Genomic DNA, 57081 nt, shown 5'->3' with positions numbered 1-57081 from the left:
TCATGGAGTCTTAGCTGGTAAACACCCATTGCTGACTATTAATTAGTTTGCAGTTATTTTTACGAGAACACAGATACCTAGTATATAATTAAATAGATTTTGCAGTATTGTGGGTTTTTTTTCTTTGACAGATCTGTTTTTTCATTTCCAAAATGGAAAAGCGTACCCCTGAAAAGCAAGTGCTGTTTCCAAATTATCCACAATCAAAATCATATCCAGACACACAGAGAAATTTGAAGTCCTCCATAAAGAAGCTTAAGGAAGGAAATTTTTTATATAGTATTTCTCAACACATTTTCTAAGTGTATGAACCAAGTTTGCTTTGGGCAAAGCAGTAATTTAGACGTACCTGGCTGATAGCAGTTTTTTGCGTCCTCTGTAATCTTTCTGTGTAATTGGGATTCAAATGTGAGCAATGTGAGGAATCTTCTGTGACAGCCCAGGGGTCTCGTGGCATGGAGAGACAGCCTGATAAAGGGGATTCTATATGCTTAATTTGCAGATGTGCTCCTGAGAACTCAATCTGCTGTGGCTAACTGGCTGTGACTGGTTTGTTTCCTTTTCCTCTCTTGTCTTCAGATGGCACGACAAGAAACCCACCAGCCTCCAGAAGCTTTAACTCTTTGCTGTGGAAGAAGCTCAGAGTGACAGCAGGTGCCTCTTAGGTTGTAAATATCTGCAGCATAAGCTTCTTTATGGTTGAGGTTTTTTATGCTTTTTTCTTTTACACCTATCAACCTTGTGATCATCTTCAGAATTTTTCAGTGCTATTTTAAAATGTAATTTAAAATAAATTTAGAGTTAAAAAATAATTTCAATAGGTAATAAAAGAAAACAGCTCTTGCTGATTGGCATACTACTTTCCCCAGGAATGCTCTGCTGCAAGCAGGCAATGACATTGAAACAGAGCAAAGGAAATGACAAATGCATGCAGTTCACTGTGTGAGGGCTGACTAAAAAGTCCAACTCAAAGTCCACTGAAGTAATTAGAAATGTCTTTTTTTCTCCTTTGGTGGCCTTCTGATCAGACCTTGAAAGACTAATAAAACTTTACACCCTTCTGTGGAATTTTTCATCAGTTTTGCAGTGCTTTTCTCCAACACCAAATAAATAATGAGACGCTGGGAAGTCCTCTGGGAACATATCCTTTCAACAGCTAGCAGTGCTGGGGCACAGAGGATAAGCCACTTGCATAACACAGCACAACAGACAGAAAAACCTGGAAAACAATTTACTCTTCATAGCTCCCTGCTTTTGTTTTCCTGGCCCTACTTCACCCACTCCTGAGTTACAACATCTGCTGCACAGTATTTTAGAAATATCTCAACTCCCATTTGAAACTGCTGTGAGAATAGAAATAGAAGGAACTTGAAATGGAATTTGATTAGTACAGCAAAGCAAACTCACCAAATGTTTGTGAAAATTGTCTTGAGACACTGAATAACTGTAATGCAGATAGTATGTGGTGATGTTTCTCATCTGAAATACAGCAGTGTTAAGGCACTGTGCCCTGTAGCATCCATATGGGCCTTTTCTACTGAAACAAAGATAAAAGGAAGCTGTAGTGCAGAGTTGAATGCTGAAGAACTTCCCCCAGAGTTAAGGGCATTCAGATCACATTTATTTGTATTTTCAGTAGGGCCTAGATAATACTCAACAGCTTTTTATCAAAGTGTTTGATGTATTCTGACCCTTGTTTGGGTCTGCGGTCAAAGATCGACTGGCAAAAAAAAAAAAAAATCCAAGAAATATTTCAGTGAAAAATCTGAAAAATCCAGTCCCCCAGTTGTGTTACTTTAATATTTTACATTCATTTTAGACTTTTTTCTACCAGTTGACATGCCTTGTCTTTAGAAATTCTTTTCCCAATTACTGTAGTTGAGAAGATAGAGAAATTATTTTTTTTTTTGGCAACAGCATGTCATTTTTGGATGAGAACATGGTGTGTCTAAGCTGATCTCTGTCAATGACAAAGTGCTTTGGAGAAGCTGCAGCAAATAGCTTCAGAATATTGTATCTACATGGTAGGGAAATTATGTTCAAAACTGTCCTGGTCATAGCAAGAAGATCTTGGATTTCCATCCTAAATTTAAGTGGCAGAGAACCCTTGTGAAAAGGAATAAATAGACTTTTCCTTCACAATTTCTATTTTAATAACATGGACAGAGCTAGTATGTTTTCAGCAGATTGCTCACTGTTACAGAAATGCTTTATTTCACTTGGTTGTCTTCTTCTACAATTAATTTCTTAAAATAATATATTTTTAGCATCTTCTTCATCCCAAATCATTCCAAATTGCATTGAGATATTTCCAGGCTTTTCAGCATATTTTCTGCCAGTAAAACACAGTCATCTCTGAGCTGAAATGTAGCTGGCTTCCTGTGGGTTGCAGTAATGCACTCCAGCTCAGCAGGGACAGGGAAGGCTGCCTTACTCATTTGTGTAGGGTTTGCCAGCCAGAATGGAAATATGCTGGATAGTTAGCCAGGACCCACAGGCTGAAAACTGTAAAAAAGGGCACAGGGAGTCGAGCATCCTACAGTCTTCAATTTTCTGTCTCATCTAAAACTGACAGTAAACAGTATTTAACTTGTGAGGGAGAGGGCTTTATTTGGAGGGCTTATCTAAAATATCTGATTGAATCCAGCTGTGCTTTGACTGTGAGATCCTGGACAATTGCATTCCAGGAGGCAGTGGCTGAAGCAGTTTGGATGAAATGTTACCCTTACCATGGGCCTCCAGGTTGTCTTTAAAGGGAGCAGTACTCTTGAAGCCATTGGAAATACATTTAAAAAAATTCTGCTCAGGTATGGGACTGGCATAATAGCACTGAAATCCAAAAGGATCAATATGCTTGCTTGCAATTAAAGCCCTTGGATATATCCTTTAAAAGCTCATATGAGCTGGGCATGAGAGGCACATGTTTTTGTCCATCTAAAGGTCAGCTCTCAGGCTCAGTAATGCACTCGGGCAAGCAGATGCAGCTCTCATCCACACAAATTGCTGATGCATTAAGTGTGTGCCCTTAAGGCCTCCTGCTGAAGGCAATGGCAAACATCCAGTTGATTTTAACAGGATTAGTTGTCGTAGATCACATTTTCATCTCACATGAATTGCGAGATGTTGGAAGGAACTTCTTCTGAAAGTTTTTGTCCTTTGTAACTTTTGTTTTTTTACCTCCAGCTGGGTTGACCTGCACCTGCTTGTGGCCAGAACTTGGTGCCTTTGTGTTTGCTCCTGGAGCTCTGCCTCCCCACAGGTGGTGGTAGCAGGGAGGAGGAGGAAGAAAAGTAGGGCAGGACAGTAGAGCAGGGAGAGCTTTCTTCTGTAAGTGTAAATTTGCAGATGTCTAGACAAGAAGGAGGCAGTTTTCTGCCTGCAGGAAAATGGGTAACTGTGTGACTCAAAATGTTTTATGTCTTTCTCGAGCAGGAATTCCCAGAATCACACCTTTCACCTGGCCTACTTTTAAAGCACCGTCCTGGGATGTTTGTTAAGGCAGCAACCATGGTGCATAGCTAACAAGCAGCATTTGTTAAGGACAGGCTTGAGTTCAGCTTTGCCTGCCTCTTTGCACCATGGGGGCTGATGATCTGCACTGCAGGCTCCAGTTCAGCATGGTGGGTGTAGGAGTGCCCTGCTGACATCTGCTTTTGCAGTGTGGAGGAGGCACAGCTTTCTGGGCCATTTGTGAGGGTGTTTCTGATGAGGCTGTGCTTTCAGGGTTGCATAAGCAACTATGACAAGCTGCCAAAAGGGCACCCTTGCATCCTTCCCTTGCTCATACTGCACGTTCCCACTGTCCCCTTGTATGGGCAATCATGGTCATACAGGTGAAAGGCAGATTGGAAAATATGTCTTTAAAACAGAATAATATATGCATCTGCTCTGTTTACGCTCAGGTTTTGTATTGGTAGTTTATTTTGTCTGCCCAAGAGATGGACTGGAGTGGTAGGCCAGGAGGTGAAGAGGAAGTAAAGGTCGTGGTGGCCTTTTTGGGAGCAGCCAGAACCTAGATAGACTTAAATTGATTCTGAGTGCACTTGTCTGCTAAAATCTCATTCTTTTTGCAAAGCTCTTACCTCATTCTTCATTGCTGCAACAATTTTGTTAAAGGTGTAGTTACTGTGATAGCTCTATAGGGAAAAAAGATGGGGCATTGTCCAGTGGTAATAGAGTATACGATTTAAAAATAGTGTATTTATGTTCAATCTGATTTTGCAGACATAGATTATAAAATCTTGATAACAGGTGTACCTAGTGGATATTTTCCATGAACCTGTGGGTGAACTATTAAAAAAACCCATTTATTATAAAAAAACCCATTTATTATTCAGCCTTTTTTAAAATTTGAGAATGACTTCTAGGAGAGCAAATCCGTAATGTGAAAACCTGACTTGAACCTATGCTAGAAGTGCTAGTAAGGACTTTTTTTTCCCTGAAAAATTAAATTACATAAGATTTTATTGAGTTTGTAGAGACAATTAGCTTTACTGCTCTTTCCTTTAAAAAATTCATAATCTTGATTTTTCTTTCATTGCCTCTATTGTATTTTAAAGAAACATAAAGCACTTAAAAATGCAACATAAACCAGGAAGTTTTTATTCCACCACATTTTGTGTTGTTTAATAGAATTAATCACTGTATAATTGAAATCATGCTAATACTCACTTGACCTGCCTCTGTGTTTCAATGCAGAGACTTCTGATTTGTTTTAAACTGCTCAGAAGAAGACTGTGTTTTGAGAAATAAAATTGATTTTGCACAATCTGCTGATGATCAGCAAGGCTTAATGAGTGATCACCTCAAGAAACCTCATTAAAGTTATTTGGATGGATGAACAGGAGTGAATTGCAAAAAGAAGAAAGCATAGTTGCTGCTTGAATGTATCACTTACTGTTATTTGACTATAGAAGTGTCCAAAGCCAGCACAAGGAAAGGATCAGATACCCTTGCTTTACTTTCCTTGACACTTCCAAGTTAGTTTGATTCCTTTGGGGAAAAAAGAAGATAAGTTTTTGATTTTAGTAGTATCTATTCTCTACCAGAACACTGCAGTAATTTCATTCCTTGAAGTGTCATTGTATCAACTTTTTAAATTGTCGAGGATTCCAATCCATTACTGTGTATTTTTTCATTTTTTCAGGATAGTTTAAAGAAGTCATTTCTTGAGGCTGTGAATTGGGGGAAACCATTTACTTATGTAGAATCTACTGGTTAGCTCCTTACCAAAGGTGAGTCTTCTGGTCAGCCTGGTTTCAGCTGTTCACCTCACAAAACTTTTCTGTGGCTGACACAGTGTGGTGATGGTTTAAGAGAGACTCTGGAATAAAATAGGTAGGAAACAGCAGAAAACAAAGTGGAATGAAAATGAAAAAAATACCAAAGCCTTGATGGGTTGAGATAAATTTTTGAACAGCCTTCTTGAACCATCCATCCTAAGCGCATGTTCAGTTTCAGGGGTAGTAGATATTCCCCACATACCATCATCTGCACTTGCTGTTATTTAGGGCCATGCTACAACACCAGGCAGTTTTTGAAAATGATTGCAAACAGGGAACAGGTAGTTCTGGCTGCCAGTCTCTGCTCTCTGTTGTCTGAAAGAGTGGCTGTTTTTCTGACAGAGCCTGGGCTTTTGCTGGTTTTTCCTCTCCGTGAGATGATTCTGTAGACCTCAATAACAGCTGTGCAGGGGAATATCTGAAGTGAAATTTCCCACATTCTGTAGGAAGTAGAAGCTGCACAGCAGAGTAAGAATTGAAATACATGATTTTGGTACCACCTGGCCTGGGTGCTGAATCTCAGGCTGGTGATCTGGTGGCTGTAGAGCATGGCTTTCACAGAGAAAGCTGTCATGAAGATAGTTAAGGATATGATTATGCTCCCAAAATGCATATTAATTTTCTAGTTTCCTAGAGCATTTTAGAGTTAATTAATGTAAGATTGGCCGTCAACCCTCCACTAACCTGTTTTTAAATAATTTAAATTTCTGGTGACTCATTTTTTTAATCTATTATTTGGAATAGCATTTGTTTTCCTTATGGAAATGTTTTGAAGTTTATTATGTTAGTGTTTGTAAGGGAGTTGGAGATCCTAGACACCAGACTTCAAAGAAAAACAAAGTTCTTAACTTTTTATTGATTAGATATGTATATTTGTTCTTTTACTGTAGCCTTACAAATCACAGCACTATTTCAAGTAATGATTTTAATAATGATAATGAGGAATAGAAGGCACTGCTTGCCTCTCAAAGCCCTGTAATAGACATAAACAACTCTGAGAGTCTGGTGAGTTATATTCTGCTTTGTCAGTCCACAGAGAGATTAATAATGATTGGAATTTTGTAAAACATTAGAAAACCTAAACTTTAGGTCATCTGGGTATGTATGTATTTTGATATCTTCAAAACATTAGTCTTCCTTGGAAGCAGGCCATGCAACAAAATTAGAGTTTTATGTTGGAAGTCATGCTTTATTTTTTGTCTGGTCTCCAAACAATTCTTCGATCTTACTTAACTTCAGTATCAGGTTGGCGGCCCTTCCTTAGTATCATTGAAGTTTTGGTGAAGAATTAAGCTTTCATTCCCCAAATGTACTTCTTACTGTTGTGGTAAATCAGGAGAGGAAACAGAGGAACACATGCAGATCAAGCACTTCATGTATAATGCGTTCCTGCATCTTGATCAGGTTTATGTGTGCAAACTGATTCTATTAGTGTGGACCTATGTGTATGAAAAATAAGTAATACTGCTAAGTGTTTAGCATCATGCAGCTGTTAACATGCATTTACACAGATTTTATGAGTTAGGAGCAAGGTTAACTTCAGCAGGCTTCACCAAGGGCTGTTCAGGACCCGTAGAGTCTGGTTTAGTGATGAAGGTGGGGCTGCAGAGCTGTTGCTGTGTGACTGGAGAGTGGAGCTTCCTTCCTTCAGCTCTCAGCATTTGTTCCCTTCTCAAGAGTGGTCCTCACATTCCTGCTGTCCAGCTCCAGCATGCAGCATGCTCTCCCTGTCCTGTGTGCTGCCTCAGCATACACACACACACACACACACACACACACAGAGACATGTGTCATTGTGATTTAACGTGTGGTCCAAAATCTGGGTTTGTGGCTTTGATGGTACAGTGAGCGGTGCACCTGAAGATGATGGATTCAGTCCAAAATTTGAATGTACATCTGTGTCCTGGTTGTTAAATACAACATGCTGATGAGGGGTGTTGCTGTTTCTGAACAACTTAAGGGAATGAACAACACCAAGAGAAGCTGGCACTTCTGTGGCCCATATTACCCAATGTCATACTTTTCAAGCATAAATGATCACAATTTCTCCCTTTGTACTTAAAATTTCTATGTCCATGTGAATTTTAGGGGAAATGTTTACTTGAGTAAAGTTCCACTGATGAAATCAGAACTTCAGAAGGAGAGAAGAAAAATTATACTTTCTAGTGCCTATCTATGTGAACTAGGGACTTTTCTGTTGATTTGTTTTCTGCCTGCAGGTATATATAGCTCTTTTCTTTCTATTTCAGAATCAGCCTACAAAAACAGATATACCTATTTGACTCTCAAGGTGTGGATGATGATCATGGGAGAACAACTGATAAAGAACAGCATCCTTGATCAATTTATTAATAGTCATGAGCAGTCATATGAGGAGTTTCTAAATACATTCACATATCTTTTGAAAGGTATGTAATTTCCCAAATCTCCTGTTAGATACCACAGACAGAAGGAAAGATAAAAAGCAGTGGTATTTAGTGTCATTGTGCTACTCACCTGCTTTGTGACTTTAGGCAAATCTTTGTGATGCTTTTGTTTTTCCACTCAGTAGTGGGGACCCTAAAGACAACTTTCTACAGATTGTTTCCCAGGCTGCTGTGTCTCTACAGGTGGTTAGCCATTTATGCTTGCTTTAGGGAGGCAGGGGGAACATTCACTCTCTGGAAGGATATATGTTTTCTAAGTACATCTTGCATTGTTTTGCTTGAGAAGTCTCCATAAAAGAAGAGCCTAAGGAAAGTACTTAATAGTGTGAGATGGCCTGAGATTAGGAGTGTGCAATTTGGGTACTTTTACAGCTTAACTAACAGTAGCCCACTTTGCTGTGCCTGTGTGTGTGCCTTCTACAAAGTGATTGTCTTCTGTGATGAAAGATCTACCTGCAGGGATGTGGATGTTGTCTAAATTGATTTCAGCAAGGTTTTCAACACTGTCCTTCACAAAATCCTTGTAGGCAAACTCAGGAAATGAGAGCTGGATTAATGGGCAGTGAGGTGCATTGAGAACTGGCTGAGTGGCAGATCCCTGAGGGTCATGATCAGCAGCACAGGGTCTGGATGGAGCCCTGTCACTGGTGGTGTCCCCCAGGGTTCAATACTGGGCCCAGGCTGCTTTACCTAATTCATCAATGACTTGGAGGAAGGGGCTGAGGCCTCCTCAGCAAGTTCCCTGCTGACTCAAAGCCAGGAGGAGTGGCCCATACCCCAGAGTGCTGTGCCACCCTTCAGAAGGGCCTCGACAGGCTGGAGAGATGGGCAGAGACCTTCTGAAATTTAGCCAAGGCAGGTGCAGGTCCTGCTCCTGGGGAGGAATAACCCCCTGCACCAGCACAGGCTGGGGGCTGAGCTCTTGGAAAGCAGCTCTGTGGAGAAGGACCTGGGGGTCCTGGTGGAAAACAAGCTGTCCGTGGCCAGCAGTGGCCAAGAAGGCCAATGGGATCCTGGGGTGCATTTGGAACAGCATTGCCAACAGGTTGAGGGAAATGATCCTGCCCCTCTCCTCAGCCCTGGTGAGGCACATCTGGAGTTCTGTGTCCAGTTCTGGGTTCCTCAGGACTAGAGAGACATGGAGCTCCTGAAGAAGGTCCAGCAGAGGGCTACAGAGATTATTAAGGAACTGGAGCACCTCATTTAGGAGGAAAGGCTGAGGCAGCCTGGGCTGTTCAGCCTCCAGAAGAGATGAATGAGAGGGGACCTTATCAATGTCTATAGGTATGTGACAGGAGGGTGTCAGAGGATGGAGCCAGGCCTTTCTCAGTCGTGCCAAGCAATAGGACAAGAGGCAGTGGGCAGAAACTGATGCACAGAAGTTCCACCTGAACATGAGGAAGAACTTCTTTACTGGGACGGTAAATGGGCACTGGAACAGGCTGCCCAGAGAAGGTGTGGAGTCTCCTTCAGTGGAGATACTCAAGTACTCTCTGGATACAATCCGGTACAAGGTGCTTTAGGATGACCCTGCTTGAGCAGGGAGATTGGACCACGTGACTCACTGTGGTCACTTCCAACCTGAGCCATCCTGTGCCAAGCTAACAGGTAACTTAGATGAAGGTACAGCAGAACATCAGATAGATGATTAGGCTGAAAACATCTCATGCTCTGCAGATGAAATAAAAAGGGAGATTAACCTTGATCTGAGTGTTGCTGAATTACAGAATTCAAATTCTGTAGCTCAGGTACACATTTTTTAACCATGTTCTGACAGGTGCCATAAAAATAAGTGCAAGCTACATATTACTCACAATTCTCTTTGCCACTGCTTTGCACTAGAAGTGATGTCCTCATACTATTGCAAAAGCACTGTTTTTTTCAATTACAGCATGTGACATGCCCCATTGATTGGTACTCAGAAGTCTGTCCTGTCCTTATCCTTCAGGCAGAACTAAGTGTCAGTCACAAGCATTAAGCAGAAAACCAATGGGGAAGCTGAAGCTGCCACAGAAATAATCTTGTGGCAACTTTCTGTGTCTCCTGGCTATAAAATATAGAAGAGAAAGGAGACACTGAGGGATGAGATAAGAGGATTGAAAATCTGGTTCTGGTCTTATGTATGATTGATACACTGGGGATAGCTCCTATCATAGAGGCATGCTCCATATCATGATGCTACTTGCAAAAAGCCTCAGCGTGTATTTCAGTCACTTTCACTGTCACTGTAGGCATTTTCCACTAAAATCATGTCAAAGGTAGAGTTTTACCTGAATCAAATGCTTAGAAATGCAGGTTCTTATGATGGTGTGAACTGAACAGCTCAACTTTTTTCCTCCCACTTTCATTTTCCTTTAAAAGTACCCAACACGCCGGTTTGCATTGTAAACTAGTGACCTGCAAAAATTCTACTTAAAGCATAAACCATACATTGTCATCTGATAGATTTTTGTCTGTCATAACATTGGAAACAGAAAACACACAAAACTAATTGGATCCCATTGATTTCACAGAATAACATATTTACAGAAGGCGATTTTCACTTGTGCATGAATTTATACTAGGTGTGGCATTGCAAGGATATTTTCAGCTGATGTTTCTGTGTTATTCTTGAAAGCATCTCGTAAGAATCTGATACCCTAGAGATTTTTAAATTTTTATTCATATGTTAAATTTACACAAAGTGAAGCTGTAAAGAATATACCTGGAGTAGAAAGATCCAAGCATCCTTGGCTGTTCTGGCCTAGCTAAAAAGAACTTTTGAGGCTATAAATAGCCTGGAGTGACCCCCTGTGAACACATTAGGACCTTCTGCTGAGAGTATAGTTTCATTCTTAAAAATGTGGGAAACGGGATTAACGAATTTTTAAATTCCCAACTTCAATTTGTCTTTTTAAGAATTGCCAATATCCCAATCAAGAAAATCACATTTTTAGGATGTTGTCTTTTTATTGTGTCTGAATGTGTGATATTACCTTTGACTACTTCTATTCTTCCTTGTGCTATTTGGAAAGATACTCTCTTAATTCACATAGAATAAGATCTGGAGTGAAAATAAGTCCTTCTAAATTCTATGTAATTGGTTTCATGATGTGTGTTTGGTTTAACTAGCACAGAGATATGTTGTAACTTAGCTGGACCATAAAGTGACATCGTTGATATGGGTTTTTTTTTTTAATCTTCCAGATTTTAGTATTCCTAAAAATCTCAGTGGTTCTGTTTTTTAAAATGTGCTTGGTGCAGTGAGAAAATGAGAGTTCATAGACAAATTTACAAGTAACCCCTATAGCAAGACTATTACTTCATGTTAACAAATCTGATGGAGAATGCATGAACATACGTAAATTTATTTTTAAAACTCTGCCCTCAGCATTTAAAACATACTGCTCCAACAGAACATGACCTATATAGCTTAAATAAATAATATTTTTAAATTATAGGAGTACTTCCTCCATAAGTGGAATTTTTTTAAAACCTTTTTAATTGATTCTGTAATGGATGGGCATTTGATGGCTAGGTTCAGATTCTAGTTAAGTCTCTTTATTTTTCCTTTTTAGAGTATCCAAAGTCTGTTTTTTGTCATAGGGATAATAGTAACTAGATGAATATATGGGCAAAAGGACTGGTGAACCCATGGGAAAGTAATTTAGTAAATTAGAGCATGAGTCCAGGAAGATGAAATCTTTCATACTCGCTGTAAAGCTTTGCAGTTGAAGGAGCCTCAAAAGAGCTGAATTTGCAGAGGAGTGGGTGATACAGATTTCTGCAGGTATGGTCAATGAGTGGTATGTTCAGAGCTACACACTTTCTAGAAAAACTTTGGACAAAATCTCATGGAAATCTATCCAGCCCTGCTTTTGAAAAAATTGCCACAGAGGACAAAAGCCTCTTTCAAATCTTAGGGAGAGTGTTTGAAATCTGGTGCAGAGCTATGATGCTCAAAATCAGAAGGCAGCATCTGCTTATTTTTTAAAACTCAGAGGGAAAATGGGAAATTCACTGGAGCATAAAATATCTCATTTGACCTTGTACAAAAAATACAGAAAAAAACCCCCAAACTTAAGTGTTCCAAGCTTCAACATTTTCATCTAGATTTTAAATTACTCCTCTCTCACTTATAAAAATATGGGATTAGGGATCATTCAGCTGGATAGGAAAATGCTACCATGGACAAAATTTTTACTGAAATCCAAGTTAAGATTTGCATTTTTTTCATGATTCTGGGCATTTGACCACTAGGATTAAATGAATTCCATTTTTGCTGTATTTCATATACCTCCCACTGCCTCACAGTGTGATGAATTCCAGGGACCTTGTTTAGACCCATCTAAGCAAGCCACATCGTGGAATGAAACTTCTTAGCCTTGGTGCTGTTGTTTTGATGCTTCTGTGCTGAACAAACTGTCAAGTGGAGGAAGTTTGGAAGTGACTGATCACTTCTGTGCTTACAGGTGGCATGGCAGGGCCATATTCTGTGTTGTGCTCAATTTAACTTAATTCCCCAGTGAAAGCTGGGCAAGGTATTCAGTTCACAGTCCATTTGACTGTAGCTGTCTGCTTCCTTTTTACATTAACCACATTTAGGAAAAAACAACAACTTTAAATTTCCTATATAAGTGTCAGTAGGGGCACTTTACACACATCAGTCTTCACAGCCGAAAGCATAGCACAGAACTATATGAGAAGTGACAGTGAATGGACTTTTATTTTAAAAATGGACCAGTAGGACAATGGTAACCCCAAGAGAAATTTCAACCTATGAGCAGATTTGCCAATAAAAGCAACCAGACAGTTAAGTAAAACGAATTAAATTAATCTGTCATCCCCAGGGAACTTAAACAGGGCATGAAATAGGGAAACAGCATCAATTCAGAGCTTTTTATTGATGTGTTGCGCTTGATCAACTGATAGAATTGGTTGGGAGACAAAATTTGCAATTTTCAATTGATCATAAATTCAGTAGTTATCTCTGTGTAGCCTTCATTCAATATAGTATAAAATCAAATACCATACAGAGCCCCTAAATGTAGAAAAAATCCCAGACATAGAAATGCAAACTTAATAGATTATTTTTGAAATAATAGTAACTGATCTATTTTATGGATATTTGTTGTCCCGGTATTTGCTCTGCAAGATACTTCATCTCAATTGTATAGAGAGAAAAAATTAGGCTGAAAGAAGGGAAATGACTAGTGCATTTGCAGAGTAGCTCAGTGGCAGCACCAGATAAGTATAGAGGCACTCAGACTCCTGGAAACTGGAACACCCTTTGAACAGTAGTCCTTCCCTAATAGCAATTCTTTGTTTTCTGTGATGCCTTTATTACTAAACAATTTCTGAAGAGTATTTCAGATTTAAAAAAAACAAACATGTATTTTCATTCTCTTGCATAACTGAGATTCTTTACAACATCAAAAGGGAAATATTTAGTAATTGTGCTGTTGATACTTTGGTAGAGGTTCTATCCTATAGTGGCACATTGGCAGTGATTGAATTCTGCTAATATAAAAAGTAGTAACACCGAGTGAATTCTGCTGTACCTCATCACCTTGTCTAGAAAGGCATCAAAGTGCACTAAGTGCAGCTCTTGGCTTAGTTTCATGTATTGCAGTGAGCTGAGGATGCCTTCTTCCCACATGTGGGAAGGGCACAAAGCAAATAATATCAGAGATCAGAGCTATGTATAGTGACTCAACAGGACAATCAGGAACAGAAGTTCCAATTTAGTGCTGAACTCTTTGTAGAATTGGGTACTTTTCAGTGTTCAGTATAAAATTAAATAGAAATGCCTAATTTCAAGAAAGTAGGCACTTGCCTTTAAAAATTAAGTCAGGCCTTTTAGGGATGCCTTAATGTTGTGATTATAATGTCCAAATTCCAGCATTTTCAAAACTCTTCGGCCTTCTGACATTTTATTTTGTTCCCACCTGCTGTCATCTTTTTTATATTACTTGTTAAGAAAGGAATACTTTGTATGAGAATGTCAGATACTTTTCATTATATACAATTTGCTTGTTTCTTACAGCACTTACTTGCCTCTTTGTGCTGAATTCTTCTAGGATGCAAGCACACAGAAAGTCTTCAAGATTGATTCTGCCCTGATTTATTAGTACATCACATGCTCTTTTAAAGTGCTCCCAACATATGTATTTAATGTAGTTTCCTTGTGCTGAGGAGATCTTTAAGCAAATTTGCGGTTTCTTTGACGGTAAAAAAAAAAATCATAAAGCCAAGCATTTAAGAAATAAAAGGTTCAAAGTATGGCTTAGTGTAACCCAAACTCAGGAAGAAGTCTGGAGTTCTTGTACATCTGTTGAAAGAAAGAGGATTTTGCTTGTACAAGCTACTGAAATGATGAAGTGCACGTTTGCCTTGCTGTTTAACTCACAACATTAGTATTCAAATGGAGAAGGTATCCAGCAACAACACTGCTGAGCTGTGAAAGAATCATATGAATTTTTAAATGATCAGATGGGATGAATGAGGAATAAACAGGAAATGCCATCCCTTTTCTAGCACTGAGACTATCAAAAGCACAACAGAGATAGATATGGATACAGATAAACACTACATAAAACCAGAACACATATGTTCCATTAAGTACAAAAGGAGAGATACTGGTACAATAAAAAACCAGCTAAATTTTTGAAAATTAGCAGCTCAGTTAATTTTAGAGAAGTATTGCTGTACATTAAGCTAGAGCAGATCTGTGAGAATGGCTGAAATATACTTGAAGTAGCAATCATTCGTCATTCCCCTGAAGGAACACATAAAAATGTCCTTTCCTGACTTATTTTTAAACATACTACAATAAGTGTCTAAAAATGGCAGTCAAAATTAACTATTAGGACTTAAGTGTTTACAGTTTTAGGTTAGAGTTAGTCCCACTGAAATTACTTGTCCCAGTCCATGGAATAGGTATTTATCCTGTCTGACGAGATAATACAGTGGAATTTCCTTAAGAAATGGGTACATTTAAATTAAAAAATCAAGCCCATATTACTGATTATAGTAAAACTTGACCTCTTCTGAAGGGAAAAAAAAAAGCTAAACAGTACTTTGTGCTGATTGTTTGACATTTAATCAGGTTAAGATCAAAGACATTAGGGGAAAAGGCTGCACCAGCTGAATTTTGTGTTACAAATATTAATTTGCACACTGAGGTAAATGTTTTAGGCAAGTTATTTGCTGTAAAGGAGTTCTTCTTGCTCAGTACTACTGTGAGATCACTGCCATTGAAATCAGTGTGGATTTTGATGGAGTAAGATTGGAATGGACCTTACAGGAGTTCACATAGTAATGAGATAGACAATGCAGATGCTGATTGTGGGCAGGTATGGTACAATATCTGTAAAATATCCGCTGCCTTTTTGGGTGGCTTCAGGAGGCTAAGCCCTTAGACTCTTAAAACAGGATTACATGATGAAGTTTAGGTGCCTGAATTACATCTGAATTGCTCCTAATTTTGGACAGGCATGTGGGACTCTAATACTGAAATCCTCCAGGTGCATACTATATGGTATAATTCTTGTTTTGAAAAGTCAAACTGCATTGATATATAGCAATTTATACATAGAAATACATGGAAACAGAAAGGTATCTGGTTGACATAAATCAGAATGGCTTTTTTAGGCTAAGTAACTTTAAAACACTATGTATTGTATGTTGTATTCCCAGCAGGACAATATACAAGCATAGGGAGGCTGCAAATTTTGTTAGGGTTACTGTGTCATAGGGTTACTGCAGGAAATGTGGGAGCTACTTTGATTGAGTTAACAAAAATCAAGAAAAGGTTCTTAAAATTATCTTCTCAGCAAACTGGATTTTTAGCCTTGAAATTCCTTGTTTTCCTCTTACAGCTTGTAATTTAGGGTAGATTAATGCAGTGCTGTACAATGCTTGCATAGTTGCAAATAGTTAAATACAGATAGTTCTAGAGTGTGTTACCACCTTGCGAACATGTCAAAGTGGTATTTTATGAAAACATTTCAGTGACAGCCTTTATTCTTGTTTTAAAATGTTTGCTGGTGGTGTGTTTGAAGAATGGAGAAAGTGAATGAACATGACATTTGTATTTGTTATCTCTGCTCAAGACACTTATCATAGTACTGTGAGTAATTTTTTTTTTGTTGTTGTTCAGGAGTCCTGCAGAAAGTCACTGTAATATTTGAATTCCAGGTTCTCAATCAAAGAATAACTTGGAAGAGATTTAAGGGATTCATAGGCCTTCTGCTGGCCCTTAGTCCAGGATTTGTGGACAAAAAAGTAAACTGGAACTTAAAATAGTAGCTTTGCTCTGTTGCTTTTTTTTTTCTGTTGTTGTTTTATAGCTAAAGGGGCCTGTTTCTAAATCTCAACAAGTTTTTATATTTGAAATAAATTAATCCAATCGGAAAAAGTGGGAAGTACTTGTTAGTTTGAATTGTTTTGTCCAGTGTATTATCCAAAGCCATATATACTATGGTATGTTATTGATTGCTGTGTCTGGTCTGGCTTTGAAATGCTTCAGACCATGAGAATTTTATCATTCTTCTGGGGCTACTATGTCATCTGAGAGATTTCACTGACAGTAAGTTTTTCCTGATAATACAGGTAGCTCTCTTCTCTGGTTTTGTGATAAGTGACTCCATTACTCTTTGAAATATGTGGTAATCACTAGACATTCTCAAAACATTCCCATCCAAATTGGAAGACAAAGAGAATTTTAGGCAATATAGAGGATAGATAGCAGGAGAGAAAAAAATTTATCAAGTTGGATATCCTTTTTGATTGAAACATGTTTCTGAAATCTGCACCATACTTGTAGTGACACTCAATTATGATGGATATTGCTCTTGAGAGACTCAGATGTACTTTTGTAGAGATCTAAGTTGGCTTGTTATTTCATTTTTAAGATACTGACAGTGAAATGACTAAAAAGTGAGAGAGAATCTGTCTGCAGAATAAATATGTGAATCTTTATATCATTTCAGCTTTCTTCCTCTGCTACATTTTGTTGTGTTTGTATCCCTTATTTTTGATTTTTGTCACATATTGTGAAGGCCAGTGTTCTACAACAGGATCTTGGCAGGTTCAGAGCTGTGACTGAATAATGAGTCCATTATCACTTAGTCAGGGGAAAGGCAGAGTGATCCTCTTGCTGGCTTGAATGTGATCCTTCCTTCCCCTTCTCTTCAAAAAGTAAGGACAGAAGTGGTTGGAATTCAGAACACTATCAAAGAAATACACCTGTGATGCTTGTCTTCAGACTGTAGTTTCTTTAACTTCAAAACAACTTTTATGTGGTTTTTTTTTTTAATAATATTTTTAAAGTTCATTACTGTTACTGCTTCAAAGGGGCCAGTTATGTGGTGCATGCTCTGGGAGACTGTAGGTGTCAGGAGTTGCTTTGGGCAGCTGAAGTTGGCTCTTGCTGGTCCTGAGGGGCTGTGCTCAAGGCTGGCAGCAAAATGTTTAAATCACCTGCCCCCCTTTAATTCATATGGCATGGCCTCATTATGCACATGGTTGCATAGCTGATATTCTGTCCACAGAATAACAGCTGCTTTGGGTTGCTTAGACATTTTTCTTCTGATTTTTTCTTCACAAGCAGTCATGAATCTAGTATCACATTGCAGTGCTGAATGTTTCATTGAATGTATTGTTTAATATTCTCTAACCCAATAACTTTGCAATGGTCTTAACTAGAAAGAGGTTTCTGTCAAAAGTTTATGACTGATCTCTTAGGAAAAGGGACAGTGCTTCTAAGCTGTAGTCTGGGATTGGTAAATGGCACATAAATACTCTGAATGCAGTTGATTTCTTACTAGCTCATTTAACCTATCTGGCTTTTTAGCTGTGACAATAGCTCAGGTGTCCAGAAAATATATAACCTAATAAAGCAAGTTTGTCAGCTTATATGTGTGCCTAATTTTAACTGCCCAACTATATGTCATAGGTCTTTTGATGCTAAAAGTGGTATTATTTTCTCTGGAGAATTCAGAAACTATATTTTTGAGAAGGATGATCCAATTTATAGCCCAGAATAATTGACCACAGCAGTATACAAGAAAAGTATGGGCTAGCGCAGGAATATCATGTTGGCTCTATGAATTATGCTTCTGATCATTCAAATTATGATTTCTTTTGTCTCTCTGTTGGTCTGGTGAGAAAAGTGTATGGCTTCCAGAATTTTTTTATCACTTCTCATACAGAAATGCTCCTGATGTGCACAAGGAGGACCCTGGGTTGGTCCTCAGACCCTGCTGGTACTCTGCTGCTCTGCAGATGTTTGGCTGCATTATTTGCCAATACACATTTGCCCCAAAATACATTAATATTTTTTTGTGGCTTATCAGTCTTTATGATAAAGCTTGAAAGTTCTTAGGGTAAAACAGGAAGCCCACCGTGTTTTAATGCTAAAGTAAAAGAAGATGGAAGTTTTTTGAGCTAGCCATCTAGTTCTTTCTGTAAAGTAGGGTGACAATAAAATTATCTTCAAATAGTAGGTGACTGTTTTACCAGTCAAGAATTTAAAAGAGAGTTTCATGTCTAATACTGCTTCATTTCCATGGCTTAAAAAGAGAGTATGGTGGAAAAAAAGTGATGGCTCATATATACTGCTGTATCCAAATACTGTTTTAGGAAAGTACTTGCAAAAGAAGCAGGGAGAAGCAAGATGTTACAGAGACCTGGGACTTAGGAATTACGCAGAGCATCCATCTGTTATGTGAGCATTGAAACCTGTTTGCTGGATTGCTCTGGTGTGGTGCAGTTTGCTTTCTATGAACCCTGACTCTTGTAAGTGTGGACTTCAGGTTATGCCCAGCCTGCCAGCCCTTTCTGCGTGTCACAGTAACTGCAGCACAGAGCTGTCCCAGGGGATTAATAATTCTTTGCTGTATGGGTCAACATAGCAACCCCAAAGGCATCATTAAAACTCCACAAGAGTTACTTCAATGCTTACAATACATAATTATGCTTTAGAAATGCAGCACAGTGTTTCTTACTGTTGCAAAGTAATTTTTTCAAACTAAACCCAAAAAGCTTAATTAAATGAGCATTTATTTTTCATTAAGAACATGTGGTGTGAAGTTCATTTTAATTGATTGACCTATAACTGCTCCTTATTTGATAATGGGACTTTTAAAACAAAAAGTACTGCATTTTTATTTTGGCTGTGATTACTTTATTTTTTGCCAGGTTGAAGGAAAAAAACCCAACTATTCAGTGTGGGTTTGGAAATCCATACTTCCATGTACATAGCAGTCAGTTTCTAGATGCAGTAAGGTGTAACCTTACTGTCTTGCTTTTTGGGGTATTTATATACTTGGTTGATTTTATGAAGTTTTCTGTATCTTGCAAAAGCTTTTGTGATGATGAATTCTTCAGTATTGAGGAATAGGTGAGACTGTGCAATTGAAGTTCAAACTGCATATTCAGTTTTGTGGTAAAGTCTGGTAAGGTTTTATGCTAAAGTTTTATTTTATACTTAAAATACATGTTATATGTTGTACACAGAAGCTTTCATGAGATGAAAAGTGAATGTGTAAAAAAGTCAATATTAAATGTAATTAAATACGTGCTTTTCTTTTTCTTGAATTGTGCATTATGCTATCTGATCTGGTGTGATTCTGCTTGCAGAGAAAGAAGGAAAGACAATTCAGGGAAGTAAAGTGGACTCCTTAAGAAAAAAAAGTTTTACTTCTGAAATACCAGACAGAAATAAACAGGATGGCTTGCCTGAAAGAAGCAAAGAAATGTGGGTGTCATTTCCACCACAGATGCCAAATGAGAAGGAGGTAATGAGTTAACATTTGTCCATGTGGACGAGCACCACATTTAAACAGATGAAAATATGGAGAGATACACTGTCCAAATGTTAGAGGCTAGTGGTATTTATCCTATGTGAGGCAAATATTTAAAATACTACCTAAGTGTTAAATGCTTAGAGAGGCACCTGCAGAGATTGTGTTTGGCACTGGCATTTGCCCTGCTGAAGAGCTGCCATAATCTGACTAACAAATAAGGCACCCTGCAATGAGCTAAGTAATGCTTTCACTGGAGACTGCAGTTTGGGGTAGAGGTTGGCAAAAAGGAAAAAACATCCTGAGAGTATGGATGCCACCAGCATGGACAGATTTATTTGTTTCTTGTAGATTTTAGGAAGTACAGAGTTCTGTGTTCCTGAAGCTATGCTACTGCCTGAAGTAAACAGTAGTCAGGCCAGAGGCATTTTTGATCTTCTGAAACATAAGGGATTAGGGATTTAATGTGTAGGGACAAGAAAAAAACAGACATCATCTGGAAGGGAGGGAGATGGAAATCTGAGTCAACTTGTTAAGAACTTTTGTTCTTCTGCTTGAATAACAAATAATTAGGCTGTGATCTAGTCTGTACTCAAAATTGCCCTTCATTAAACTTTTATTAAAAAAGGAGTAGCAGGTCCTTTTATGAAATACACAGAGCAACACACTGAAGTGCTTTCAAATGATGGGCCTGCCAGGCCTCAGAGCACAAGCTGCCACTTTCCTCCTTGCTAGGACATGTCTTTGAGGTAGAATCAAGCAAGGCTTTTAAAACAATTATGTTCTGTCAGTTGATTGTGTAATAATAATGACAATTTTTTTTGCCATTTTTTCATAAGAAGTATTGTTTCTTCTTTGGTATTAATTTGTCTTTGTGTCTCTTACTTTAGCCACGCTTAATTGTCTTTCTGCCACATAAAGCAACATACAACTTCCATTATCCTTTATGTGATGGAACTTCCATAAACCTTTACGTATGTTTTTGTTTCTAAAGAAGAAAAAGCTTCAGACATGCCTGCACATTTTTGTCACATTAGCAGTTTAAGAAACAAATACAATAATAGTGGAATGCAGCAGAAAAATTGCAGTGTAGTAGCAGGAAGAGGCTGTGATGCATTAAGTTGACCACTGTAACCTTTAAGCCTGTCCTGAGAAAGGAAAAGGGGGAAAACACTGCTATTGAAAACAACGCTACCATTCTAAATGTTGCTTTTTAGGCATGCTATGATTATTTGCACTGTTGTTCCAATTGATTCAGTCTGGTCCCATGTAGGTTTTCAGAGAATTACCTGTACCTGTTCTGTTTTCAGGAGCATTCCATTAACTTCTTAAAAATGTTTATATACATCTATAGAGCTGAGGAATGTGTTCTAGGCGACCCTTCTTGAGCAGGGACAAGGTGACCTGCAGTGGAGCCTTCCAACCATACCCATTCTGTGATTCTGTGAACTATGTATAAATCAGTAGGAGCTTTTGTTGTGATTTTGATTCTGTTTCATGCATGTAAGTATTTCTGTCCATCTATCTACAGACAATGATGAGTGAGAGCTCAGCAGCTGGTGTCACTGATGCAAATAATCTCAGTTTGTCTGAAAGAGCGAAGGTGAGGTTTTCTTTGATTTTCTTCAAAGTGGGGATTATTAGCAGAACATGACTGATTTTTCCTGTATTAATTTACAAATTACTTGCAATTTGTTGATGTATTTCCCATCTGTGGGAAAGAGGAATGAGAGCAGTCCAAATTTTTTTCTAATGTATGTACTTTTAAAGTGTAAAGGTTATGTAAGTCTTGAGACTGTTTTCAAACCAGGTTGGAAGAAATTATCTGAGAGCATCTTTAATTACTTGATGAAAACACAGAAGAAAATCCACGGCATGTAGTCAATCCTCCATGGTAGCACTATTTGCAGATAGGCTGGGAAAAACTTTATTTTCACCCTGTGCATCCATTCAGAGTGATACCTGAAATGAGAAATGTCTTGTCTTTGGGTATGTTTTAAATAGTTTAGATTGTTCAAGGGACATTAGCCTGAGAAAACAGTTGAGTAAAGCCCCAAGTGAAGTACTAGAAATGTAATAATTCTTAGGGTTTTTTTTTCCCTAATCAATTCACCATTAGTGTCAAAACAGAAGGATCAAGCTCTAGTTTGCCTCCAGCATGTATTCTCTTTGTGCCATATGAAATGAGCTTGCAAAATTGCATAGTAACTTATGCATCATTTTCCTATGAAAATATTTTACTTCTCCATCTTTCCACTAACTTCCTGAGAAAGTTACTGTACAGCTTGAGCTTCCTTTCCATCACTTAAGTTGATACATGGCAATTTTGGCAGTAAATCTTTGACTATACCTAAAAGTATTTCCTTTGGGTTACACATTTCAAAGAAAACTCATATGCTTTCTTGGAAAAATGCAGGGGAAAATGGGGAAGATGAAGTAGACAATTTAATGCATTTTTGCTCTGCTCTAGATTGTACTATAAGGAATGGAATTGATATATTTTTATCTATTTTCTGATTTGGGTTTTCATGGCAGGTGGACAAGTACTTAAACTTGGAAGATGTAGACACAGATGAGGAGACATGCAATGGTAGGTTTTCTCCCTTCGTATTCACCATCGTTTTCTGTCTTTGAATGCAAGTGTGTGAACATTGATTAAAGAACTGCTTCTCTCCTAAAAGAGATGATCTTGCTCAGTTATTCTATTGCTAGAAAATTCCCCACATTGCCCCAGTTCCCCAAACTGAAGTACTAATTTCTCCCCTCTAAGAGGTAATGAAACAATAAATTAAGGGGAATATTTATTGTACTTCGTCCTGGTGAAGTTTTTTTTTCAAGCTTTTCTAGAAGTGCAGAGAGCTTATTGTTAGCAACATCTCTCTGTATTAATGCATTTCTATTTTGTATTGAAATTACTGTCATTACAAAAGACTTTTTTTTAAACTAATGTGGGTGCTAAGAGACAGTGCTGTAAAGTGGAAATATTTAATGAAAATGCTGTCCCTACCTATTAAAACAATGTCATCCTGGGCTTAAAATAAATCAGACTAATTCTGAATTCACAGTGAACTTCTTTAAAAATTCCAATTAGGAGCATTTTGAGTAGTGTTGAACTGTTCTGTACACCTATAATAATTTTAACTCTTTTACCTCCAAAAAGTAAATGGAATACTAATGCTTATAGTTATTTGTCTGTCATAGGTCCATCCTTGTATGGTCTTTATTGCAACCAGAAGTGACAACCTTTTAGTGTTTAAATTCATTTTCCTCATCTGTACCTGTGACTGCACAAGGAAACCAGGCCACACAGATTAAGGGATTTACCTGAGGTCACAGACAGAAGTTGCAGGGCTTTGATGCTTGGTTTCGTTAGTTATTGCCACTTGATTGATCTCCCCACTTTAACAGTAAAGTTTTGATTAGTCTTTCCTTTCTGAGTGTCCTGAATTCCTGTGAGGTCTGAGGGCTTAGAGACTTCCTGTATCTCACAAGAAGATAGTAAACCAACGCAAGTCAGGTTTATGGCAAATATTCTTTCTCCAGCCTTTCAGAAAAGAGGGAGTAAAACAGCAGTCCCAGAGCAGGTACAGATGTCAAAGATTTTTTTTTTGAGTGTAATGTTCAAATGTGCCTATTTTTCCCTTTGGAGGGCATTGTTCTGTGTTTATGTCTTAAATTCTGGCATTACCTATTAAAAAGCCCCTGGAGTTTACTGGTGGAAGCACAAACCCAGATTTCACTTCTGTCATAATGAAAGGAGAAATGCCTATATCCAGTTCATTAACGTACTGTTAGATAGCTCTAGTTCCAAACAGACCACACATTGGTTGATGAGAATAAAGCCCAATGCTAAAATACCAAGGAGAACAGTGAGGAAAAAGAGCTCTGCTTAAGCTTGGGGATAATTTAGTGCATTCAGTACTGTGACAGACCTTGCCTCTCTCCAGCATTTGGGTCATTTCTGTATATTTGTGTCCAAGAGTAAATGTTAATCACATACATATGGAAAACCCTGGTAAAACACACTTCATTTGAGGCAGACTGCCTCAGTGAAGAATGAGACTATATCAACAATGCTCACTAACAACATTAGACTTTTAGATTGTATTTTCTAACATTGAAACACTGCCTAGCCAGAAGTTAATTTTTCCTTCTAAATGCTGCCACGAAAGTAAACAGCATCCAAATTTTTACCTGGGAAACCCACAGCCTGGGTCTTTGAAGACAGTGGTTGAGTCAGGCTAAAAAATTTCTCCTTGACTCCTAAGTGCAGAAAATAGCACCTATGGTTTGATAGTTGTCTTGCATGTAAAAATCCACTCAACAGCTTCATACAAAGAGAGGTAAAATCTTAGTCCTGTAGAAACCTTAGCAACAAAATGCAATTTAAAATATAAAATTATGTCACTTCTATTGCTTGTAATGGTAATCTAGAATAATATCACTAGTGAATACCTTAATGAAAGATTAATTCTGAAGAATTCCAGTTAGTTTATAAATGTGGTAAATTGTGACACAAATTAGAGACATTGTGTTGTTGACCTTTTTAAATGCTGCCACCTTATGTCAGAACAAATGATTGATTTAAGACTTCATATTGTCAAAACAAGCTTAAAAATATCGTTTATTTTACCCAGTAAAAAATACCTTGCTAGTAAATTGCAACAAGCCTTTATCCCTCTTTGTTATTGGCAGCATTTCAATATCTCTGTGCTTCACATAGCTTTAAAGGGCAGATCAGTTAGCTGAGTTAGCAACTGTACATTTATACAATAAATATTCACACTTAAGGGCAACTGGCTGAAAGCTGACAGTATGAGAAGCATGGTAGAAAATAGGTGCTAAAACATCCCATCCAACCAGTGCTGTTTGGCAGATGTCCTGGAAGAGTCATTCTAGTGAAATTTTTTTGGGGATTTTTTGGGGGGGGGGGGGGTGCAGTTTGGGTTTTTTTCCAATTTATCTGGCAAGTTCAGTGTCTTTTAAGGTGTGAGTGAATGTGACTGCTTCTTAGGAGTAGGAAAAACAGCCCACAGATTTGGCCAGAATGCAAATTCATTGTAGCTGCTTTTGTTTGACAGCACTGGGCTGAAAGCTTGAAACGGGGGCAATGCTTTGCATTGTGGGACTTTAGCACCGTAACCCAAGATTGGCAAAGTGAAATTGCTGCCCTAAACCACAGCCTTAATGCATCATGTAGAGACAGCATGGGCTTGGTGTACTGTAATCACTCTTTCTCCCTGAGTTTAATCTCTAACTGTAAGGAGCTTAAGGCAACAATAGAGATGATCAGGCTTTCTCCAGGGATGGATGGATGCTGCCTAGTGCCTATGTTTTGGCAACAGGATTTTCCAGGACTGCTTACAAATTTCTTGCTGCAGGGCTTGAGGGGTAGCTTGGTAATAATAGGTAATATTTGAGTAAAGTACCAAATATGTTAAAGAATGTCTGGAGATCTTGAGTGTGCTATTGTTTAAATACAAGAGAAAGTTTAAACAGGACTAATTAAATGTGTGGGTGAGGCTTCATAGGCAAGGATATAATTGCCTCATCCTAATCCAGCATGGGGCACTGCAGTACTGCAAACTTGTCTTTTCAAGGTCCCAGTTGTCTGTAACCCCCCAGAGGCTGAGGAGAACCTGATTGACTCAGTTACTTTGAAGCTGAGGCCAAGCATAACTATTGATTATTTTTTTTTTTTTTTGCAAATTATATCACCATCTTTTATTTTTCATAATCTGTGCCTCTCCATTTATATTTTGAGCCTATCCTTATATCCAGAAAAATAATGTTGAGGAAGAGGATTCAGAGTTAAATGAGGCAGAATTTTTAAAGTATGGGGCTCCCCCCCAGCTGGTGAATCCCTTTCTTGTTTTTCTTCTCTGGTCTCTGCAATCCATTTAACACTGCCTTTAGATGATTTCACACTAGGCAGCTCTTTGGGAGTAACAGCCTGAAGCATGAGAATTAGGGGAGACTGCAAAATTTAGCTTTTAAGCTTTTTTTGTTATCACTCTCTTCTCAACTCCCCATCAACAGCATTTTTGTGAAATGTAGTGTCTGAAAGTGGTAAAACCTGTGTCAGTGTATATATAGCTGTCAGTGTATATATAGCTGGGCATCATTTGGCTACACTAAAGTTATAGACAAAACTCTGAACTTCTTCACTCTTGAAAGTTAAAAGCAGACTTGTGGCAGTAGATTATTTTTTTCTGTACTCAAAATTGATGTCTATGGTACACAATAAGGAAAAAACTCCAACTCAGCAGTGTTGACAGATTTAGTAATCACTTTCTGGGATGTGGTAGGGAGGGACTAAAGAGTGTTGTTCATTTTCCAAATATGCTGTTATTAAAGTATGCTGGACTTGAGTAAAATAGTCAGCCATATCATCCAGGGAGTTGATTCTTCATGGTATGAGAGGTGCATTTCAAAATGTCTTCTCCGTTTTTTTGGTATCACTGCCTGTTGAGTTATCTCTATATATGGTGCCATTGGCAGTATCCAAGGCTTTCCTGTTGCTAATTAATCACCTCCACTGAGAACATAATTAGCAGCTTAATTAGGATCATCATCCAGTAGTGCTGTAGCAGCAGCTTAAACAAGCTGTGAGGTACTGGCTAGAACTTACAATGGCCTGGAGTTCCTTTGGGTGCCCCCACTGAGAAGGACGACTGTCAAAACTCTCTAATTTTTTCTCACTGAAGGGGTTTCTTTATTAAACATTATCAGGGAAAGCAGTGTTTACCAATTAGACTTTCATATGCTGTCACACAGCCAGCATAGAGAGAGACAAAGCTCATTTCTGGCATGTCTACTGGCAAACAAAGGTTGATTACATTCTTACAGGGTGATTGAAGGGAATTTGAAACATTGTTTGCATTACTAACAAGCCTTAAAAAGTGGAATTGACATTCTGAGTATGACAAGCACTTCTTGCTAAAAGCAAAAATAAATTTCCTTCTGTTGTCCTAATTCTTAAGTGTTATCTTTCTGAGCCATTGCCAGGCTGTTGCATAACAGTGCTTCCTCCTCATCTTCTCTCTGCAGATTGGTCTGTTGAGGGGGAGAAGCTCTTAGTGCAGAATTAATCAGTGTTTATATCAGTAGGTGATAAAAACCTCTTGATGTCCAGACTTCCCTTACTTTAGTAAGGATGTAGATCTAGGTTGCAAGTTTGAAACAGCAGTGGAAGATGCCATTGTCTTTAAATGAGCATTCACATCTTCCTTCTGTCCTATAAATACTTTTGACCCAAATGATGAAAAAAGCAGCTGCAGAGCATGTGTAGACATAGCCTGTGGACTGTACTGTCCTTTTCAGAAAATTTTCTCATATAACTGGTGCAGGATCTGAACAGATGCTATGCCGAGAACAAGGACTGAAAGCACTTACATGGCTGGAGATAGACATAAGCAACCAAGAGAATAGGGATGAAAACAAACCCACTTATCATGGAACAAGAGACAAAAATCCAGAAATTAAATACTCAAGGGAACTAATTCAACTCTTTTAAAAAGAGCATTCTACTTTGCAATTCGAAGCCCTGCTGGCTTTTAAATAGTAAACTATTCCCAGAAGAAAACAAAATTATGAATTTGATCATGGATTTTTTATGAAGATCTAGCTAGGAAATCTTTATTTCCAAATGCAGGTTCACAGGGGAATGAGAGGTCCATGACTCCACTACTGTGGTAAAATTGTGCAGGTAGAGATAAATAGACACTTACCCGTTTCACCCTGGATCTATGTACTCTCTTGTTGCTTCCATTAAGTAACATTTAAGCAGTGCTTTGAAAATTTATTCTTAGATTACAAGATAAATGTAAATGCGGTATAAAACTGTAAAGAAACTTGTGTATCAGCTGAAAAAAATAGTAGGTAGATTTACATAATCCTTTGACTAAATTGTAAGACATATGGTCCCCTTAAGTTCTTTCATAAAAACATTTCTGAGACTCGATGGACACATCTGTGCTGTGGCAGAGCTGAGATTGATTCATGTTAGAAGATATTTCTAAACCTAAGGCATATCCTTCTGATCTGTCACAGAATGCAAACCCACTGGTCCCCGTATGAATGTTTTGCTGAAGTTTGTAAAAGAAAAGTGATTCAGAAAAGCTGTTCATTTGTGAACTGTGGAACAAATCCTGGCTGTATAGAAAGGTTGCATGTCACTCCATCCCAGATAGGGGGGATGTCCTCTCAAGTACCTTTTTTTGGAAATCTCAGGGAGAAACAAACATCCGTGAAATACCCTTAGACAAGAGAGTCATCCAGCACTGCAGTGGGGAATATTAGTCGTTCTACCAGGTATTTTTTCTTAATGTTTTGTGAGAGTCATAGTAAGATGCTTTGCAATGATTCTTTGTGCCCAATGTACAGGTGGTGAAGCTCTTGCTAAAGAGAAATTAATGAGCCTGCTCAGCTCATCAATGGCAAGACAAGGTGTTTTATAACTTCTGCTGCAGATATCTCTGCTGAAGACCTTCCATCTTTGTTCTGAAAGAAAGGAATGTAATCCCAGGTGCTCTCTGAGTTTAAGAGCATCTGCATCCAGATTTTAATTCAGCACCTTTAAGAACGAAGAGGTACCAGACAAGTTTGATTTTTCCTTAGTACAGTATTGCTACCTAGATTTTATCTCAGGACTGCGTGGATCTGTTTTAATGATAGCTTATGCAACAATAGCTACATCACACTCTGACAAGCTACTGCCCATATCTGAGCACTACAGGATTTTAGCAGGATTTTGCTAATTTATGCATTGAGTGGAAGGTTAAGGTTGACTCTTTTTTATTCAGCAGGATCATTAGTTCTTCCAGGAGAGGTGGAAGAGACAATGGCTTGCTGTACACCCTTCTTTGATAAGCCTATTCAGCCGAAGTTCAGAGCCTGGTCAGTTCCCCAGCCATCAGACAGCAAAGCCCAAGAGGTATGAGGTCAGATGTATTCATTCAAACTTTGGGGGTTTGGGGTATTGTTATTTTTCCTGTTGGCTTCTACTGTTATTTCCACAAAAACAGAGGGATATAGATGTAGTATGTGGAACTGCTGTGAGTTAACAAGTCATATTATTAATTTTTAAATGAATAATGAATTCTTAAATATGTTAAGAATTGAAATAAACACTCTATTTTATCTTGCACACTGCTACTATATAATCTTACATTTTCAAAATGTGCACTTCAATACTTCAAGTGGTACGTGGGCTTTTTAATATTTAATTTGTGTAACTCACAGAATATTCAAGTAAGCCTTTGCCCTTTAAGCCTTTTAGCTACCCTTGCTTATGTAGAATGATAGACCATTTAATTTTCCAGTGATCTCATGATCTTATGGCATACTCATTGGCTTAGTAAGGGAGCCATTTTCTGCAGCAGGGAGGTAGTGAATGATCTCTTTAACATGACACTTGAAAGAAAAAAAAAATATTTTAGAATATATTGTGGTCAGAATTAAGATCTGGTCCCTTGGAAATGAGTAGTAGCAAGATGCTGCTGAGAAACTGCATTGTCAAGGTCTGATGTGGAGAGGTTTACTTTATGGCCTCTGAGCCTTTTAATCAGACACAGTCAGTGCAAGCTTTAATTTAGAATTGCTGTCTTCCTTCAGAAATTCAGTTCTTCTCAAACTGCAGCAGAAGGTGTGGATTGCTTACAGGCTTATTTTAAGTCATTAAGCTTCCTATCCAAACAGTCTGTGTGAGCATTAACTTTGGGGGTGTTTCTATTGCAGAGGATTCTTCACTGCTCTTTTCCCCTGCCTGATCATTGCAATAGAAGCTGAAGTTAGCTTCCAGCTAAAGTGGGCCAGTTTTGATAGTTTCATATGCTTATTGATGTTCCCGTGAGGCTTAAATCAAGTTTATAAATGATGCGTGACCAATGAAGGTTTGGTGTTATAGCACTGCATATGGTGCCTCCTTTCCTGGACTCAGTTGTCTTTAGTTCCTTGCAATAAACTCTTTACTATAAGGAACAAGTCTGCTTTGGGAAAAAGTAGATGTTCTAAAATGACCTTTCAAGCTTTAATACCTACCATTCGGTGAATAAAAATACTCACTCTTTTCCCTAAGGATTGACATAATTCAAGGTTTTGCCTTTAGATATATCCATTGGACACAAAATAACACCCAAAAAACTAGAATGAGGCTTTATCGCTTTCTCATTTCATAACTTCTGTAGAGAAGAAGAAGAAGGGTTGTAGCAGCCTGCAGTGTTCATAAAGGACTGCATATGATTCTTTAAACTATAGTTCATGAAAAATAGATAAAGATACGACTGCATGCAAAATTCATTTCCATTTGAGGGAAATTTGGGTTATGAAAGAAACTGAGTATTATTACATTGGCTATGAGTTGCTGCATTTTTCAAGAAGAAAGACAATTTCCACAACCATTTGGTTGGTGCCGGGCTACTTAAAATGAAGGCAGCCTTCCCCCTAAATTATAAACATATTTTTGCCTTCATTTAGATAATATAACTGTGGCCTGATTTTTAGAACCATCAGGACTGAACAGGTCCATTTTAAAGTCCCTCAGTGCTTCAAATTGTCATTGCCTTGAAAATTAAGTCTTGCATTGCTTATGGCAGGACTAGTTTAGAAAGAGAAAAAGATTTTCCCTGGAGACATCTCTGCTTCAAAATGAGACTGTTCTCTGTCCATCAAAACAAATCTGTTAGGGAAGGGCAACATAATGTGGCTGTCTAATTGGTTTTCTTAGAGAATGGAAGACCATTCTGTAGGAAAAATAGCAGGATGAGAAATGTCTATGCTATGGAAACACTTGTGAGGCACTTTAGGGTAAATTGTGTATCTCTCAGCATATTGCTAGGGAAAGTTTAAAAAAAGCAGCTCTGCTAAGACCCAGTTTATAACTTGGATAATTGTTGAAGAACAACTTGTCTCCCTGAAAATGTTTTTCTGTCAAAAGGTTTTTAGGAAGTGGCTTCGTGAATGACACAGCAAATTATTTGTGTTGTCCACCAGTGTTGCTTCATCTTTCTTTCCTCTCTTTAGACATAGATGTATTTCAGGATTTCACTATCGACAGTGGAGCATACATGACCTCCCTCCCACAGGCCACTGCAGATTGAACCAGCATTCATTCTTTGTTTGAAGTAGATTATCACAGAACATTTCCCTCCCCTACCCAAAAATTTATTTTCTCCTTTATTTCTATTTAATATATTTTTATAAAAGATATTATAGTATTTTTATGTTTTAATTCCTGCTTCCTTGTGTCTTTATTCGTTATTTCCTTCTCTGCATACACGAGTGCAGTTGATGCATAGTTTTCATCCACTTGCTACAATCATTCATTCAAAGTGGGATTCATCTCACCTAACTTCAGTTTTAAATGTAGTTTTAGTCCTCCAGTCACCAAGAGGCAGAAATAAGCAGCTCCAGAAGCTGATTAATCCCACTTGCTGTAGGAATTTGTTGTAAGATGTAATGTATCTCCATCCAATATAGCTCAGGCTGGGCTATTTTTGGCTGACTACCTTAGTCTAGAAACCTACTTTTTGTATGGCTCAGATTAGGAAAGAAGAAATCTGCCCTTTTATTCCCCTTTATTTCTGTAGTTTGAGCATTCAAAAAAGTACTTAGCATATCTGTAATTTTATCTTAATCTGTGGCATAGCAGCATTTATCCCCTAAAATACAACTTCCATTGAGTTCCTTTGGTTAAAGTTTTACTGCTAGGCATCACCTGAGGTTTGTTTCTGCTACATGCTATGCATAAATGCAACAAGAACACGGAAGAACTTAAAGACAGGATTGACGAAGTCAAAGAAGATGGAAGAGTTATATCTTCTCAGAGGCCAGTAAAGACACAGAGATTGAATGACTTGTCCAAAATGATGAAGCAGAAGTGGAAAATTGGCCAAGATTTATTGACTTCTAGTCCAGTGCCCCAAGCTCAAACAAGCTTTTTTTCTCCCAGGTACTCCAGGATACACTAAGCTTATATGAAATTGTAGCATGTATGTTTTCCCCACACTTCTTTGGTTTTTTTTTTTAATTTTATTTATTGTTAGTGAACTAGTAAGTTTTCCCTTGAGCATGTAATGAAATCACTGGTGAGTGTACGTGCAAGCTTTACATAATTTGAACAAGTGAGTCATAGAGTGCCATAATTACACAGAAATACAAGTTTTAGAAGGACAGAGACAAGCTGTTTAGCTAAGTGTAACTCATCACAGATTAATAAATGAACCAAGTTGGCAATTATTAATAGACTTCTGAAAACATCAACTTTAAGGTATTTTATTTACAATATTACTTGGTAGAACAACCTCTAGCAATATATTTCAGTTGTTAATATGAATATTGCATTCTTTCCCTCCTTTAATTTGGACATACAGGAACTGTAAATGAAAGTGATTTTTTTTCTTCAGAGAGTAAATCACAGAAGCAATCTTAAGCAGACTGGCAGTTTTCTAATAGAGCAGGATTCTATTCCCAGAGAGTTCTCAAAAAGATTTCAATTAGATGTTAAATTAGACACCTGAAATTCACATATTTCTCTCAGCTCCTTAGGCAAAAATAACAAGATAATAACTTGATCAGCTCAGAGAATTCAGTGTTCTATTGTAAAATGTCTTCCTTTTGACATAGAATAAAATTGCAGTTTGCAGTATATAAGTTTTAGATTGCTTGTCTTCATGGAAGTTTGAAGTCAATGGCTTCTTGGAAGAAGAAGAAGAAGAAAAAAAAAGGAATCCCTAATGCTTTGGGTATTCATTTGAGAGATGAAGCACACTGATAAATAAATATACAGTGTGAATAAACTTTTCAAATGTGCAATGAGCGGGTAACAGAGAAATTGTTAACAGAGTGAAGTTGGGTATGTTTTATTTTGGCATCTTATTTCAGTTAGCAAATGGGGTCGAGTTTTGTAAACAATAGTTTTTCCAGTATTTTGCTGTGTCTGCATAAAATGTTCATGGAATGACATAAAGGCCATGACAAGGTCAGAGTGGATGTGTGTATACTTTCTGTAACTCTATTGAGAGAGGAAAATAGATTTGCTTTTGTAAAATCCCTATAAAAGCTTACTGTAGTTTGAACTCTTCTTAGCTCAGTTGCCTTAGATGTGTGTCGTGGTTTAACCCTGGGCAGACACCAAGCCCCACAGCCACTCGCTTGCTCTCCATCAGCAGGACTGGGAGAGAATCATAAGGGTAAACTGGAAAACTCATGGGTTGAGATAAAGACAGTTTAATGGGGAAAGTAAAAGCCTCACACATAAGCAAAGCAAACCAAGGAGTTAATTTGTTGCTTCCCACAGGTGAGCAGGTGCTCACCACCTCCAGGAGAGCAGGGCCCCACCACATGTGACAGTCACTTGGGAAGACAAAGGACATCACTCCAAACTCCCCTTTTCTCCTTCCTCCTCCCACTTTATGCCCTGACGATTCCACACACATGTGGTGTGGAATATCCCTTTGGTCAGTTGGGGTCACCTGTGCCAGCTGTGTCTCCTCCCCTGCACCCCCAGCTCCCTCACCACTGTGGCTGAACAAGAAGCAGAAAAGGCCTTGGCTCCGTGTGAGCCCTGCTCAGCAATAACAAAAACATCTCTGTATTACCAATCGGCACAAATCCAAAACACAGCCCCCTACCAGCCACTGTGAAGGAAATGAACTCTACCCCAGTCAAAAGCAGCGCAATGTTGTAAAAAATATTGTTACAACCAAAATAACTGAAAAATATTCACGCCTTGCATTGCATTTTAGAAGAGTGCTTTGGATTTCTGCAAATGAAAGACAGGTAGTAGAACCGTGGTTACTGCCACCATTTGTTACACAGTTGCTGGTAATCATACTGACAATGAATTGTACAAGGCTCTGCCTGTGGAAGAGATAGAAATGAGCATGAATATGCTGAGGAGCTCAAGGAGTTGGCTTTATCTCTAATGGGAATGAGAGTCTGTGTGCAAGCTTTATCTCCTGTTAACATCTTTCAAGTGGGCTATCTATAAAAGTTAATGATGGTTTACCTGAAGTAGTCTATGGACATAAGCTAGATAATCTTTGTGTGCAGAATGAATAGTTTTTTCTAGACCAACTCTATCTACAAGGTTTTTCCCTTTTATAAATGCCCATGATCTACTCATCTGCATCCAGGATTATTTGGCAGCTCCAACATGTAAGCCAGATACCTAGAAAACTGAGCAATATAGATGATTAATAAAATTATATAGCCCCATAAAAACTATTTCCTGATTATTCATGCAAATTACAGTTTATTAATAAAGGATATAGATACTACACAGATGCTCTCTGCCATGTCTATCGAGTATTTGGCCACCAGAGAGGAATCCAGTTACTAATTCTCTGACTTACTAGATGGCATTAACAGTGTCAATGCTTCTTCTTACCAAAATATCACATCAAATTGTGCAGGATTGTGCCTTCTAAACTGAGCAGTGATCATAGGATGCTGAGTGTTCTTCCTGCTTTTCAGCAAGTACATGTATTCTTAATTTCATATACATCACTAGTCATGGGCTTCATCAAAGACTTGTCAAAAGCTTGGAAAAATAAGCATGTGTTTAAACATTTTGCTGATTTGGTGCTGAAATACTTAAATCTTTGAAACACATTTCTAGACAATTTATATTAACTTCTCAAGGGATAGGGAGCATTCCTACACAGTTTTGATATTGAAGATGTGTCTCCTGTGTTGTCCTGGAATTCATTTAATGTAACTGCTTACCATAAACCTTTCTTGTTGTGGCCCCCTGCAGTTTCTTATCAGCATGGAGCCTGCCATAGTTATTTGTTTTCATTGGTTTATTTTATAGGCAGAGTGGTTATTCTAAGATATTTCAACCAGAAGCAATACAGAAATGCGATACAGTATGTCAACAAAGCACATATTGGGAAATACAGTAAGATTCTTCTGTTCATCATGCAAGAAATGCAAACTAGCCAATTCTGTGTCTCTGAGGTGGTGAAAAAAATTATTGGAGTCTGAAAATTGATTATTTGACATTTTGCTCATTGCAGGCCTTTCCTTCTCTGCAGCTGTGTTCAGGGAAGCATGTTACATTTGTATCAGATGCATGTATGCTGCAGCTTTTTGTAATACTAACCCAAATTTTGATGACATGGAAACTGTCTTTGAAATTTAACATAGCTGCATATAACATGTCCATATCCCCACAGCCTTGCTGCTACAAGTGGCAGGAATATAATAGATGTGTGCAAGGGAAGTTTTTAGATTCCTTGCCTTGAGCAAAACTAGTTAATGATATTCATTCAGATACAGTACAATACAAATGGGGCACATTAAATGGCTTAAATTAGGTCAAATTGAATAATTGAATTTATTCTTTTACTTAAAAAGAGCTTAATCAGCTGAGAGTGTTAGAGTCAGAAAAAATAGTTTAATTAAATATTAATTAGAAGTTTATATTTTGAGCTTCCTTGTTATCACTTGCAGCACTATTATTTATGTATCTGTTTTTCCTCATTACAGCTACTGGGCGATGATGTTCAACCATTCTCACTTGATGAAGAATTTGATTATGACAATGTGGCACTGACCCCGAAGTTCTCTGAAGCTGAGCTGAAGGCCATTATAGAGTTGTCTGAAGAGAAAATGGGTACAGATGTCAAATCATCACAAGCTGAAGACTGAGTCAGAGGTGTTCTGTGCAGGGCTGTTGGAATGACCTTTTTATGGGAGGAATGTAGCTCCTCGTTGTACCCTTATTTAGTGTTCTTATCTGCATGACCAGTAAATGGCATCTCTGAGATTTGTCATTTAATCTGTCACAGTGCCTTGGATCCTGTACTGGCTTAGGGTAGGTGTGCTGGAGTGACTTCTCCATAGGAGCAAAACAAGCTGTTGGATTTCAGAATAGCATTGTGGCTACTCTTGCTTATATCTGGTACTCACTCAGTTCCTGAGTAGTAAAAGCTGGTCCTAAAACTGCCTTTTACCTTGTTCTTTCAGTAATGCAATTAAAAGTTTTTAATTGTCTATGAACTCTTTAAATATATAGTCTATGAACTCTTTAAATATATAGAGATATATGAGTGAATAAATCTGGGAATATGTTTTTTTTTTCCTCTGTATTTTGAGTTACTTCAGTTCTGCAAAAAATAAACATTCCTGTTTCCAACAAACTTTTTGTCTTGATCAAAATTGACGTGGAACAACTCCTAAAATTAAAACAGTAACTGCTCAAACCACCCGCCACCACCTTCCACACAGAGGAAAAAATAGCGTTCTCATCCATTAAAGGAATTGGCATTGAAAGGCTGTCAGATTTTAGATTTTTTCACAGATGATTCCAAATAACAGCTATAGCTTAGATTCTGCATCACTGAAATACAGCAAGCTGGAGTTGAGTAAAGGTCAGCTATATGGGTGGGAGAGAAGAGTGTGGCCCCTCTGACACAAGGTAGTATGTACTCCTGCTCTGAAGAGTTCAGAATCCTTTGTTTTCAGTAACTGTCGAAGCTTTGCCAGTTGAGGCTTGGTTTAAAATCGCAATGCTGCATTGTATTTTTGGTTCTTTTCTGATATAACTGCATTCACTAAAGTTTACTGACCAGCATTTTGTCCTTGACCTCTCTCTATTATTTCTGAAGTGGGTGATTAGCATGATAAATATGGGAAGAGTGCCCAAGCAGATTGACAGGGCACCAAACCATAGGTTTGTTTAGAGGCTGTGGATGAATTTTCGGTGGCCGGCGGGCTGCTTCATTGCCAGTAATTTATGAAAGCAAAGAAAGGTCTTCTGACGTTCCAAATGAGATTTTCTGGATGAGTGATTTGTAAACCATAATCATGCTCTACTGAAATCTGAGTAGCATTGGTTTTGAGGAATGGTATTTACCTTGATTAGGGTATATAATTTAAGAGTGAGATTCCAAAAAAAAAACAAAACAAAAAACCACCAGAAAAGAAAGAGCTCTCACAGAAGATATTTAAGGAGACTGATACAAAATTACAAGTATGTTGTATAGAAAAGCTGGTTTGTACAGGGCCTTGCTGGTAGAAGGTAATGAGAATTTTTTTTAACATCCACACTCAAAAAAATACCTGTACTGTAGTTCAAATGTTTTTTTAAATGTAATTGGCTGTGTAGCAGATTCTGGTGGGTTTTCTGCAACTTTTTTTAAATGTGAATTTATTTTAATTCAATAAAGTGTTTTGTTGAACCCAAGGTATTTTAAATTAAATTATTTAGATCCAACTGGAGTTTTCCACTGAAATCTTAAAGTTATAAATTTCTGAACAGATCTAATTATTAATTCATCTTCTGAAGGATACAGATAATGTGTATAAATCAGAAGGATAAGAAGTAAGTTCTGGAAGAGCTCCATAACAAATCCGGGAGAAAGAAATGGCGAAGTGCTGTCTAATGATAGCAAGGTAAACCTTTGAAAGCCTCAACAGAAAAATAAGGGAGACCTCATTAATATATGTATGTATAGGAAAGATAAAGTAAGGAACCTTCTGTCTGAGAGACCTCTCTGTACAGAATTTGTTATCCTGCAGACAAGGAATCAGCCATAAATGTGAACATTTGTGACTTTGTGGAATGGTGAATTAGGTGCTTCTTGTGTGTGGTTTTTTTAGCAAGGTGTGAGTCACACAAATGAGAGATCAGTCCTGTGGGAATCCTATTGCCTGTAGAGTCAATGAGAAAACTTACTGAGTGGTTTATAATATTCTTCAGGCCACATCAGCTCTGGAATCTCTCAAGTGCCTTTTCTATTCATTTCATTATCAATTTTTCACTGTACATTAGGGATACATCCAGCCATTCAGTTCCTTCTCTCATAAGCAGATGATTCTTACCAAATGTTCGGGGTACCTACTGTGCTCCATAAGTGTCATTCAGTATAGTCATTATATGGTTTCCTTTGATATAAAGAAACACTTTGCTGCAGAATACCCAGCAAAATTGGAACTCTTTAGTGACATTCATCTTACACAGAGAAATGGGAATAATTCACTTACATTTACACCACTCATGAGTTAGATTTTTATTCTTTGTTAGCAGGCATGAATATCACAGTGAAGATTAGGCAATATAGGCTACATTTTCTGTACATGACATTTTACTGGCCTGCCCCTGTGGTTGTTTTTGGCTTGTACCTTTCATTTGATTACCTTTCACAGAGGAGGCATATTTTCCTCTTAGCCATTACCAGGCTGTCATTTTTAAGAACATACTTTATGTGCATGTTAAATTTTATACTTGCTCATGGAGTTAGTTACCTGGAATTGTTTTAGTGTTTGTGAGGTGGTTTGAAGTCTGAATAATATATATCTTTTCCTCTTGCAGCTTGTATTCTATTTAATATTTAATATTTTCAGCAGGGGTTGGCAAGGGACATTAATCTTTTCTATTTATGGCCTTTTCTAAACATTGTTCCTGTTTTCCAAAATAATTAAGGGCAAAACTCTCACATGGAACAGGAAATTTGGAGTGCTGCTTTTGACTTAGGGGCTGCTGCAGTAGGGAACAGCTTTCTCCCTACCACACTGACGAGGATTTTGAACTGCAAAATCTCTGACACTGAGTTAACTCCTGGGAAGTGAAGGCTGTGTGATGCATCTCCCAATCCCTTTGTACTAATGATTTCATTGATGTCTAAAGTGCAGCAGAGATGTGCATCCTTATCAGTCAGTGAGTTTATCTGTTGAACTTGTGACTGCCTTTGGTGTTGCCAGATGGATACTGTTTCCCTCCACAGTCTTGATGGATCCTCAGTAATGGGGAGAGACTATTTGTTTTAGGAACTCTTTGAATTTTATGAGGACTAAAATAATTCTTCCACTGGGGATGGAAACTGAAGGGTTGTTTCCTTGGCTGGCTGAGGTGAAAGCTTGGATATTGCTAATGTTCAGGGTTAATGTTCACTTCTCACGACTGTAAAGGGAACCGTAATTATTTGTTGAGATAATGGTTGTGGAAGAATGAGATAAAGACTGAAGAAATGAAAAGATATGTAGGCAAATCTAACTCAGACAGTTATGGGTATATTAGTATTAATGCACAGAGGTATCCTGGTATACACTTTTGTACACACAATGCCACTGAAGGAAAATAATTTTATGGAGGGTACCCACCAGGTAATTCAGAACCTTATGAAGATGGTGTGGAAACAAATCCCTGCTCCTATGGAAAAGACTGATCCTCTGGCCTTCATTTTCTGCTGCTATAAACTGGCAGAACTCCACTGAGGCCATTTGTATTCATACAGAGCAGACAGGAGTCTGGTATTTACAGTCTTAGCTGAAAGGATATGGAGCCAAATCAATTCCTGATTTAACTTCACTGAATATATAGTTATGTATATGACCCATTATCATTATGGGAAAAGATTTAAATGAAGAGCCAATGCAAATGAAATATAAAAAGCATATCTTGTAACTGTTCAAATACTACACAGGTTCTTTTGAAGTTTCTGTGGTTGTGTGTGCTTAGAACATTCCCTTTTACTTTAAAAAAAATATAACATATATTTTCAAGTCCTGTGCGAATCATGAAACTTGTTACATACATAACTACATAAAGATTCTGATCTCCGTTTGCGTGGTTTTTTCCCCCTCTGCATATTGACAAGGATTGGAAGTGGACTTTGCTTTATCTTGGAACTGTTTTTAAAATATCTGATGTCTTTTGTAAAAACATACACTTTCTTATAAAGGTAGACTCTCAGTTAGTGATGCTACTCTAAATGCAGAAGTAAAAATAGGACCAAATTCCTGGTTGCTCAGCAACTTCATTTACATCATACTGTGGGTAAACAGACATTTGGTGTCAAAGTCTTGGGTAGCAGGCTGATTTTTATCCTGTTGTCCTCCACCTTGAATTTTCCTTGGGAGTCTAAGCAGTAGCTCGGTCCCACCAGGATCTGAGTGTTCACAGCCCTGCAAGGAGACCAGGAGACGATTCAGTGACACTGACCAAAGCAGCTGAAGCAGCAGCCTTGTGCTGGGGCTCCGTGCCCGCTCTGCCGCAGTTCAGCCAAGTGTGGCCATTCACCCCTGTTCAGCGGAGATTTGTGCTCCTGCAGCAGTGAATGTGCTGCTCCTGAGGACAAGGCTCAGCGCAGAGGTTCCTCGGGCTCCGTTCCCTTTCGGGGCCGTGCTGAGCGGGCAGCTCGCCGCGCTCCTTCCCGGGCTGCAGCGCAGCCCCTGCGTTTCCAAGCGCCCGAGGAGGCCGAGCCCCTGCCCAGGGTTCCGCTGGCCTCAGGAAGCGGCTCCTTGCCCGCAGAGCCAAGCGCTGCTGCCAGCCCAGGGCATTCCCACCGTGGAGCGCTTTCTTGTGGCAGCTGTCAGTTAGCACAGCTGGGCCCGGGGGCCACATCTGTCCCGGGCTCCTCTCGCTGGGAGCCGGCTGCCTTTGCCGGTGCCGAGCACACGCCGCGCTCCCAGGTGCTGCCTGTCTGCACATCCCTTGGGAAAACAAGGCAGCCAGTTTTCTCTGCCGTGGTGTTAAGTTGTAGAACATCTCAAAAGATGATGAGTTTGGTGCGTTTGTGATTGCTGGCTGTTGGAGATGGCACCTTGTGTTTTGCTGGCAAGATGCTGTAAGCCAACGTTGCAGGTGTATGGGCTGTGAAATACCACAAATTAGACTGAGAATGGTTTTAGTGCTTGTCTGTGACAAGTTTGTAAGAAGAACAGCAAGTGCTAAAAGGTACTGTCATTTTTATAGACAAGCTACTTTATTTGCAATTGGAGTGCCCCACAGTTAAAATGGAAATCAATTTTAATGCCTTATGAAAATGTAGAAATATTTGTCTCATTTACAGCACTTCCAAACGGACAGATAATAAAATTCCCCTGATTTATGATCTATAATTTTATGTACTCTGTAGTATCTTGTTCAGTACATCTCTCCACATAAACACTCCAAAGGAATGAGGAAAGATAGTTCTGAACAACATTCCTGAATCTAACTTCACACTGAATTTCAGACTGTAGAAACTCTCTCTCTCTCTCTCTATTCAAAGCTCTCTTTGATCTGAATATTCCCAAATTTTGGGGAAGTAGATGCTTAACTTTAAAAATCACTAATCAAACATTTCTCTAGCAACCACATAGTACTGATCTGGACTAAAAGACCAAAAGCAGTAAGGGACCTATATAAAAAGAATCAATGAAATGTGAAAATTAGCATAATGCACTCTGTATGAAGATAGTGGATAGAAGGACTCTAAAGATAGTAGAATTAAATGAAAAATTTTTCTGGAGAGTGAACCATACTAAAATGTTCTGTTGACTTCATGCAATTCTTGAAAGCCTTTTGAATGGCCAACTGAAAAATTAGCGTAATCATTTTGTAATTCATGTGGATATACACAACAGCTATCTCTTGAGCCATTAAAATGAGATTAAAATTTGTATGAGATTCTTCAGTAGATTTTGTGGCAGTGCTGACACCATAAATTAAGGCTTTAGCCTCATTCTATCATATGTTACAACAAAGTTTGTTCTTCTGTGGCTGTTGTGGTTGAGGATTCTTTTGGCAGTTTCTGGAGAGCAGGTGTGAACTTGTAGCAAGTAAGCTCTAAGTTTTTTGAAAACATCTGCTTTTATGTCCAGGTGTATAAAAACTTGAAAGGTGCAATATGACGTGCATATTTCTTAGAAAGAAGCAAATGTCATTTATGATGTTGCTTATGCTCCTCAGAATAACTTAGCAAGAGGAAAAATTCTACTGATTACCTAAAGTCTTGATTCTGCCATTTGGATTTGCTGCAGATTGTACATTTGGTGTTGGAGAGAGAAATGCTGGAGTGCATTTTTCATCCTCTTTTCCTTATATTTGATTTTGTCTTTCCTATGTCAGTTTTGCAACTAGCTTTCCAGAAGTTGACACTACATTAATCCGATGAGCTACTTTCCTGCTGGATAAAATTTTAAAGTAAAAAAGATGGAAGGCTGGTGTGTGGGCCAGGAAGCATCAAAGCATGGTTAGCATTTCATGCTCAAGCTTAGCATTTGCAAAGCTGTCAAAACAATCAGGAAGATACAAATAATGGTCAGCCTACTTATTGAATGAAAGTTTAATTCCAAATTGCCTTTGTTTAAATCAGTTGCTTACACTTTGTCTCCTCTGCTCACCAAGGATTCTGTTAACTAACAATTTTCAAAACCCAGACTGCCAAAAATACTGACAGCTTTCATTAGCTGAACAACATTTCCCATAACAAGATTGTGATCCCTTTAAGGCTCTTTGTTTTGGGTTGTGACACATTGCCTGAATTCCACTGATTTATTCCCCATTCATGAAAATTAGTGATATAAACTGTACAAACCCCCAGTGGCCCAGTGGATATCCTTCTGCTGACAGCAGGAAGAAGAGATGTAGTGGGGGCAGAGGCTGGCTGAGCAGCCAAACATTGCTTGTGCTCCGAATGCGATGCTTGGTATTTTGTTTTTGATTCTTTTGCAATGTGTGTGTGAGAAGCTTGGCTGTCAAAAGGGTAATAGGGTTAGATGCATTACAGGGCGTGTTTTACAAGGAGCTGGAAACCGATACCATTTCCTAACTGACAGGATTGGGCTCTGCTCACAAGTGTGCAAATGAGTGTTTATCTGGCACTGCTTGTAATCCTATGCTTCCCAAAACTTATTTTTTGAAATGTGTATTATTTTGATACTTCTGACTCACTGATCCAGAATCAACAGATCAAGGACATCCTTCAAAGATGATACCAAAAAAATCATGACTTTGAGTGCTCTGAAGTGATGAAATTAAAAATGAAATAAAATGAGGTAATGTTAAATTTAGGAAAAGCATTGTGCTGAAATTAAGATTCACTAGACTCTGCAAGTACTACAAAGAGAAGTTGATGGAGCTGTTTTGCTAAGGTAAATTAAAAGAAATCTGGAAATAAATATTGGAGAATATGCTATAAGGACACAGTAGCACATCATCCAGGAGCTGTATTTCATTAATATTTTTCCTCTAAGATTAAGGTACATGAGAATGAATGGTTGAGGTTTGAAGAATTTTGCTTGTTAAAGTTTTCTTGTCTTGAGTTCCAATTCCTGTAATGGAAGAAAGGGTGGTTCAGTTTAGTGAAGCAGGTTCAGTCTGATTGTTTTAGCTCTGGAGCATCTCTACCAACTCTTGATTTGTACACAGGCTGGCAGCTCATTTGTGAAGCATCACTGCCAGCATTTGCAAAAATGAGCAATGATATATTATTTAAATATTCGGCTTTTTTTGACCAGTCTCTCTGCATTACAATTGCACAGTAAGATAGGAGAAATGGCTTTTTTTTTTAATGTTCTTAAAAGGCAACTTAGATTAGAATTTAGAAGTGGAATGTTGGATCAGAACCCCATCAGGGCTTTGTGAAAACCTGGGTCTATATGTAGAACTTTTGTTCATGACTGCATGGCTCAGCTTTGAGCTCTTTGCCAAAGTAAATTACATCACATTTGATCTTACTTTGGAATAAGGGAAGTAATTTTTTTTTTCCAGAATCCAAAATGTCTGTCAGATCTATATTTGCAGGGCATTCTTCTTTTACTGTTTTCTCTACTTGCCTTTATTGGTCTCAGCTGCTACTATACAGCAGTCAGTATAATATAGGATACAGTGAACAAGCCAAGGCATTGCTACATTTTTCAATAAGAAAAGGGAATCTTCCCCATATTGAGAGCTGAAGAAGCTGTTGAAACCCTTTGGCTGACCATCTGTAAATTTGAATAGATGCATATTGGAGTAAGCTGGTATTTTTGTGAATATATTTGTTCTGCCCAAATCAAGGAGGTACTGCTGGTTGAAATAATTCAGAGCAAAACTCAGGTCAGTCAACTTCAAAATTGTCTTTTGGTCATTACAAATTCCTCTTGATACTCCCATTCCACTTTATCAGAATCCATACAGCAAACACATGGACACTCCCTGTCTTTTTCAGTTGGGCTCCTTTATAATGCTGCCAATTCTCTGGGACACTTCCAGGGAGCTGCAGCTTATCAAGACACTCCCCAGAGGAGCATGGAGTTTTTATTTATTTTCAGTTTCAAAAAAGCCTCCATGCAATCCTTCTTCACCCTGCCCTCCCTGAAGGAATGACGAGGGGACAATACCAACATCTAGATTGATTACTACTTGTTGGTGTAACAGTGTTCAATTTTGCTTTTCAGTTCACCTTCCCCAGCCTTTCCTTTCCAGATGGAATTTTTCCTCTGGTGCCAAGTACTGAGGAAACAAAACGTATGTTTCTTCAAATCACCCCTATATTATTAAGATTCAGAAAGATCTTTCCTGATGTATTCAACAGGAGAGGAAACTGATTGCTACCTCACAGTAAAGTTTCTCTGTTATAAATGTTAATTGTTTTAAGCACTCTGGAGTTTTCTGTGACCTCTAGGCATTTTTTTTCAATGATTGTTGATACAATCTCTCAGAAGAAGGAGAGAAAGGAAGTGCTTTGCTGGCCTAGTTTCAGGTAAGCTCTAAAAGTTCAAGTGGACCAATTACACGTAAAAGAGCAACAACTTTTTGACAAAGCTTCATTTGAATCCCAAAGGGAAAAAATGATAGAAAATCAATTAAATTTCCACATGAAAAAATAGCTCATATTGCAAAGCTTTCCTTGCATAGCTTTCTGATTATGTTTGGAAGCAAATTGCCTTGATTATACCTTTGACGGGAAGGAAAGTATTTTAATTAATTTAATACATGCTATAGCAGTACTAAATTGTATCATGGAACAATTAAGTGGGTCTACACTGATATTTTGTGCCCTGTTGAAAATGGATATTGCTCACTTAGTGAGTCATGCTCTTGCTGGGTTGACGCAATTATCCATTCATTGCAGAGCATGTGACCAAAAAGTTATTAGGACCTTTTATATAGGAGAGAGGCTGAATGGAGTAAACAAAAAGTCCATTTCAGTGAAGAGTCGGTGAAAGTTCAGAGCCTGTACCCCCACTGGAGGCAGAACCCAAACCCTCAAGCCCTAAGACAGCCCCTACTTTGGGAATATTCAGGCTTCAGATATATTTTCTGTCTTGGACTGAGATAAGGAGTGGAAGTGATTGTCTGTTATGTACTGACATGATCCTCAAAATATTGTGCAGCTAAGAACAATTGATAGCAAATTTGTAGTAGCATCTAGAGTAGTTGCTGCACTAGCTGCTTCTGAAACCAATTTTTACATCAAACTGAAAAAGATTAGGTTTGTTGTGTTTGCTGAGAATATGATTTTTAAATGAAAATTTTGATTTAAATGTTCTAAATATGACATGAAACAACACAGTTTTTTTTTTTTTTTTTTCAAATCATGCATGCTCTTATAATGATGTTACATTATGTTGTTGAAAGAAAATAACATTAGGAATCTTCTTGATATGTCTGTTTGATATTGGACACGTTATTGTCTTGCTGAACTAGTACAACTGGGTCGCATCACTTTCCCTGATGGATCTTGTCTGCTGGAAATGTATTTGCCTGCATCCTGCTTTTCATGCTGAAGTGGGCTAGGTCTTTTCTGGTGAGCTGTAGAATCAAATATCCAAGAGCCGAGTAATAAAGGAAAGACTCCATCACCAGAGGATGTCTCATGAATTAACTCATAACTGTCTAAACTCAGATAAAATATTATCACAGATTTTTATAATGTCTCACGGCCATAAACAATGAAAAATAAAAAGCTGCACAAAAGAGGAACAGTACTGTCATTGCATGGTCTCTGATCTTTCTGTGTTCTTAGAGAAGGGCTGATGAAGGATTTGTTTATAAAAGGAAGCTAGTAGCTATGGTTATGGTAAGACTTGAGATGGGATAAGAAGATTTCTAGCAGCAGTGTGAAGGAGAATCTGTACTAGAAATGAATTTCAGAGGTGCAAAATTGTGGCTATGAGCACTCTAGCACAGGACTGGTAAGTTCTGATTTAGTGTATTCTTCATTATTTAGTGATTTAATTTGATTAGAAGTCTTAGATTTCATAATTAACATTTTGAATTGTGACAGAATTGGGCTGGAAAACAACAGTAAGCAAGGAGTGCTGTCAGATACACTTTCTAGTCTTGTGTACCAATAAAAATATTTAGCGCTGACCAGAATGGCAAAGCCTGGTACCAATATGGCTGCATGACAAGCCTGGCATTAGGTAGAGAGGTGCAATTTGTGCCAGTTAATTCATTAAAGATTCACTTCCTTGAGGATACAGTTCAAAATTGCTTGTGGCCTACTCAGGGTGTCTATAGGGTAAAAGGGCCAGCTCAGTACCTGTCCCTTCCTGGTTCCAGCAGGTTTGCTGCCCATCTCCTGGACCAACTGAGCACTGTGGCTTCAGTGACCTTGACCATGGTGGTCAGGCTTAATTGACTGTGTGTAGTCAGTAAATGTATCCACACTGCTGGTACAATCACATATTGGCTTTTTCCAGCTCTGGCATGAATGGTTCAATGTAGCCCTCCACCTTCCCATCAACTGAGATTATGAAGCAAAAAAAATCTTATTTCTTCTTTGTTATTTAAATTTGCCTTTCCTACCATCGCAGACACTATACATTTATGTGAAAAATACCAAAAACATAGCATGTCTTCACTCTACTGTAGCTTGATTGCACTAAGGTTCTATGTTTAATGTTAAACCTTTTTCATCAAGAGGAAAAAAATACATTCTAGCCTTGTTGAAAGGCAAAGATTGTTTGTGAATTCTATTAGTGCTGAGATCAGCATCACACTTACTCAAGACCTAGTCCCTCTGAAAAAGAACAAGGTTGTGTCAAAGGTGATTGAAAATGTCAGTGATCCTGAAATGCAATCATGTATGGCTAATAATTCCCAGTGTAACTAGAATGTGATTTTCATTGGATTACTCTAGGAAAGATGCTGCTTGGCAGTTTCAGCAAAAATGTTAAAGAACTATGGTATTTTTAGAAAAAAACACTCCCTCCTGATCTATTTCAGTTCTTGAATTTTCCACTTAAGCCTGGGGTCATTAATTCCTAATGCAATTCGTGTGCCCCACGAGAACATCAAACCAATAGGAGACTCCCAAGTGTGCTGCCTGCTGGCTGACTCTGTAAAGAGCCTGGTGGCTGATGAGCAGTGCTCCAGACATAGTTTCCCAGTGCCAAAATCACAGTAAAACAGAAATTTTTATTGGGGAGAAATTACTTACCCTTAATTTTTTTTCCTTCTTCCCTAAGATAACTCAGAAAGAAGGGTAACTATTGATGCCATAAAACCAGTTCTGGGTGCAGAGCACATGGTGGCAATGTTGCACCACTCCTGAGCAGCTCTCATGTGGCACTTACCCAACCCATATTCATTTACTGCGCAGTAAATAGATAGATGCAGTAGAGTGCTGCTTTACCCAGGGAATATTATACATGGTGGCACTGATTGTGTTTTCTGGTAAAATAAAGAGTAAGGTATAGGAAAAATAATTTTTCTTCCCTTGTTTTTACCACTTCTGTATTATTTGTATGCATCCTAGGCACAGAGATACAGTTTAAGTTTTGCAGGAATAATGTGGCTGGTATTGGAAAAAGATATGACAATTTAGTTTCGTTCCATAAACCAAGTACACCTGCCTTAGAGGAGCACTTAGGATAATAAAACCCTCTACCCATCACGCACACAGAGAACTCAGAAACGGAAGGTTTCTCGCTTTCAAAAGAAGGCTTTATTATTTAAAAAAGCTAGCCATGAACTCTCTCTTTGAAAAACATCTATAGCCTAAATATAAGCATTCCTAAATGTCTTTAAAGAAGTGGAAGGAAACTTTTCCTTAGCTGGAGAAATTCCAGGTACATGTGAGTTCCTGGGTTCAGTGGCTGTGGATGGCTCTTAACACAAACTCCTGAGAGCCTGTGTGGCTTGGCTGAACTCTTTAGTGATCACTGCAGCAGAGCAGCCAAGGGTTCATGTACCTCTGGCTTTCTTCTGTGTTCAGCCTGACAGGAGGGCCCTTCAGAGGCAGACGGAGTAGGAGAGTACTTGCATTACAAAGGCAACACTGCTGAGTATCTCAGGTCCCTGGGGCTGTTGTCTTTCACATTTGTCCTGCTTTTGGTGTGCTGTTGCAGCTCTAGCAACTCAGTTCCCAAGCCACAGTCTTTCCTAGTGTTCCCCTGATTTTAATGATCTCTGTGCCCTGGCAGACAAATCTTTCACTGCGCCTGTCATGGCTAATCTGATTTCCATCCCACCAACACAAGATGAATGAGGTTTTTTCCTCCTGTTTTTTTGGCTTTTTAGATCTAGACATGGTATAAGCCTGGTTATTCTATTCTCCTTAAAGAGTCTGGATTCAACTCTAGATCTTGATGGCAGGAGCAATGAAGTCAGCATGTATCCCCAGACTATTTGCACACTGCTTTCTTGCTCTGAGTGGCAGAGGCCAAGAGGAAAAACTAAGCTACAAGATGCCAAAATGCCTTCTTATAGAGCAAGAAGGAAAATACAGGTTATTTCAGCTAACAAGCAACATTGTGCTTTGTTCTCTTCTCCTTATTCTATCAGACACAATTGTAAACTGAAATTTTATAAAGCAAATGTCAAAGTGTGGGAGCAAGCCCTCCAAGTAAGCCACGTTCAACCAACTGCTTAGATTCAGTTCTTGGGAGACAAGTGCACTCAAACTGGTCGGTATAGGTTGATTTTTGTGTGCAACACATATTCACAAAGACCAGCAAAAACTAAATATTAGGAATTAAATAAGTATTTGTATCATGTTGCTGTTAAGGTTACTGTAAATAAAAACCATCTGAAACCACTGAAAATATGTTGACATAATTGATGCAGAAATAGCAGAGAAATGAATGGTGGATTTTGTCAGTGTCTAAGACCTTTTTTAGGTGTACATTTCCAGCATGAAGATCAAGAGTCATACAATTCAGTGTCTTCTTTATTTATTCACAAGAGGGATAGCTTAAGTGGTAGTGGAAAAACTAGAGTGGAAATTGACCAATAACTGCTAATCAGGATTTCGGTATATCTTGCCTCTCCCTGCATCCAAACACCAAGATGGAGGCCTTGAGACATGTATTGAGGGAGGAAACTTAAGTGCCATACAATTATTTTTCAAATGTGTAACATAGCCCATATGTTATGATCATGATTTCTACTGTCAATATTAGAAAGAGAAAAAATAAGAAGAAATGGCTATGGTAATGAATTTTCTCAAAATGTGTTGTCATTGAGTGATTCAGGTGGAACTGTAACGGTCCCAATTCAACGTGTGCACACGAACCAGACCTGCTGCCTGTGCCACTGACTCCCTGGACCAGACTGACAGAGTTCCTAATCTTTCAATCCTATTACCCACCCTCTCTGTGTTGCTGGTGAAGCTTCTTGTGACTCGCCATGTTCCCTGCCTCAGAAATGCTATGATAGCTCCCAGTGCTTGTTTTAGTTCATTTCATTTCTCCCTATTCATCCTCTGCCAAGTCCCCACTTGCCCAGCACTTGTCAATAGTGTGTTGGGGTTGTACTACTTTGTGTGATTTTCTGTGCTCTTTGCTTTACAGCCCACACTGCTGGAGATTATCAATGAAGTGAAATTTCATTAGGAGCCCTTGGCCTAGCTGCCTGCAGTCACAAGGCAAAGAAATGCACCACCCTGTTTCCCTCAGAGATTTAGTTTACCTTCATCTTTCTGTTTTGATTTTAAATTGAGCTTGAAAATGACAGAAACAAACTCAACCACTACTAGGAAGAAAATGATAAACCCCTCTGTAAAAATTATCATCTGTGAAGTGCAGAGAAATAGCTAAGCTAAACATTTGTAGTTTAGGAAGAACGATATTAAGACCCTTAATAAATGTTGCTGCCTTTTGCTTGTTTTCCCACATGTAAGTAAATATCCGTTTGCTAATCTCAAACAAGTGCTAACAGCCCAAGCATTTGCCAGTTGCCTAAAAAAAATTGTGCTTTTGCCACTTTTTATCAGTGGTATGGTGATCTTCTGCATCATCTTCTGCCAATCTTTTAAAAGCTTGTACAAATGTTATTTTTGCAGTCGAGGCCTTAAGTCCCTGGGAGTCTTAGCAAGGCTTCATCGTTGTGCAGATTTATTTCCACTGAGCAGCCAGAAGTATTTCAGCAAGGGAAGGATGCTGAAGAGAAATGCAGTAGCTATAGATAGTAAAGGCAGACGCTGCAGAGTACTGACTGAGGGCTAGAAAGTTACAGAGATTGTGATATTTAATGCTCATCACTAGTTCAGAGATGGTATATCTTTTCCCTCCTACCTTGATAATGTTTTACTTGGTCAAGGTTTGATGGTAACAAGCAACAAACTCCATAGTACATCATATATTTTGTTTTCTGCAGGAGCAGCATATGGAAAAAGTGTGAACATCACATTTACGTGTTGAAATAAGTCCTGCTTCCATGAAGTGCACCATAGAAGGGATTAATTGTGTGGGTTTCACATGTGATATGAGCTTCTTTAGTAGCAAAAACACAGAGTAGTTTAGACAGGACCATGGAAATACAATTGTCCAGCTTGCCCAGAAACTAACCCTAGTTTGTCCTCATAGGGAGTGACACAGGCTAGAAAATGGTTGGTGGAGACAATGGCTCTGCTATCCTGATTATCTCACTTTATTCTTCTCTACCACCCTACAGTCACTGGGCAATCTGTTTTGTAGCAAACATCATTTGAGATCTCATTGTCTTTGGGGAACTTCCTTTTCATGTTTTATTACTTCTCAAGCTACTTGTTTTGGGTGGTCCGGGCATGTGCAGCAGTATAGGAGAGCTGCAAGATGCTTAAAGTATATCCCAACATTTTCCATGCTCTTCTGTGACAGATGTTTTGTCCAGTCATATTAACTTATCTTGAAAATAAGTTCTTATTAAAGAAAATGCAGACCTCATTTCCCCCCACCCTTACTTCAAAAATCTGTTCTAGTGTGCTATTGATGTCAGAGTAGTGAAGCAGCCGTAGCATGCAGTAATTTTTACCCCTTCCATAAAGGTATTATGTTTCTGTTTGCAGTCATATAATATTTTCCAAATTGAAAATTTATTAAAAATCCTTACTGCCCAGCTTGTGACTCAATCTGTTTTGTTTCTTGCTGTTCTGGGATTAAGTGTATCTGGTTCACTTTACTGTGATCACTGGGGGTTTCTTTCTTCCCCAGAAGCTGTTATTTTGAGATTCTCAGTTCCAGAAGCAATCATGCTTTTGCCCTCATGTTCAACATTATTCCTGCTACTGAAAAAAAATTTAGGTTTTACTTTGTGGGCTATAAAACCAGTGTTTTTGATCTCCCTGTCAGATTCCTTGCCTATCACATGATGATCCCATTTTTTCTTTAATTAATATCTAATACAAAAGAATGTGTCTGATAGTGAAATTTACTGGTGGCAATGCCAGGAAGTGCTTTAAATGTAGAAAAGGGCCAGAACACCACTCAGAGGACAACGTTTTCCCTTAAAAATAGAATCATCATGAATTAGATGAATTTCAGAAATACAGAGGGAAAGGAAAGTCACATGAGGAGGGCTTTGCCAGTAGCCAGCTCTCCTGGGGATTCACCAGACTTCTGTCAAGAATGGGGACTTTGATATTATCAACATAACCAAAATTCAGCCCAGATTGAAGTCAAGTTTTCTATCTTGTCCCTTTAAAATGTAGGCTTCCTTAACAAATAACATCTTGGACAATAACAAAGAAATAACCTATTTTTTCCATGATAATATAAAACCACTTATCTCTTAATTTAATTTATTAATGCCTTGTTGGTGTCTTTGCAATAGATTTTTGCCATTCCAAACATTTGAAAAACAGAAAGACAGTTCTATTATCTAGGTTTTAGTTTTCTTTAAATGTTATCTCTGAAGGCACATGTATTTGCTTGAAAATAATTGCAAAATGGCATAACTCTGATTTAAGCCTATGTGTCACCTGTATTTCAGTGATAGGAGCACTTAAGTTGCTGGTAAACTCCAGCCTATAAATGCTCTGGCCTTTTCAGTTCTTAAAACATATTTCACAAACAGCATTTCCCTTCTAGCCTGCAGCAACAGGATTTGATATTTATATACTGCCCCACACATACATCACATAATATTGCCAGATTCTTTATGAATAACTGATATAATTGACTTCGGAGATAAAAAGAAATTTATGTGGGAGAATCCAAAGAATCTAACAAAGTTGTGATTGTATTCCAAAGCTGAACCAAGAAAGGGAGGAAATAGATCTTTGCTGAGGATAGGCATTCCTTCAGGAAAGTGAGTGTAAGAAAAGCTGCTGCATCAATACTGGTGAGAAGCAAGGGCATGCCAAATTTATCCCACACCTCGGCAGCGTGGCAGATCAATGTATCACAGAGAATGCAGGAAAATACAGAGCAGACATCAAGGAGGTCACAGCAGGTAAGTATCAGTCTCCAACTTGGCAAGAAGTCTTCTGCCCCTAGGAAGGACTGACTCCTTATTTTTGGACTAGACTTTCACTGCTGGAGTGTTAAACTTATCAGTGTCACTCTATACTACAAGAGCTCATTCTACATTTTTGTGGGAATTCAAAAAAATGGGAAACAGAAACAGCAGCCTTTGGACAGTGGTGCAAGTGTAGCACACAAGAAATCAGACAGGAGAGCAGCCGTTTGAACATAAAGAGTATTTCAGATCTTATTGCAGCTATGAGGCTTTTGTTGGCATCCAGAAGACTTTATGGCTTTGCTTGCAACTCTTGCCTTTTACCACTGTATGCCTGAACGTGTCAGGATGAATGCAATTTCCTTGTTTGCTTGATGATGGAAGGGTTTCAAATTAGCCAGAAAATAGCTTTTGTTGAGTAATTTAATTTTCCCTCTGGAACATGGTGTGATTCTAGAAAACTTATCTTCCTGATGAGGACAAACTCTGAGATCCCACAGCTCCAGAGGGAGGATCAGCGAGGCTGGGGTAATCTCTATCTAGGGAGTGGGGTGCTGTACCTCCAGTTTGAAGGGTAGGGAAAGTCTACCTCACTTTCTTCACTGCATATATTAAGAGCTCCTTGTTTTGTTTCATATCGCTACTGTGGTTTGCAAGGAATGACAGACACTGTGTGAACCCCCAGCTACTTAGTTTTTCAACTACAGAACTGAACTTCAGCAAAGAGAGATAAATAAGAATACTTCAAAAACTACAGAAACCTGTTGTTCTTGTGTTAATAGAAGAAAACTGAAAAAAGGAAGGAATAAGTCAGGGAAGATTAAGTGACTCCTTATCTCATAGCACAATGACATTTTCCTATCCTTCTTAGAATTCGTGGCCAGCTCTAGGAGTTGGGTTAGTAAACTTATATACTGAAATTTCAACTACTTGCTGAACTTCAAAATATTTTCCCTAATGCCCATTAGATTGAAAAGAAATCTTCATTATTCCTCTATTTGTGAATGGCTTCCTTCTGTCAATGTTATTTTTGTGAGGCAGCAGTGGCTGAGGCATTGCTTTACCTTTATTTATGATGGTTGGAAATACAGAGTTATACATACTACAAAGCAAGCAATAATTTATGACAAGGTGTGCAGTATGCAAAATGTCATGTAGTTTGTAGAGATTAATGCACGAGCCAAGTGCAAATACATTAACTTAACCAACTATCTGGAAAGCAAACTTAATGAAAGAGGGAAATGAATGCAAAATATGAAGAAAAAGACCCCTATGAATTGACTCATCTCTGAGTCAAGTACACATGTACTTGGCAGGGACAGTTGTGTAAATCAGAACAGGCCAGTTATACCTCACAATCAAAAACAGCACAGGAGGCTGAGTTCAGCAAATCTTAGTCGGTTCCTGTGTTAGGGGTGTCACACCTCTAAGTATAGTATTTCAAACTGTGTTTCTACCACATTTTAAATCAAGTGTCCATGTCTCATCCTGCTAAGTCCCATTTCTGCAATATGGATTAGTAGAAAAGGTAAAACAACTCAGTGTCTTTGAGTCTGGGCATTCCTAATGAATGCTGCATGTTGTGATCTTTGGGAAAGGCATCCTTATCCTGTCAGGCACCATGACCACAAATTTTATCAGTACCTATCTCTGGTCCAACCCCAAGTCAGCTTCAAAAGACTAGGTTTCTTGGTTACACTCTAAACCTGGTGGGTTTTCTGTGCCAACACCAGAACTTACACTGGAAAGCTGTTGACCTTCAAGTCAGGTGTTTTCTCTGAAGTCTTCTGTGTTGACACTGCTTGCCTTACTGTTTGCTGTGATTGGCACACATGGATTGCAGCCTGTGCAGACACCAGTAGTAACCTTAGGCTTAATGGAGGCCATCAGAATCCCAAAAAATTCCACCATCAGAAACATAGACCTGCCATGTTACTTTCTCTTCTTATAGCACCTGACTCTGTTTTCACCCCAAGACTTCTGCCTTCAAGTGCTACATCTTGTTGGGCTGCAGAAGAAACTAGTGTGTATATTCTTGTGGCTGCAGGCCCACAACATGCAGACTTTTATGTGAGAGCAGCAAAGACCTGACAGAAAGTGGCTTGAAGACATAGGTGTTTAGAGGGAGGCATCCATTCTGGTTGATCCCCTCCTTCTGTCCCAGGAGCTGTGGCAGTCCTGTCCTGTGCACACTGCAGGCTCTGCTGCTGAGGCTTCTGGAGCTCATTCCAAACTGCCATGGGTGATAAAGATTACTAGCTATGTATTTATTCCTGCAGAGTGGGCTACACTGTGAAATTTAAGAGCCCCTCAATATAGAGGAAGTCCAACTAGATGATTGAATGGGCCTTTCTAGCACCATGAATTTCTGTCTGTATATATATATATATAACCATTAGGATCCTGCTTTCTGTAGGCTGCACCGTTAAATTTATGGGACTTGGCAGTGTGCAGAGGTAGCTGCCATTCTGTGAGGCAGAACATATGCTGCCTGCTACATTGAAATGCACACTACATTGTTCTGAAAATGTTGGTAGTTCATATCAGTCTAAAATAACTCATTTGTTGAAAACATACTGTGATTTTAGGGGCAGCAAAAAATATAATGCAGTCTTGTTTGACTTCTCTCCATTTGAATTTGGAACAAAAATCATCAAACTGCAACTGGAAGAAGTGATGAGAATTCAAGAAAGGATTCCTCACAGCGTCTTTGCTTATAGTTTTATTTCCAGTGTTTCTATTTAGAGTGAAATCTTATACTTACCCATTCAAATACAGGCTCTCTTGTCAGATAATATTCTCAAAAACCCCTTATGGAAAAGACTACCACAATGGCTGTGATGAAATGAAGATGTTCTTAACTTGCATATGAAAAAATAAAAGTATTAAATCTCACTAATCACTTAGACAGTGATTGTTCATGTTTCAAGAAACAATACAATTTTAAAATTTTGTATGCATAATTTAAAAAAAAGACAGCAAGAAATAGTTTTCTGTCTTAATTCCTTATTTCAACTGACAATAGCTAGAACTTATGACAACAGGAGCTATTTTCCATGTAACTAGCAGAAAAGTAAGTGCTATATATGGAATAGGAGTGTATTATACACTGGAAATTCTATCTTTTTAGCAACATGTACCTTGGAAACCATTAACTAAAATAATGTATTTCTTAGTCATTAAATATGTGTGTGGTATTCTTTTTAATTATGTTATTCACAATTTCCCTAGATAATTTCTTGGTTAATATGATAAGGAAAAAAAGAAGACATTCTAGTTCCTTTTTTATCCTTTCATAGCACATGTCTATAACATGCATTGAAAAACACATGAAAAAAAGCCACATCTTCTGTTCTCTCTTTGCTTTGGGGACTTAGAGGGCATTTGTAAGGAACAGCAGTAGCTGCTAAATTGGCTTGCATGTGGATGAACCAAAGTCACCTTGGCTAATGACAAACACTGAGTGTGAAGTTTATAACCAGCCCCTTTTTGGACTCAAGATTCAAGGAAGTCCCTTCAGTCAAAGTCATTTATGAATTATTTTTCTCTCCTCACCAACTAAAGAATTCTATATATCCTGCATTCACAGCTGTCACTAAGTTAATATATCTCAAAAGTTTTTGTGCATATTAGAGAAAAAAGGTCATATTCCTCTTAAATGCACTCTGAAGGCTACCTTTTGTAGGCTACCTCACTGTTAGAAAATTCATTAATTGGCTTTTCCCTAACAATGCATTCTCTCATGCCTTTTATTGTGTACACTGACTGTTTCAATTGTATCTAATCATAATTTTCAAGCATTGTTCAAGCCACAAGGGAGAAACTGTACTGACAATAGTGCTAAGTGTTTGCTTCTGGCAATCTGGAGAGATTTGATGGTTCATTTCTTTTCCCCACAGTAACCTCATGATATCCATGCTGCCTGATAGTTCTATAAAGAGGAACATCCAAAAATACCTACTCTTAAACTTTAAGTTGAGCCTGTTTACCTCATTATTTCCTTTCGCATCCTTCTCCTTGGAGTAACTCTTAACCTGACTTTAAATTCTTTTCAGTTATTATTGCATATATTTAGGATGCAGAAAGCTCTTTCAAGAATCTGGGAATGATACATAAAGGGACTTGAGCCATATATATTTATGGATGAAAATCCATAATAATATTTTATTAATTTATGCCTATTGATGTTCTGTTTGTTCAATTTTGTCAAACAAACATGGTACACTGAATCCTGCCATTTTAAATTATGCTGCATCCTTTCACTTACTGTGCTTTTCCTTCAGGTTTGGCTCCAGGGCTCTCCCAGAAGAGGCTCTCTGCTCAGCTGGGGATGCTGTGCTCCTGTCTCAGGAGGCAGTGGTGGTGGAGCAGCTGGGGCTAGGCTGCTTTGTGTAGAACACTGAAGGTGACGCTGGGCTGTAGGCAGGGCAGAAGGAGGAGGAAGGAGGCTCAGATGGGGAGAAGGACTCAAAGGGAGGAAAGGGGACTCACTCTGCAGTGAGACACTCCTCCAGTGTCTTGCTCCAAATCATAGTGATGGAACCACTCAGCCCTCTTGGTAGGACAAACCCTCCAGTAACCACTTGGCAAGGTTTGCTGAAGGGACCCCATCCTATTTTGTTTGGATGGCTTTCAGTTTTCCTAGTGGCTTATAAACACCCAAAAGCTTATCTTCATCCTCAGGGGATGTTTCCATAACTCTCCCCTGGCACATGGGTGAGTTAGGGGGAAGAGAGCCATCTGGATCAAATAGCTACTCTTCATAATAAGACTACAGGGGCATACTAATGGACCCAGCTATATATGAGATCTGTAGCTGCATTAATGAGTTAAGACAGAGCTTAACAGGTACAATTTGAAGACACATTAGGCATTTCTACTTGGTAAATTTTGGAACAGCCTCTGGGTTTGGTTATATAGTTACACTTTTTGCTTTTGATATCCATTTGCTTTTTACATGATTTGTGAAATCAGATGCCATTCATAGAGGTGACATTAACAATGAGGAAAAATACTAGTTTCTTTTATCCTCTACTCAGTAAATGCATTGTGATTTTTCCAAATTTAATAGACCAATAAATGACATAACTAAGCTAGTTCTGCTAATTTTCTGATGTATAAATTTTTGATCTTATTATGTTTAACTATATCCATTATAAAGTGAATCATTATCTGCAGTTGTGCCTTTGCACTCTAGACCTGCATAGTATTTAGTCCACAATCTGTGG

General features: G+C 38.4%; 1 protein-coding gene across 2 annotated transcripts; it reads left to right on the top strand.

The window, feature by feature from the left end:
* The first annotated feature begins 7553 nt into the window (after positions 1-7553).
* IFTAP (intraflagellar transport associated protein) lies at positions 7554-35639 on the top strand. Of its 2 annotated transcripts, none has more exons than XM_068193744.1 (6): positions 7554-7690; positions 19331-19488; positions 21026-21097; positions 22030-22084; positions 28302-28429; positions 34987-35639. In XM_068193744.1, exons 1-6 carry the CDS (start codon positions 7579-7581, stop codon positions 35146-35148), a joined length of 687 nt encoding a protein of 228 aa, XP_068049845.1. In that variant the 5' UTR covers positions 7554-7578; the 3' UTR covers positions 35149-35639. The 2 variants fall into 2 exon arrangements, with proteins under 2 accessions (XP_068049845.1, XP_068049844.1); XM_068193743.1 differs by having other exon boundaries at positions 28299-28429.
* Positions 35640-57081: the final 21442 nt, after the last annotated feature.

This window comes from Anomalospiza imberbis, chromosome 6 (assembly GCF_031753505.1).
Source record: "Anomalospiza imberbis isolate Cuckoo-Finch-1a 21T00152 chromosome 6, ASM3175350v1, whole genome shotgun sequence".
In the NCBI taxonomy this organism is placed as follows: Eukaryota; Metazoa; Chordata; class Aves; order Passeriformes; family Viduidae; genus Anomalospiza; species Anomalospiza imberbis.
This window is presented reverse-complemented; position numbering and strand designations above follow the sequence as displayed.

Bases quoted from the DNA above. Each gene is read 5' to 3' on its own strand.
- IFTAP (XM_068193743.1), top strand. From the start codon at position 7,579: ATGATGATCATGGGAGAACAACTGATAAAGAACAGCATCCTTGATCAA. The intron at 7,691-19,330 runs GTATGTAATTTC...TTCTGCTTGCAG, and splicing joins ATTCACATATCTTTTGAAAG to AGAAAGAAGGAAAGACAATT. The intron at 19,489-21,025 runs GTAATGAGTTAA...ATCTATCTACAG, and splicing joins AGATGCCAAATGAGAAGGAG to ACAATGATGAGTGAGAGCTC.